The sequence below is a fragment of the Sciurus carolinensis genome, assembly GCF_902686445.1.
Source record: "Sciurus carolinensis chromosome 14 unlocalized genomic scaffold, mSciCar1.2 SUPER_6_x, whole genome shotgun sequence".
Classification (NCBI taxonomy): domain Eukaryota; kingdom Metazoa; phylum Chordata; class Mammalia; order Rodentia; family Sciuridae; genus Sciurus; species Sciurus carolinensis.
In genome coordinates this window covers 2,373,042-2,445,130 of record NW_025920104.1, presented here as the reverse complement: position 1 = coordinate 2,445,130, position 72,089 = coordinate 2,373,042, and the positions used below count along the sequence as shown (strand labels likewise).

At 39.6% G+C, this 72,089-nt stretch overlaps 4 pseudogenes; 2 read left to right on the top strand and 2 right to left on the bottom strand.

Moving 5' to 3' along the window:
• Window positions 1–11,442: 11,442 nt before the first annotated feature.
• LOC124973106 (renal cancer differentiation gene 1 protein-like) lies at window positions 11,443–11,782 on the top strand (annotated as a pseudogene).
• A 2,007-nt stretch (window positions 11,783–13,789) lies between these two features.
• LOC124973153 (DNA-directed RNA polymerase II subunit RPB2-like) lies at window positions 13,790–29,037 on the bottom strand (annotated as a pseudogene).
• A 613-nt stretch (window positions 29,038–29,650) lies between these two features.
• LOC124973152 (transmembrane protein 18-like) lies at window positions 29,651–30,449 on the top strand (annotated as a pseudogene).
• A 3,430-nt stretch (window positions 30,450–33,879) lies between these two features.
• LOC124973151 (26S proteasome non-ATPase regulatory subunit 4-like) lies at window positions 33,880–39,227 on the bottom strand (annotated as a pseudogene).
• Window positions 39,228–72,089: the final 32,862 nt, after the last annotated feature.

Genomic DNA, 72,089 nt, shown 5'->3' with positions numbered 1-72,089 from the left:
CCTTAAACTATACTACAGAGCTATAGTAACAAAAACATCATGATACTGGCATCAAAATAGACAGGTAGACAAAGGTACCAAATAGAAGACAAAGAAACCATCCCACATAAATACAGTTATACTTTGTCATACTAGACAAAGGCACCAAAAGCATACATTGAAGAAAAGATAGTCTCTTCAACAAATGGTGCTTGGAAAACTGGAAACCATATGCAGCAAAATGAAATTAAACCTCTATAACCCTGCACAAAACACAACTCAAAGTGGTTCAAGGACCTAGGAATTAGACCAGAGACTCTGCATATAATAGAAGAAAAGAAGATCCAAATCTCCCTCATGTTGGCTTAGGATCTGACTTCCTTAACAAGACTCCTAAAGCACAAGAAGTAAAATCAAGGATCTATAAATGTGATGGATTCAAACTAAAAAGCTTAATCTCAGTAACGTTGAAGAACAAGCCTACCAAATGGGAGAAAATCTTTACCGCACACCCATCAGATAGAGCACTAATTTCCAGGATATATAAAGAACTCACAAAACTTAACACCAAAAGAATAAGTCAAATAACCTAAACAATAAATGGACTAAGAAATTGGACAGACACAGAGAAATGCAATTGATCAACAAATGTGAAAAAATGTACTTCATCTCTTGAAATTAGAGAAATGCAAATCAAACTTGCTCTAAGACTTCATCTCACTCCAGTCAGAATGACAATTATCAAGAATATTAGCAACAATAAGTGTTGTCAAGGATGTGGGAGAAAAGGAACACTCATACATTGTTGATATGACAGCAAATTTGTGCCAGGACTCTGGAAAGCACTATGGAGATTCCTTACAAAACCTGGAATGGATCCACCCTTTGACCCAGTCATCCCACTCCATGGTTTAGGTATAAACCCAAAGGACCTAAAATCAGCATATTGCAGGGACACAGTAACATTGGTATTTATAGCACCTCAATTCACAATAGCTCTTCAATAGATGATGAATGATAAAAAAAAAAAAACTATGGCATATATTTACTGCAATGGAATATTACTCATTCTTAAAGAAGGATGAAATTATGGCATTTGCAATGGATGGAGCCAGAGAATATCATGCTAAGCAAAATAAGCCAATCCCAAAACACCAAAAGCCAAATGTTTTCTTGTGATATGTGAATAGTAATCAACAATGGGAGTGAGAGAACTTTAGATTTGGCAGAGGGGAGTGATGGGAGGAAGGAGGTATGGGGATGGGAAAGATGGTGGAATGATACAGACATTATATCCCTATGTACATGTATGATTGCATGAATAGTGTGACTATGCACTGTGTATAAACAAAGAAATGAAAAATGCTCAAAAAAAAAAAACTGCTTAAAGAATTATGTAATAATCGCAAATCTAAACTAGTGTTTAGTAATACTAAGAGGGTTAAGGTATCTTAAAATGTACTAATCTTTTAGAATAGAGTCTCTCGAAGTGTGCTCTGTAGATCTCCTGAGAGTCAGAAATATTTTTATACTAATAAAATGAATTATTTGCCTATTTCACTGTGTTGACATTTGTACTGATAATGCAAAAGTGAATAAAACTAGTGACACCATAGGATAAATCAAGGCAGTGGAATCAAACTTTACCAGCAGTTCTATTTGTATTCAAGTAAAGGTAAGTTTTACTTAAGAATGTCTTTGTGTGTGTATGTGTGTGTGGGGGGGGAGTGCTGAGGGTTCAAATAAGGGCATCATGCATGCATGCTAGGCAAGCACTCTATCAACTGAACTACATTTCCAGCACAAGAATGTCTTTAATAAAACAGTAAAAATGATTATCAAACCATGATCGGGTATACCCATCTTTTCAATTTTCCAAACAAAAAGAAAGTCCTCAAAAAAGTACCAACTATATGATGAAGATGACTGTCCTGCAGAAAAGCACTTGGACAATTCTGAACAAGTCACTTTTCTCATAAGAACAGAACATCTTTTCTACCTGAAAGTCAGCTGATACCAACCATGTTATCAATAATGTTCACAGCAACATTAATTCAAACTTAGATGTCTAGCAAAGAAATCAAAGAAAATTAACAAAGTGAACTTTTTATTCTGTGAAGAACAATTTTAGCTCTCTCCTCCTCACTCTCACTCACTTTCTCTCCTCCCTCTCTCTCACTCACTTTCACTCACTCTTACTCTTACTTTCACTCTCACTCTCACTCTCTCTCTTATTTCTCTCTCTCTCTCTTTCACCCTGTGGGTAGACACTCTGTCTGTCCATTAATAAAATCTCCTGCATGAAAAAAAGAATAACAATTTTAAGTATCTGCTGAAAATCATTAAAAATTGTTAAAATCATTAAAAATTGACCTAACAGGGCTGGTGTTGTGGCTCAGTGGTAAAGTGCTTGCCTGGCATGTGTGAGTCACTGTGTTCAATACTCAGCACCACATAAAAATAAATAAAAAAAAATAAAGGTATTGTATACATCTACAACCAAAATAATTTTTAAAAATTTGACCAAAGGAAAAAAAAATCAGAATTTTAGAAAACAACCCACAACCAAGGGCTTGATACTTCTCCATAAAAGCTTTTATAAATGACATCAGTGGTGATATTAACAAATACAATTTTTTAACACACACATATATGTGTAATGATATGTGTCAACATGTGAATTTCTGTATACCTCAGTGAATCATTATTTTCCAAATGACCAATTATGATGCTTTGAAACTATGCATTTGAGAAAAAAACTATATTTTTAAAAGATACACTTGAAGCACACAATAAATCAATGGAGTTAAGATTCTGTGTCATGACTAACCTTTAAATTACTACAATTTGTAGTGTTGGTGTCACATCAAAAAATAAATGCAATTACCTGAAAAAATAAAAATATCCCTCCCCTTTCTAACCAGGTATCTTCATGAGATCAGATATTCTTCGTGTACTTAAATATTTTTTTAAATTACAATACTGTAATGGAATTAATAGAGGAGCCAGAAAAATCCAGGTTTTATTTGTGATGCTGGGGATTGCATATCTTTTTATACAGTTGTACTTTTTTTTGTTTTGTTTTGTTTTTTAAACCAGGTATCTTTTAAAAATCCAGCTCATTAAAAAAAATATATTCAAGATGTTAAGAAATTTTCTGCAGTTTTTCTGTGAGCTGCTGTTTCTACTCTCCTCTCCACCTTGTGCTGTTTCCCAGCTACGCTTCAAGATTCAGCTGAGATGTTACCATCTAAAGACATTTTTCATCCTCTAAAGCTGTGATAAAAACTTTCTGCAGCATTCCAACAGAGCAGGTGTGGGGGTCTCAGTATGATTCTGTACCATGTTGTAATTTCCTGCTCACATCAATCTACAAGTGTAGGTAGTAAACTACCAAAGATTAGGGATCTTGTTTTATTCATCTTTCCAACTCTATAATGTAGGAGAGCACCTGACATATCACAAGATCCAATAATAATTCACTGAACTGACTTTGTATTATGGCATCATTTATCATATCAAACCTCAGGGTACAGGAGCTTCATATAAATGAATGTTATTCTGCTAGATGCTGATGAACTCCTTGAGAGTTGGTATAGAGACTTATTCAAGTTGTGAACCCAGCATCAAAAATATCAACTATACCACTGAAATTTTTAATTAATTAAAAGGAACTAGAAATTTAACTTTGCTATGTGCAATATCCTAGAATTTCATAGAGCATCTAGAATTTAGGAATATGGATTTGCTGTCTGAATGCCAAATCAATCAGGTAAAGCCAATATACCCCAAAAGGGAGTATATACCTCATAAGTTCATAAAGATAGATAAGTACATTATAGCTTTAAAAATCTCACAGGAAAAGAAAATATATATGATATGATGGTGCAGTCCTGTAATTGTGGCAACTTGGGAGGCTGAGACAAGAGGTTCTCAAGTTTGATTCCAGTCTTGGCAATTTAGCAAGACCCTGTATCAGATTTAAATAAAAAATGACACTGGGTGTAGTGGCACAAGCTTACAATCCCAGGGACTTGGGAGGCTGAGGCGGGAGACCCCAATTTCAAGACCAGCCTATGCAATGTAGGAAGGTCCTATATTAAAATAAAAAATACAAATGGACATGAATATAGTTCGACACCCTGGATTCAACCTATAATTAATAAAAATGAAAAAAGTAAAGCAAATATAAAAATGTATTTAAAAAATGCCTAATGAGCCTTTTAAAAACTTTTTCTTAATATTCCAGTTGAGATTAGCAACTGCATTCACTACATTAAAAACTCTGAAGTTGCACACATTTTCCAACAAATGAAGGGGATACCTATTTATTCTTTGGATCAGCTTCAATATGTAAATTTTAATATTATTCTTTTTTGGAATTTTTTAAATACACAAAGTTTTACTACCACATACTGTCTCACCTCCCATGTAGCTACTTTATTAACTATCTTGAGTTTCTAAACTGTACATCAAAAACTTGGTTCCTCTTTGTTATGCTAATAGTTAAAGAAAAAATATCAGTTTCATAATTTAAATCCTCTAGTGATTTCATATTGAGAACAAAATAAAAATCAAAATGACTTAGAGTAAATAAATTAAAGAAATTACTAGTCCTATAACCTTTTTTCTATGAATCTTATAGTCATAGTTGACACCCTTACCTGAGATACTCCAGCTCTGGCTTGATGAGCTTTCTTTTGGCCACCCCAGTTTCCAGTAGCTGAAGACTATTTTAAGCCATCAGATAATATTCTTGTTTTGATTGCCAATTCCAAGTTAAAGTCCTTTCCTCCATCAATAAACTTCTGTGCATAGATTCCCACTTCTTTCAGCAAATGCTTAAACATATTGACAAAATGGTATTGCTTTAAACATGTTAATATCTACAAAATTCATTCTTTTTTATTGTAAACAAATGGGATACATTTTGTTTCTCTGTACATGGAGTAAAGGCATACCATTCGTGTAATCATAAATTTACACAGGACAATGTTGTTTGATTCATTCTGCCAGTTTTCCCTTTCCCCCCCCCACCCCTCCCACCCCTCCTCTCCCACTATACAGTCCTTCCTTCCTCCATTCTTACCCCCTGCCTAGCCCAAACCCTGAACCTAGTCCTAACCCTAATGCTAACACTTCCCACCCCATTAATGTCATCATCTGCTTAACAGCGAGATCATTCATTCTTTGGTTTTTTGAGATTGGCTTATCTCACTTAGCATATATTCTCCAATTTCATTCGTTTGCCTGCAAATGCCATAATTTTATCATTCTTTATGTTTGAGTAATATTCCATTATATATCTATGCCACAGTTTCTTTATCCATTCATGAATTGAAGGACATCTAGGTTGGTTCCACAATCTGGCTATGGTGAATTGAGCAGCAATGAACATTGATGTGGCTGTATCTCTGTAGTATGCTGATTTTAAGTCCTTTGGGTATAGGCCAAAGAGTGGGATACCTGGGTCAAATCGTTCCATTCCAAGTTTTCTGAGGAATCTCCACTGCTTTCAAAAGTGGCTGCAGTAATTTGCAACCCCACCAACAATGCAAGAGTGTACCTTTTCCCCCACATTCTACAAACACCTATTGTTGTTTGTGTTCTTGATAATAGCCATTCTAATTGGGGTGAGATGGAATCTTACCATAGTTTTGATTTACATTTATCTTATTATTAGAGATGTTGAACATTTTTTCATATATCTGTTGATTGCTTGTAGATCTTCTTCTGTGAAGTGTCTGCTCATATCCTTAGCCCATTTGTTGATTGGATTATTTGTATTCTTGGTGTAGAGTTTTTTGAGTCCTTTATAGATTCTGGAGATTAGCACTCTATCTGTAGTATAAGTGGCAAAGATTTTCTCCCACTCTGTAGGCTCTCCACATTACTGATAGTTTCCTTTGCTGAGAGAAAGCTTTTGTTTGAATCTATCCCAGTTGTTGTTTCTTGCTTTTGTTTCTTGTGCTATGGGAGTCCTATTAAAGAAGTCTGATCCTAAGTCAACATGTTGAATATTTGGACCTACTTTTTCTTCTATAATCTTCAGGGTCTCTGGTCTGATTCTGAGGTCCTTGATCAACTTTGAGTTGAGTTTTGTGCAGGGCGAGAGATAGGGGTATAATTTCACTCTGTTGCATATGGTTTTCCAGTTTTCCCAGCACCATTTGTTGAAGAAGCTCTTTTCTTCATTGCATATTTTTGTTCCCTTTGTCTAGTATGAGAAAATTGTATTTATCTGAGTTTGTGTCCATGTTCTCTATTCTGTACCATTGATCTACCTGTCCATTTTGATACCAATACCATGCTGTTGTTGTTACTATTGTAGTAGAATTGAAGATCTGGTATTGCGATACCCCCTGCTTTGCACTTTCTGCTAAGGATTGCTTTAGCTATTCTGGGTTTCTTATTCTTCCAGTTGAATTTCATATTTGCTTGCTCTACTTCTGTAAGATATGTCATTGGGATTTTAATTGGAATTGTATTGAATCTGTATAGCACTTTTGGTAGTATGGCCATTTTGACAATATTAATTCTGCCTATCAAAGAACATGGGAGATCTTTCCATCTTCTAAGGTATTGTTAAATTTCTTTCTTTAGTGTTCCATAGTTCTCATTGTAGAGGTCTTTCACCTCTTTTGTGAGATTGATACCCAAGTATTTTATTTTTTTTTTTTGAGGCTATTATCAATGGTGTAGTTTTCCTAATTCTCTTTCTGAAGATTCATCACTTATGAATAAAAATGCATTGGATTTATGAGCATTGATCTTGTAACCTGCTACTTTACTGAATTCACTTATGAGTTCTAAAAGTTTTCTGGTGGAATTTCCTGGTTCCTCTAAATATATAATCATGTCATCAGCAAATAGGGATAGTTTGAGTTCTTCTTTTCTTATTCGTATCCCTTTAATTTCTTTGGTTTGTCTAATTGCTCTGGCTAGATTTCAAGGACAATGTTGAATAGAAGTGGTGAAAGAGGGCATCCCCGCCTTATTTCAGTTTTTAGGGGGAATGTTTTCAGTTTTTCACCATTTAGAATGATATTGGCCATGGGCTTAGCATAGATGGCCTTTACAATGTTAAGGAATGTTCCCACTATCCCTATTTTTTCTAGTGTTTTGAGCATGAAGGGATGCTGTATTTTATCAAATGCTTTTCTGCATCTATCAAAATAATCTTGTGATTCTTAACTTTAAGTCTGTTGATATGGTGAATGACATTTATTGATTTCCAGATGTTGAACCAACCTTGCATGCCTGAGATAAAACCCACTTGATCGTGGTGCACTATCTTTATAATATATTTTTGTACGTGATTTGCTAAAATTTTGTTGAGAATTTTTGCATCAATGTTCATTAATGATATTGGTCTGAAATTTTCTTTCCTCCATGTGTCTCTGTCTGGTTTAGGTATCAGGGTGTTATTGGATTCATAGAATGAGTTTGGGAGGGTTCCCTCCTCTTCTGTTTCATGGAATACTTTGAGGAGTATTGGAATGAGCTCTTCTTTAAAAGTTTTGTAGAACTCAGCTGAGAACCCACCTGTTCCCGGACTTTTCTTTGTTGGTAGGCTTTTGATGACTTCTTCTATTTCATTTCTTGAAATTGATTTATTTAAGTTATGTATGTCCTCCTCATACAATTTGGGTAATTCATATGTCTCTAGAAACTTTTTGATGTCTTTGTGGTTCCTGTTTTGTTGGAATATAGATTTTCAAAATAGCTTCTAATTAAGTTTTGTATTTCACTCGTGTCTGCTGTGATATTTCCTTGTTCATTCCGAATTTTAGTAATTTGGGTTTTCTCCCTCTTTCCTTTTGTTAGTGTGGCTAAGCAATTATGAATTTTGTTCATTTTTTCAAAGAACCAACTATTTATTTTGATAATTTTTCTGATTGTTTTTTTTGTTTCAATTTCATTGACTTTGGTTCTGATTTTAACTATTTCCTGTTTTTATTACTTTTGGTGTTGGTCTGCTCTTCTTTTTCTAGGACTTTGAGTTGTAGTGTTAAGTCATTTATTTGTTGATTTTTACTTCTTTTGTTGAATGCCCCCATGATATAAATCTTCCTCTAAGTACTGCTTTCATAGTGTCCCAGAGATTTTGATATGATATGTCTTTGTTCTTGTTTACTTCTAAGTATTTTTTTTTAATTTTCCTCCTGATGTCTTCTGTTATCCATTCTTCATATAATAGCATATTATTTAATTTCCAGGTATTGGAGAAGTTTCTGTTTTCTATTCTGTCATTTATTTCTAATTTCAATCCATTATGATCTGATAGAGTACAAGGTAGTATCTCTATCTTCTTGTATTTGCTAACACTAGATTTGTGGCATAAAATATGGTCTATTTTAGAGAAGGATCCATGTGCTGCTGAAAATAAAGTGTATTCATTCTTTGTTGGATGGTATATTTTATATATGTCCATTAAGTCTAAATATTTGATTGTGTTATTGAGATCTATGGTTTCTTTAATCAAGTTTTCTTTGCAAGATCTAACTAGTGGTGAGAGAGGTGTGCTAAAATCGCCTAGTATTATTGTTTTGTGGTCTCTTTGATTTCTGGAATTGAGAAGGATTTGTTTGGTGTACATTGATGAGCCAATGTTCGGGGCAAAGATATTTATGATTGTTATGTCTTGCTGATTTATGCTTCCCTTAAGCACAATGTAATGTCCTTCTTTATCTCTTCTTAGTAGTTTTTTCTCAAAGTCCACATTATCTGAAATGAGGATGGATACTCCAGCTTTTTTGCTGTGTCCATGTGCATGGTACATTTTTTCCCATCCTTTCACCTTTACTCTGTGGGTATCTCTTTCTATGAGATGAGTCTCTTGCAGGCAGCATATTGTTGGATTTTTCTTTTTAGTCCAATTTGCCAGACTATGTCTTTTGATTGATGAATTCAGGCCATTAACATTCAAGGTTATTATTGTGATAAGATTTGTATTCCCAGTCGTTTGACTCATCTTTTTTTTTTGACATGATTTTCCTCCCATTTTTGATTTGCATCATTGTTTTTCATCTCTTCCTCATGGAATATTTTGCTGAGAATGTTCTGTAAAGCTGACTTTCTTTTTGTAAATTCTTTTAGTTTTGTTTATCATGGAAGGATTTTATTTTGTCGTCAAATCTGAAAGTAATTTTTGCTGGGTATAAGATTCTTGATTAGCATCCATTATCTTTCAGGGCTTGGTAAATGTTGTTCCAGACCCTTCTAGCTTTTAGGGTCTGGTTTGAAAGATCTGCTGATATTCTTAGTGGTTCCCCCTGAATGTAATTTGATTCTTTTCTCTCATGGCCTTTAAAATTCTGTGTTTATTTTTCATGTTAGGTATTTTCCTAATAATGTGCCTTGTTGTGGGTCTCTTGTTATTTTGTATATTTGGAGTCCTATAAGCATCTTGTACTTGGTTTTTCGTTTCTTTCTTCTGATATGGGAAATTTTCTGATATTATTTCATTGAATAGATTTTTCATTCCTTTGGCTTGTTTCTCTAAGCCCTCCTCAATTCCAATAATTCTTAAATTTGACCTTTTCATGATATCCCATAGTTCTTGTAGATTCTGTTCATGATTTCTTACCATTTTGTTTGGTCAACTTTGTTTTAAAGATTAAATATTTTTTCCTCAATGTCTGAGTTTCTGTCTTCCAGGTGTTCTATAATATTGGTTATGGTTTCTATGGAGTTTTTAACTTGGCTTATTGTTTCCTTCATTTCAAGGATTTCTGTTTGTTTTTTTCAGTATCTCTAACTCTTTATTGAAATGATCTCTTGCTTCCCGTATTTGTTCTTTTAACTGTGGATAGGTGCGATTATTTAATGCCTGCATTTGCTCTTTCATCTCCTCCTTCAATGCCTGAATTTGCTCTTTCATCTTTTTGTTTGCTTCCCTGATTGTTTTAATTATATACATTCTGAACTCCCTTTCTGACATTTCCTTTGCTCTGCTCGTTGGGTTTTATTGATGTAGTATCTAGGTTTGTTTGGGACATTTTCTTCCCTTTTTTTTTCTCATATTGGTCAGATATCAGTGGGACTCTGAGATATTGCAGATTTCCTCTTTGGCTTATAGTGTCCCTGTTGATTTCCAGTAAATCACCTCCCAGGCTTCCGTATCCTTAAGCCTTCGAGGAACTTGATAATTCAGTGCTTCTGTAGAAAGCTGTCCCTAGCCTGCTACTGGTTCCAGGGCTGGGGACCAGTTCTGTGCAGAAAAGCTCTCCCTGGGTGGCCTGCTCCAAGAAGCTGGCTGTGGGTCGAGCCTGCCCCTGGAGGGAGAAGAGCTGCTTGGGGAAGTCTCTGCCTGCCCTGCCCTGCTCCCAGAAGCCACCTGCAGGCCAGAGCCCACTGCTGGGTCCAGGGCTTGGAGCTGGCTCTGTGCAGAAAAGCTCTCACTGTGTGGTCTGCTCCAAGAAGTTGACTGTGGAAGAAGTCTGCCACTGGAGGGAGCAGGGCTGCTTGGGGAAGTCTGTGGTTGCCCTGGCCTGGTCCCAGAAGCTGCCTGTGGGCCAGGACCTGCCTCTGGTTCCGGGGCTTGGATCTGGCTCTGTGCAGAAAAGCTCTCACTGGGCAGCCTGCTCTGAGAAGCTGGCTGTGGAAGGAGCCTGCCACCAGAGGGAGCAGGACTGCTTGGGAAAGAATCTAGCTACCCTGACCTGCTCCAAGAAGCTGTCCCTGTCTGGGCCTGCTGCCCGGGCTGAGCTTCACCCAGTGGGAGAGACTCACCCCATGGCTCTGTTTTAGTCCGAATCTCTCAATGCTTCCCCTTCTTGAATCCTGGGTTCTGGAGTGACAGGAGATGCAGTCACCCTCTAGTCTGCCATCTTGGATCAAAATTTATTCTTAACAAGGACAATATTGCCTACAAGTGCGTGAAAATGGTTGTGGCAGGGCACAAAACCAAACCAAAACAAAACAAAAAAACCACACACATATATAGTATATACACCTATGTGGAAATTAAGAAAATGTGTCAAAAGACTCTCAGTAGGACAATAACAAAAAAGTCTAAAAATACTAATTTATAACAAACTGACAAAACCTGTGCAAAATACTAATGTTAATAATCTTTTTGTAATGCCTATGTGTTTTGCTGTTAAAAATATTTCTTCTGAAAGTTCATTATAGAAAATATGGGAAATATAGAAACATCAAGAATACAATTTAAGGCCAAATTACATTGTTATACTGTGTTCATAAAGAAATATGTAACAACAAATATCATTATGTACAACTGTAATGCACCACCAAAAAAATATAGAGAGGACGGGGTTGTGGCTCAGTGGTGGAGTGCTTGCCTAGCTCATGTGAGGCATTGGGTTGTATGCTTGGAATAACATAAGAAAATAAATAAGTTATTGTGTTCATCCACAACTAAAAATATTTTTTTAAATGTGGGGGAAATGGTGTCAGTTCTGCTGTTTAGGTCCAGCTCTGCGGTACCAGCCCTTCCTCATGACTGATTGTGAGGAGTTTCATGTTTCTTTGCCTCCCCCACCACCTCCCTCCTCTCCTTCTTCAGATGTCTCATCAGCCCCCTCTCCCAGTGTCCCAGTAAGTTTGGGCTGGCCAATTTCAAGCAGAAGCAGTGACTGAACTGTGGACCCACTGGGGGAAGTGGAGCTGCAGATCGAAGATGCAGCATTTTCTCTAATCAAACTTCTTGAAGCCACATCTGCATGATCAGCTCAAGTGAAAGAGCTTGCCCTCAAATGTACAGAAAATGCATGTTTCTTTAAAAACTTGGCAGGACCTCTTGAAAGAAAGCTATGATTCTTTAAAACCTAACAACTGATTTGGCCTGATTTGGACAGTGTAACATCCTTCTTAACATAAATTTTTTGCACATGTATTGCAAAATAGGATGATCTCTCCAACAGTTCTGTATTCTCAGAATGAATTTTTTCTGGATTTTATGAAAGAAGAATACTGATATTTTTGATGCAGACCAGTATTCATTTATTCTTAAATACTTTATGCCCTCTAAACTTCTGTAGAATCCTTTATGGAAGTTAATTCCATCAGTAGATAATTAATGTTAATAGTGCTACAAGTAGCATACTATACAGATCAAGATGCAAGAATGGTAGACTTTGAAGTTGAACTTCATTTTATGGTCCAAAGGAGTTAACTAAGGTTGCCATGCTAGATCCAACTCCATTAGGGTAAAATCTCCAAAACCTGTGATTGAGTCTTGCTTTTATATCCTTAGCACCTGAAACAGTGTCACACAACACTTGCTAAATCCTTGTTGAATAAAAGACTTGACAAACATAATTAAAAGTTTTTTTCTTCATATTTTTAGCATGAAGACTGTAATTGTTTCTCTAAAAAATGTATGAATCTCAACTTCATTGACTTGAAGGTAAACATTCTCTTTTTTAATGGGGATTTGAACTTTGTTAGTAGTTTTTAAAAATACAATTTTTTTAACCTATGAAGATGCTTTTTTAAAAAAGCATGTCAGAAAATGAAAGTATGTCAAGAGAGAATGAATGTTTTTGTCCTGTTTATTTCTATGGTTAATTGCTCTCATTGTTAATATTTCTTATATTTTACATTTTTGTATGTTTGACTACTTGCTTTACAATAACTTATCAGGGACTGGGGAGATAGCTCAGTTGGTAGAGTACTTGCCTTGCATGCACAAGGCCCTGGTTTCGATTCCCAGCACCACAAAAAAAAAAAAACTTATCAAATTTTTGACTCAGTACTAAGTTGCAAGTTATTTACATAATAATTCTAAAGAAATTGCTTTGTTTCCAGTGTATCAAATTTAAATAACATATTATTGATCTCAGTGACAGTGTTCTAATTTATGTGTCCTGTATCTCATATTGCTTTTTGGTGGTTTGTGTCATGTGTCAACTATTAAGCCAACTTTGATGCTCTACTATATTATAATTTTTTAAACATATTTGATGTGGCATCTTAATTCTTTGTAGATATGAAGATGTGTCCAAAAGTATATTACTAAGCTTCAGAGTGGGGACAATGCAAGGGGACATATGAATGGGCAAATAATAGTTTTGTTCAGCATGTTAGGTCATAGATCTTCATTAACTTTTTTAGTTCAAGATCACACATATTGTGTGATTTTTATACCAAAGAGATGCTCATTTCAGTATAAGAAAAACATTTTTCTTTTAAATTTATGAAAGTTCCAGTTTTAAAATATATAAAAATAAACTTATTAAAAACAAAAAGTAATAATAATAATGAATAAATAAACAACTGTATGGGAAAAAAGGAAAGTCAGGTGTGGTGGTGCATGCCTATAATCCCAACAAATTTGGACGCTAAGACAGGAGGATCACAAGTTTGAGGCCAGCCTTAGGCAATTTAGCAAGGCTCTGGGCAACTTAGTGAGACTCTGTCTCAAATAATTAAAAGGGTTGGGGATATAGCTCAGTGGTAAATGTTCCCTGTCTTAAATTCCCAGTACCAAAAGGAAAAAGAAAAAAAATGTGAAATCCCAATGCTCAAAGAAATGATCACCACCGCTAACATTTTCATGCATTTTCCTCTAGCTCATGTGTGTTTACTTTAAGAGAAGATATAAAACAAGACTAATAAAAATTTCAGCATCAGCACTTAGAAAATGAATGCGTGGCTGGGAATATAGCTCAATGCTACAGCGCATGCCTTGCATGCACAAGGACCCAGGTTCAATCCTCAGCAATGCAAAGAAAAAATAAAAAACAAGAAAGAAAATCAAGGCCATGTATTATTTTCTCACACATTCCTCAAGGTTACCAGAGGAATAAAGAAAATATGCACTGCTGGGCACAGTGTCACATGCCTATAATCCCTGCTCCTTGGAGGCTGAAGGAACAGGATCACAAGTTCAAGGCCAGCCTCAGCAGTTATCAAGATAAACATAAAAAGAACTGGGAATGTAATTCAGTGGTAAAATGCCCCAGGGTCCAATCCTAGCATTAAAAAATACAAATAAACAAACATCGGGCTGGGGAGATAGCTCAGTCGGTAGAGTGCTTGCCTTGCAAGCACAAAGCCCTGGGTTTGATCCCCAGCATGAAAAAAAAAAAAAAAAAACATAAACAAGAAATACACTGTGCTTACAAACATCATGATATGAACACAAACTAAATCTGAGCAAGTAGCAAAGAGAACATAGCAAGTTTCAGAGGTACATAATATGGTACCAAGATGGTTTAGCAACTCCAGGTGTAATGAAACAATCTATAATCAATCTCCTTCTTTCAACAATTTCCTTCTGTAACATCGTACCCTCTAAAAAAGAACTCAAGTAGTGGCCCAGCAAGATCCAATATTTTGTTTCCATAGTGATCTCTGTCATATAGTTCTCTTGCACCTAAAGTGACTAGAAGTAACCTATGAACTATACATCTTTAAAAAAAAGAAAAAAGAAGTGAAAAAATTTGGTTTTGTTTTCTCCCCCAATAATATTTATCAGTAAATATCATTTTTTACATTTAGCTTTAAGAAAAATACTCTATCTCAGCTATATCTTAGTAGAGAACTTAAAACAATAAAATTTAAAATATCCCAAGAAATATACTTTTTTATTTTTATTTTTTGCAGTGCTGGGAATCAAACCCAGGGTTTTGTGCTTGCAAGGCAAGCACTCTACTGACTGAGCTCTCTCCCCAGTTCGAAATACACTTTTTTGGTCTCAAAAAATCACTAACACCAACATGAGGAAATATTTCTTTTTGTAGGACTTCTTTTGCATATTTAACTCTTTTCTCTTTAGTAATGCCAGGCTTTGCTCCTCTTGAACCAATGAAATCTAATGCAACATTCTGTGTTTTTTTTTATTATTTTTTTTTACGTTTACATAGGGTAATGATGTTTATTTTTTCCCTTCCCCCCCACACCTCCCACCCCTCCCACCCCTCTTTTCCCTCTATACAGTCCTTCTTTCCTTCATGATTACCGCTCTCCTTAGCCTAACTCTAAACCTAACCCTAAACCTAATGCTAACCCCTCCCACCCCCATTATATGTCCTCATCCGCTTATCAGCGAGATCATTCGTCCTTTAGTTTTTTGAGATTGGCTTATCTCACTTAGCATGATATTCTCCAATTTTGACCATTTGCCTACAAATGCCATAATTTTATCATTCTTCATTGAGGAGTAATATTCCATTGTAGAAATATGCCACAGTTTCTTTATCCATTCATCAACTGAAGGGCATCTAGGTTGGTTCCACAATCTGGCTATGGTGAATTGAGCAGCAATGAACATTGATGTGGCTGTATCTCTGTAGTATGCTGATTTTAAGTCCTTTGGGTATAGACCAAGGAGTGGGATAGCTGGGTCAAATGGTGTTTCCATTCCAAGCTTTCTGAGGAATCTCCACACTGCTTTCCAGAGTGGCTGCACTAATTTGCAACCCCACCAGCAATGTATGAGTGTTCCTTTTTCACCACATCCTCGCCAACACCTATTGTTGCTTGTATTCTTGATAATCGCCATTCTAATTGGGGTGAGATGAAATCTTAGGGTAGTTTTGATTTGCATTTCCCTTATTACTAGGGATGTTGAACATTTTTTCATATATCTGTTGATTACTTGTACATCTTCTTCTGTGAAGTGTCTGTTCATTTCCTTAGCCCATTTGTTGATTGGATTATTTGTATTCTTCGTGTAGAGTTTTTGAGTTCTTTATAGATTCTGGAAATTAGCACTCTATCTGAGGTATGGTTGGCAAAAATATTCTCCCACTCTGTAGGCTCTCTCTTCACATTTCTGATAGTTTCCTTTGCTGAGAGAAAGCTTTTAAGTTTGAATCTATCCCAGTTGTTGATTCTTGCTTTTATTTCTTGTGCTATGGGAGTCCTGTTAAGGAAGTCTGATCCTAAGCCAACAGGTTGAAGATTTGGACCTAATTTTTCTTCTATAAGATGCAGGGTCTCTGGTCTGACTCCAAGGTCCTTGATCCATTTTGAGTTGAGTTTTGTGTAGGGTGAGAGATAGGGGTTTAATTTCATTCTATTGCATATGGTTTTCCAGTTTTCCTAGCACCATTTGTTGAAGAGGCTATCTTTTCTCCATTGCATATTGTTGGAACCTTTGTCTAGTATGAGAAAATTGTATTTATTTGGGTTTGTGTCCATGTCCTCTATTCTGTACCATTGATCTACCTGTCTATTTTGGTACCAATACCATGCTGTTTTTGTTACTATTGCTTTGTAGTAGAGTTGAAGATCTGGTATTGCGATATCCCCTGCTTCGCTCTTGCTACTGAGGATTGTTTTAGCTATTCTAGGTTTTTTATTCCTCCAGATGATTTCATAATTGCTTGCTCTATTTCTGCAAGGTACATCGTTGGGATTTTAATTGGAATTGCATTGAATCTGTATAGCACTTTAGGTAGTATAGCCATTTTGACGATATTAACTCTGCCTATCCAGGAACATGGGAGATCTTTCCATCTTCTAAGGTTTTCTTTAATTTCTTTCTTTAGTGTTCTGTAGTTCTCATTGTAGAGGACTTTCACCTCTTTGTGAGATTGATTCCCAAGTATTTTATTTTTTTTGATGCTATTGTGAATGGGGTAGTTTTCCTAATTTCTCTTTCTGAAGATTCATCACTTATGTATAAAAATGCATTGGATTTATGAGCATTGATCTTGTAACCTGCTACTTTACTGAATTCACTTATGAGTTCTAAAAGTTTTCTGGTGGAATTTCCAGGTTCCTCTAAATATATAATCATGTCATCAGCGAACAGGGATAGTTTGAGTTCTTCTTTTCCTATTCGTATCCCTTTAATTTCTTTGGTTTGTCTGATTGCTCTGGCTAGAGTCTCAAGGACGATGTTGAATAGAAGTGGTGAAAGAGGGTATCCCTGCCTTGTTCCAGTTTTTAGGGGGAACGCTTTCAGTTTTTCACCATTTAGAATGATATTAGCCATGGGCTTAGCGTAGATTGCCTTTATAATGTTTAGGAATGTTCCCACTACCCCAATTTTTTCTAGTGTTTTGAGCATGAAGGGATGCTGTATTTTATCAAATGCTTTTCTGCATCTATCGAAATAATCATGTGATTCTTGACTTTAAGTCTATTGATATGGTGAATGACATTTATTGATTTCCAGATGTTGAACCAACCTTGCATGCCTGAGATAAAACCCACTTGATCGTGGTGCACTATCTTTTTAATATATATTTGTATGCGATTTGCTAAAATTTTGTTGAGAATTTTTGCGTCGATGTTCATTAAGGACATTGGTCTGAAATTTTCTTTCCTCGATGTGTCTCTGTCTGGTTTAGGTATCAGGGTGATATTGGCTTCATAGAACGAGTTTGGGAGGGTTCCCTTCTCTTCTATTTCATAGAATAGTTTGAGGAGTATTGGAATGAGCTCTTCTTTAAAGGTTTTGTAGAACTCGGCTGAGAACCCATCTGGTCCTGGACTTTTCTTTGTTGGTAGGCTTTTGATGACCTCTTCTATTTCATTGCTTGAAATTGGTTTATTTAAGTTGCGTATGTCCTCCTCGTTCAGTTTAGGTAGTTCATATGTCTCTAGACATTTGTTGATGTCTTCGAGGTTTTCTGTTTTGTTGGAGTATAGATTTTCGAAATAGCTTCTAATTATGTTTTGTATTTCACTTGTGTCTGTTGTGATGTTTCCTTGTTCATTCTGAATTTTAGTAATTTGAGTTTTCTCCCTGTTTCTCTTTGTTAGTGTGGCTAAGGGTTTATCAATTTTATTTATTTTTTCAAAGAACCAACTATTTATTTTGTTAGTTTTTCCAATTGTTTCTTTTGTTTCGATTTCGTTGATTTCGGCTCTGATTTTAACTATTTCCTGTCTTCTACTACTTTTGGTATTGGTCTGCTCTTCTTTTTCTAGCGCTTTGAGTTGTAGTGTTAAGTCGTTTATTTGTTGATTTCTACTTCTTTTTTTGAATGCACCCCGATGAAATAAATCTTCCTCTAAGTACTGCTTTCATAGTGTCCCAGAGATTTTGATATGATGTGTCTTTATTCTCGTTTACTTCTAAGAATTTTTTTATTTCCCTCCTGATGTCTTCTGTTATCCATTCATCATATGATAGTATATTATTTAGTCTCCAGGTATTGGAGAAGTTTCTGTTTTTTATTCTGTCATTTATTTCTAATTTCAATCCATTATGATCTGATAGAGTACAAGGTAGTATCTCTATCTTCTTGTATTTGCTAACAGTAGCTTTGTGGCATAAAATATGGTCTATTTTAGAGAAGGATCCATGTGCTGCTAAGAAGAAAGTGTATTCGTTCTTTTTTGGATGGTATATTCTGTATATGTCTGTTAAGTCTAAATTGCTGATTGTGTTGTTGAGATCTATAGTTTCTTTATTCAAATTTGCTTGGATGATCTATCCAGTGGTGAGAGAGGTGTGTTAAAATCGCCTAGTATGATTGTTTTGTGGTGTATTTGATTTCTGGAATTGAGAAGGATTTGTTTGACGTACGTGGATGAGCCAATGTTCGGGGCATAGATATTTATAATTGTTATGTCTTGCTGATTTATGCTTCCCTTAAGCAGCATGTAATGTCCTTCTTTATCCCTTCTGACTAGTTTTGGTTTGAAGTCCACATTATCTGAGATGAGGATGGATACTCCAGCTTTTTGCTGTGTCCGTGTGCATGGTATGTTTTTCCCCATCCTTTCACCTTTAGTCTATGGGTGTCTCTTTCTATGAGATGAGTCTCTTGCAGGCAGCATATTGTTGGATTTTTCTTTTTAATCCAATCTGCCAGTCTGTGTCTTTTGATTGATGAATTCAGGCCATTAACATTCAGGGTTATTATTGTGATATGATTTGTATTCCCAGTCAATTGACTCATATTTGTTTTTGACATGATTTGTTTTCTCCTTTATTTGTCTATTCCTTTAGGCTAGCGCCTCCTGTTGCTGATTTGCATCGTTGTTTTTTCATCTCTTCCTCATGGAATATTTTGCTGAAAATGTTCTGTAATGCTGGCTTTCTTTTTGTAAATTCCTTTTGCTTTTGTTTATCATGGAAGGATCTTATTTCATCGTCAAATTTGAAGGTAAGTTTTGCTGGGTATAAGATTCTTGGTTGGCATCCATTTTCTTTCAGGGCTTGGTATATGTTGTTTCAGGCCCTTCTAGCTTTTAGGGTCTGGATTGAAAAATCTGCTGATATTCTTATTGGTTTCCCTCTGAATGTAATTTGATTCTTTTCTCTCGTGGCCTTTAAAATTCTGTCTTTATTTTGTATGTTAGGTATTTTCATAATAATGTGCCTTGGTGTGGGTCTGTTGTAATTTTGTATGTTTGGAGTTCTATAAGCCTCTTGTACTTGGTTTTCCATTTCATTCTTCAGATTTGGGAAATTTTCTGTTATTATTTCATTGAATAGATTGTTCATTCCTTTGGTTTGTTTCTCTAAGTCTTCCTCAATCCCAATAATTCTTAAATTTGGCCTTTTTATGATATCCCATAATTCTTGTAGATTCTGTTCATGATTTCTTACCATCTTTTCTGTTTGGCCAACTTTGCTTTCAAGATTAAATAATTTGTCTTCAATGTCTGAGGTTCTGTCTTCCAGGTGTTCTATCCTATTGGTTATGCTTTCTATGGAGTTTTTAACTTGGTTTATTGTTTTCTTCATTTCAAGGATTTCAGTTTGTTTTTTTTTTTTCAGTATCTCTAACTCTTTATTGAAATGATCTCTTGCTTCCCGTATTTGGTGTTTTAACTGTTGATTGGTGCAATCATTTAATGCCTGCCTTTGCTCTTTCATCTCCTCCTTCAATGCCTGCATTTGCTCTTTCATCTCCTCATTAGCTTCCCTGATCGTATTGATTACATTCATTCTGAACTCCCTTTCTGACATTTCTTCTGCTGTGCTGTCATTGGGTTTTATTGATGTAGTATCTAGGTTTGTTTGGGACATTTTCTTCCCTTGTTTTCTCATATTGGTCAGTTGTCAGTTGTCAGTGGGACCCTGAGATATTGCAGTTTTCCGCTATTGGCTTATAGTGTCCCGGTAGATTTCCAGTGTATCACCTCCCAGCCTTCAGTAGCCTGATGTCTTGGAGGAATCTGATAAAGCAGCTCATCCAAAGAAAACTGCCAGAGTGCGCAGGGCTGCCTGTGGATGACTCTAGCTGCCCTGCCCGGCTCCGATAAGCCACCTCTATCTGGGCCTGCCACCCGGGCCGAGCTTTACCCAGTGGGCAGACTCACCCGTGGCTCTATTTCAGTCCGAGTCTCTCAATGCCTCCCCTTCTTAACTCCTGGGTTCTGGAGCGACTGGGGGTGCAGTCTCCCTCTAGGCTGCCATCTTGGATCGTCCCAACATTCTGTTTTTGAATAACAAAATCTTCATCAAGAGATGGTTTTACCTGTCAAATAATAGAATTTTCAAATTCATATTTTCACCTCAAAATGAGTCAGCTCTCATTTAACTTAATAACACCAAATATTCCTATAAACCTAATCAAATATGTATGTGTTTTTAGATAATCAAGGAATTATAAAAAACTTAGAACCACCTCAAAAGGCTGGGGATGTAGATTAGTGGTAAAACACTCCTGGGTTAAATCCCTGGTACCAAAACAAATAAACAAAGAAACAAAAAAATGCAATGAATGATTATGAATTGGATTCTGAACTAAGAAAAAAAAATACTATTAAAGATATTGTTGGAGCTGGGAGTGGTGGGTCACTCAGGAGATTGAGGCAGGAAGATTCCAAGTTCCAGGTCAGCCTAGACAACTTTGCAAGGCTGTCTCAAAATATAAAAAATGATATGGATTTGGGGATATAGCTTAGTGGTAGAACGCTTGCCTACCAAGCTCAAGACCCTGAGCTTGATCCCCAGCACTGGGTATACTCACTCATTCACTCACATACACACACAAATGATGCTGTGGCTCAGTAGTATAATGCCCCTCAATTCAATCCCCTACATAAGGGAGGGGAAGAACTAGCAAATACAACTAGTAAATACATGAGTAAGATCTGCATATTCATACTATTACATCTACATTAAATTTCTTGATTTTAGTAAATATACCATGATTATGTAAGTGAATATCTTGGATCTTAGGAAACAAACTAAAGTATTAGGAGTAAAGAGGCATAATACCTGTTAACTCACTCTCAAATGGTCCAGAAAAAAATTCATGTGTATGTATAGATAGAATAATAAAGCAAATGTAGCCAAGTTAACAACTAAATCTGAGTAAAAAATAGAGTTTTCAGCACTACTGTAGCAACTGTTTTCTAAGTTTGAAATTCCTAATAAACAAAAAGGTTTTTCTTTTCCTCAAAATAAAAAGAATTATAGGCATCAACTACTCATTTTACCTTCGTACTAAATTACACTACACTAGTGTACTTTTATAATTTTTATTACTGTTTTCTTCATGAGGCTGCCATTGAAATTTTGGTTGTCTCTACTTTTCATGTCTATTTTGTATGGAACAGTCAGCAGAGAGGCCTAGACAGGGAAGACTTTCACTACACATGAAATTTGTGACAGTCAAATTGCTCTTCTCAAATTTCTGCTGTTTTAGGGTTTGTTTGTTTTGGGACCAGGGATTGAACCCAGGAGCACTTAACACTGAGCCACACCCCAAGTAATTTTTTTTATACTTTGTTTAAAGACAGGATCTTGCTGAGTTGCTTGGGGTCTCACTGAGTTGCCGAGGCTGGCTTCGAACTTTCCATCCTCTTGCCACAGTCTCTGGAGCTGCTGGGATTACAGGCATGCACCACCACACCCAGCTCTTCTATATTTTATGGTTAGCAAAAATTAGTACCTCTAAATTTCTTATCAGACACTATGAATATATTGTTTTCACATTACCATTTTCATCATCTCTGGATCTTCAAAATCATAAGTAATATGTTCTAGGATATCTCTATCAGACACAAAACCTAATGCTCTGAACACAATAATGATGTGAGCTTCCTGTTTGATATATGTGCTGACCAATAGCACTTTTATTTGCACCCTAGAAAAATAAAATACCATTAGAACACAAATATACGAGAGTTCAGAGAAATATAAAAGCACCAAGAAAACCATTTAAATTCCAGCTAATCAGATGAATGAGGAAGGATGTTTATAAGTTTGAGGTCAGCCTTGGCAAAGTCCAAACCAGTCTTCACAACTAAGCAAAACCGTGACTCAAAATAAAAAATAAAAAGGGAGAGGGGTATGTATAGTTCAGGGGTAAAGTACCTCTAAGTTCAATCCCTAATACACCAAACAAAAAAAAAAAAATTTAAATCCTCCAAAAAATGGGAGACAGCAAGCAAAGCATTTAAGTTCATATATTTCATAAAATCATGTCTCCCTGTACTCTGAAGAACCTCCTACAACTGCTTTTCAAAACTTCTTAAGTAAGTTAACTAATTTTATAGACAACCTGGTCATTTACACTATTTAGAACTTCCATTCTCATCCATCTGCCTGTCAGGATCCTCTAAGAATTAAACAAATACCACACCTGGAAATGATTTTGGCTGGAAAGAATACAAATACAATTGATACCTTTCTATCCCCTCCCCACTGGGAGTTGGGGGGTCTTGGGAAGAAAAAAATAGATGAGCAGTAAAAGAGCAAAGACATGAATAGACAAATATAGAAAAAGCTAAGTACAGAATAAAAACTAAATATCAAATCAGAGCCAATCTGTGAGTGCTATGGTTTAGATGTGATGTCCCCCAAAATTTCACATGTGAGATAATGCAAGGTTTGGAGAAAAAATGATTGAGCTATATCCTTAACCTAATCAGTAAATTAATCCAGATAGGGATTTACTGAGTGGTAACTAAAATGGCAGGGTATGGCTGGAGGAGGCAGAAATTGGGGGCATGGCCTTGGGTATCTGGTGAGTGGAGTCTCTCTCTCTGCTTTCTGATCCCCATGTAGGCTCTTTCCCTGGGCCCCACTGTTCTGCCATAAAGTTCTGCTTCACACCAAGCCCCAAGGAATGGAGCCAGAATTCTACAGACTAAGACCTCTCAAATCTTAAGCCCCCAACCTTTTCCTTCCCTACAATTGTACTGGTCAGTCCTTTAGTCACAGCAGGAAAAAAGGTGACTAAAATAGTGAAGTACCTTCTTGTTTGAAGACCGCTTCAAAACTAGCAAACAGCCTCTTACATATAAGTTTATCTTTTCCAATTTCTTCCAAAGGACTGGGGATGCACTTAGTAGTAGAGCACTCCTGGGTCCATTCCCAAGTACCACAAAGAAAAATAAAAACTTATGATAGAATCCCTGAGTAAGCTATAAAAGAGTGGTTCCATCTTGCTTATATTCTCTTGCTTTTCTGCCAGCCCCTACTCCCCATACCAGGGATTATATGGGCCTTTGTGGACATTCTAAGACATCCTTAGCACCAACCTCCCCCCTTTATTATTTCTGAGACAAGGTCTTGCTAAGTTTCTCAGACTGACCTCACATTTAAGGCCATAATGCCTCAGCCTCCCAGGTTGCGGGAATTATACATTTGTGTCACTGTGCCTGGCTCTATGGCTCTTTGGGCTTGCTTTCTGTGTCAGCTGAACAGAGAGGAACACATGGCAAGAAACAGAGAGGCTTCCAACCAACAGCCAGTAAAGATCTGAAACTTTCCAATGATCATTAAGGAACTGAATCCTGTCAACAATCATGTGAATATGCTTGGGATGACTGCAGCCTAGGCAAACACCTTGACTATCACCTTATGAGAGACATTCAGTCAGAGGACCCAGTTAAGCTGCACCCAGAGTCCTGACCCACAGAAACTACAAGATGATAAATGTTGCTGTTGGAGTAATCTGTTATATGGTAATAATAATAAAACCTAACACATAATACCAATTGCATGTTCCAGAAAACATTTTTTTGACTAAGAATGCAAAACAAGACACAAAGGAATGAAAAAAAAAAACAACATATCATAACCCAGACCATACCTGCCCTCCTCTTGCTAGCATGCTAACCCATACAGTAATGGTAGGTTGGGAAGAATTATCCAGACATGACCTACACTCTCCTGTGGAGGCATATTTATAATCCTTTTTGGCAGACACATACTGTTTTTGTTGCCATTTTCTCTTGGGCAATCAGAAACTATATGTGCAATAAGAAAGTTATAGCCATGAAACCAAAAGGTCATTGAAGTACAAAGAGTGAAATGTGCACCTTAATTTAACTTGATCATAAAGGTTCACAGAGAAACAGCAATTCTTGAATTTTGAAAGCTCCATTTTGCATTAAATGCTTTGTAAAAATATATAACTCTAATAAATGATGAAATGCTAGTTTATATTATATTCATCTAAATAAAGCTTAAGTTTAGCTCTCACATAAATAATTTTAAATCCACTTTCTGGCTACCCTGTATGAAAGTATACTTTTTTATTTCAAATTTAATAGTTTAAATTTTAACTATCATTTTGTAATGTTTTAAAATAATGTTACTATACCTTTTCAGATCCTTTAATAAAAATATAGCCACCAGGATCCAAGGGACATTCATTTAACTCACAAAGATCATGATCTGTTAAGTCATTCAACAGGCAGTAAGTTTAATGCAACATAATTGGAATTTTTCCTATAAAAGTTTTATGATCTGAGTCTGAAGTTGTTCTTCACCTTCTTTAATGACTGTTTTTGTTATGTAAACATAAAGTGGAGCAGAATACCTTTGAAAATAGAAGTAGGTCACAGTTGAGCAATAGTAGGGTATTTGCTAAAACATAAATCCTCCCCTGGTTAACACATATTTTCTGAATTCTCTTTCAGTAACAGATGAAGATAAAATATATATATATATATTTATTTATTACATGATATTTTTTAATCTGGTCTCATTTAGTATCATTGGTGAAGGAGCACCATCTCTTTTCCAATGGGTAGATTTGGAGAGGTAAATTTGCTCAAATTTCAACAAATACATTAGCTAAAATTAAACAAGAAACAGGAAAAGGGCAAATTTTCCCATAAACACTTTATTGATTCTGACTTAATAAATGACATTAATATTTTAAGTAAAATTAGTTCTTCAAACTGGCAAAATTAGTCTTTGATTGATATGAGTACTCTTCAAAGTCAATATACACACTATTATATGTATAGTTTTACTCCTAATTGCTTTTTTAAGGCAGAAATAAAATGACTTAATATTCCATAGGTACATAAAAACTGCATACAGGTTTATATCAGTCAAAACAAATTTTATTAATGATCTGTACAATTTCATACCCCTCTCTCTGGTTAAAGTCAAAAGTACAAAATGACCAGAGAACAAAAATAAATTGACATTTAGAAGTTCTCAAATCTAATCAATAGAATATTAGGAAAAATAAACCTAACTTTTCCATTAAACAATCAAAAAATAAAAATAAAAAATAAAAGGGCACACACAGTGGCACATGCCTATAGCCCCAGTGACTCAGGAGGCTGAGACAAGAGGATGGCAAGTTTAAGGACAACCTCAGCAACTTAGCAAACTCCTAAGCAACTTAGTGAGATCCTGTCTCAAAATTGTACAAAAAATTTTAAAAGGCTTGGGATACAACTCAGTGGAAAAGCACCCTTGGGTTAAATTCCCAGTACCAAACACACACACACACACACACAAACACACCAAAAGAGAAATTCTAATCATTCTCATTCTGTGTAAAGTACTAAGTACTTCCAATCCTGGCTGACTATAGCTCAGCCCACAACAAAATACAAACAAATAAAAGTTCTCAATTAAACATCTGCTGCCTAACTAAACAAGATCCATGAATATAACTCTTCAGAGAGAAACAGATACAGGATTTCTACCTACATCAAATCTCATAAAAGATGGAACAAAGCAGACTCTTTCCTAAGGGAAAATTATTGATATCCAAGGCTCCCAAGCTGAAATAGATAAAGGGAAAAGAGAATTGATAGGAGTATTGAACCAAGGGGAAAGAAACCTCCATTCCTTATTTCCATTGTCACTTTAGTTTAGGAAACTATCTTAGACTATTCTAAGATTTTCAACTACTTCCACCCTCTTTCCCTTTCAAGTAAATACCATTTCCAAAGTGACCTTTCTTAAATAATGCTTTATGCATATTCTCTGATAATATTTCAACAATTCCTCATATCATCCCAAATCTCTGACCATCTGGCTCCATCTTATCATCCAGTAAGACCAAAAACAGAAACTGAGCTGGGTGCAGTGGCATACACCTATGATCCCAGCAACTTGAGTGATTGAGACAAAGACTGCCTGGGGCAACTCATTAAGGCCCTATCTCAAAATGAAATAAAGAGGGCTGGGAATAAAACTCAGTGGTAGAGGACTTGCCTCACTACAGGTGAGTCCCTGGGTTAAATACCTAGTATTATGGGGTGGGATGTGGGGAGAAGATAAACTAAAATTTAGAGGTTGATTGCAGTGGTTCCCATCCCATTCTCAAACCAAATACATCAAATACTTTCTTGTGAAAATTCCTAAGCCTTTTTCTCCTCTGCTCTTCTTTTCTAATAAGCTCTGATAAATAAGCTTTACGGATCTCTTCTACTGGAACTTTGAATATGCTGTTGTACTATTATCTCTCTACTTATGCAAAAACCATGAAGAAAAAAATAAGAAAAAAATAAATCTTATGTTCCTTTTTCCATCACAGCCCCTGAAAAGTCAATTACTTTTGCTGTTAAGAGCAAAATTCTGTGTATGATGTCCAATTAGAATAAAAACAAACCAGCCCTCTTAATATAAGCTATAGAGAAATAAGACTGAAATGGCAAGAAATAACCACTTTTCCCACTATCTAACTCTACCTCATTTTGCTTTACAGTTTTCCCTGTTAATGAAAGTCCAACATTATCCCACAGTTGCCTGTCTACATCTCTAAAACTGGGGACAGTCAATGCATTATTTTGGACTTTACAACCATTACATAAAATTAAAATTCTACATTTAACAATGTTACAATTTTAACTTATAATTTTAACAAAGTTAAAAAATGCATATATGTGAATAAAACTTTAAAGAACTGAAAAAATTAAAAGGGCTAATAAGTTTTGATGATTTTCCTTTTTGTCTTTTATTTGTACTTTGAGAATGGTCTCCCCTTGTTACACAGGCTGGGCTAAAACTGGAGATCCTCCAGCCTCAGTCTCAGAAGTAGCTAGGATTACAGACAGGCACCCCCACCTTCAGTTTGTGGTTTTCTTTTTTTCAGTCTCATATTGTTATGATAATGCATCCAATGTAATAAACAAAAATCAGGAGAAAAAGTCCTCCTAACACTTTTTCTTATCCAGGCATGATGGCACTGCCTGTAATCCTAGCTACTTGGAAGTCTAAGTCAGGATGGTTTTCAGGTTTGAGGACAGCCTTATCAATGAGAAAGAATGCCTCAATATAAAATAAAAAGGGGTTGGAACATAGCTCAGAGGGAGAGTGCCTTCCTAGCATATACAAGGTCCCGGGTTCAATCCCCAGAACTGGAAGGGGGAAAAAGAGACAAAAAGTAAAATTATCTAAAGTAATTATTTCTGGCTTGCTTCTCCTAGTTGTTCATCTTTGAGTTCCTTCTTCCCAAATATTAAATATCCCCATCTACATAAGGATAAGGGTTTTGACTTACTTACAAAAACACATCTCTAGTAACAATAAATCAGAAGTTGACTAAAGATGCTGTAAGTACACTGCTAAAAACTCTTACTGACTTTTAACCTTTAATCCAAGTGCAAGCAGGGCTGAAATTTCAAACTATCTTCTATCCAATTAACTTATTAGAATAACCATCTTACCAGTTCTTCAACTTCTCTACTAGCATGTTGAGCTTTAGCTTGTAGGTCGATAGGTGGAGCATCTTCCACAATTCCTTGAAGACACATCTGAATAAACTCATCGAAAAAATCCAACTGTTGTCTGACCAAGACTTTTTTATCAAAATAAGAACTAGGAAAATAATGAAGTCAAAAAATCAGTTTCAGCTTAGTTTCATCATATTTCTTCATTCTCATTTTAATTCAATTCAAATACTCTTAAGAACCAATCACAATGTGCCAACCACTAAACAAGATATTATGAGGTTACTAAAAAAAGAATAATGTCAGCACTAGGTATTTTATAGACAAATTTTATTCAACCTCTTAAAACATTTCTTGAAAAAAGGGTCAAAGAAAATGGAGAGCAAATATAATATTAAAAATTTAATTTGAGTAAAAGGAGGATCGTGATATTGTCTAAAATAGGGGCCAGGAACAGTGGTAGATGCCTGCAATCCTAGTGGCTTGGTAGGTAAGGCAGGAGGATTGGAAGTTCAAAACCAGCCTCAGCAACTTAGGCCATAAAAACTCGGTAAGTCCCTGTTTCTAAATAAAATACAGTGCCCCTGAATTCAATGCCCACTTCAAAAAAAAAAAAAAAAAAAAAAACAAGAACAAGAGCAAATAAAACTAAAATAGGAAATGCATATGAATTTTATGTAAAAATCATTAGTTCTGGGCTTTGGGATATTGCTCATTAGCGCACACAAGGTTCTGGGTTAGAACCCCAGCACCAAAACAATAACAAAAACAAAGATAATTAGTTATCTTTAGAATATGTTAAAGGAGAGATGAGAGTAAGTCATTTCAGTGAAAATACTCAGCAAATGAGTGGTGAAAAAAAAGTGAAGCATGTGTGAGACATGAGTTAGTAGTATAGATACAGAAATTAGAAGGTTCAAGAGGAGGATGGACCTTATTAGTCACAAGGAACAGGCCCTTGTTCAGGAAAGGGACAGGGAAAGAAAAACATAAGACAGAGATAAAAATGCAAGTGAAATCTCAGCACATGACTCCCCAGCACCACCCAGGAAAGCTACAGTTAGGCATCAGATGCTGGAGAGTTCTAATATCTAGAACAACCCAAAAAACTGGATTGCCTCATCAGCCCTCAGTAGTAGGAAGTATACCGTCATATCTCTCTCAATTCCTCCACCTTGTGACATGAACATTTAATACCTGAGTCTTTCTTAGCTCCTACTCCCCTCTTCCTAGTAATTACTGACTGACTCTCTTGGATCCTTACATCAATTTTCTGAGATATGATAACCAGCCTCCCATTTTGGCATCATCAAATCACCTAGATCATTGGCAGGACTACAAAGTGGCTGACACTTTAACAAGGCTTTAACCTGATCAAATCAATTATGACCACTAATAAAAAGTTAGATACTACAGTAGGGAGCAAAGCATACAACCATCCTTGTATAAAGCACGACCTAAGAATGGGTCATTTTCTTTTCTTTTTATTTTTAATCTTTATTTGTTTATTTTTATATGGTAATGAGGATTGAATCTAGTGCCTCAAACGTGTGAGACAAAGGCTCTACCACTGAGCTACAGCCCCAGCCTCTTTCTTTTTCTTTCTTTTTTTTTTTTAAGTGGCTGGGGCATTTTCTTTCAGTAGAGTGTGGGATAGCAGGAAAAATTTCTCAACTATGTGGGACATCTACTGATATATAAAAATCACATGGAAGGCATGGCATAATATAAGTAAAAATGGTTGTTATGAAAAATTTAAGATGAAACATCTGCACAAAACTATACAAATATTTCATTACTTCAGGACACTGAATCATAACTATTTTCATTAAAAACTGAAGAACAGTACTTCATTAAAATGTTGTCCTGGAATGGCTTGGCAGTGGTGGTGAGGGTGGTCCTTGCGGGCGCTATGACATCGGGCTTCTCAGTCAGCTCTTTCTCCATCAGCATCCCTGCAGTGATCACAGCTGGCTATGTTCTCTGGCCCCCTGAGAAAGCAGCTTCCAGACTTCAGTCTGCCCTGCATTACTAACCATGTGTCCTTACAGCAGACAGAATGGAGTGAACTATGGCTGTTGGGGCTGGCTGTCTTCCATGTGCTGTGCCTGCTCCTCACCTGCTTCTCATCCCAGAGGTGCAGACTACAGATTGGCCATTTTCTGTGCCTTGGTTGTTTTCAAAATACCAGTATTTTGACTCCAGGGGGATGTTCATTTCTGTCATTTTCTCAGCTCCGCTGCTGCTCATTGTGATTTTGTGGGTACACAAGACTTTGAATGTGATGACTGAGCTGAAGAACTTACAAGAAAAAAGAAGAAGAGGAGAAAGGAAGAGTAGACTTGTGGCAGTGCTGGGCTCTGTTGGTCTTCCTGGTCATGGTGGCTTCTGTGCAGTGATGCCCAGGCATCCTCAGTTGGCATGGTGGGAAGCCGTGCTCCTCTCTGGGGCTCCAGCACTGGAGCACACATTAAAGTTGTTTCTCAAACCAACAGATTGTGTGCCCTCACGTGTTTGTTGAACCTGGTCTGCCAGGCTGGTTAGCAGGCCTGGTCTCTCAGGCTAAGCCACAGGAGGGCCTTGTGCATCCTTCCAGCACTCTATGGTCAGTTGTAGAGTGTCCACTTGGCATGAAATCCCAGTGATAGAGCTGTCCTGCACACAGACTGATCACCTGGCCATTGCCCTGCATCTTGTGCTCTACAGGATAGCTCTTAACTGAGGGCAGGTTTACCCCCAAGGGACTTGGGACAGTTTGGTAACACTTTTGCTTGTCACTGGAGGAGGAGTGCTGCTTGCAACTAGTGAGTGGAGCCTGAGTGCTGCTGAAATCCTGCAGGGATGGACTGTGTCCCCACCCTGGAGGATTGCACAGAGTTCTGGCCCACATCTACTCTGCCTGAGGCCTTTGAAGCAGGTCTAGAAAAGATGACACATATCTCTTATACTAACCAGTCCCCTGGGCCTGGGCCTTCTGAAACCACCAGATGGGCAAATCATGTAATGGCCCATTTCCTGAGTCTGGGCCCTCTGAAATCACCAGATGGGCATATCTCATGTAGTGACCAGTCCCCTGAGCCTGGGCCTTCTGAAACCAGGAACTGGACATATATCTCAGCTTAACAGCTGGATCCCATGAGGTTAGCCCTTCTGAGCCATCAGTGGGGTTACTTCACTGATCAAACTTTTTCTAATGTGAGAAGCATGAAGTTGGACTGTGTGGACAAGACTGTGTTAAATGCACCCTTTATTTTGCTCTGAGTGCAGCATTACAAATACAGAAACATTCCCTGAAGGACCCAGTGGTCTCCACTCCACCTGGACAGTGCAGGTCCCTTCTGCCCTCCTGAGTTCCATCCTGCAGGGGTGCCCTCAGGCTGCCTGTCTGGGGCACTCATGTGGTGTAGTGAAACTTTTTTCAAATTTCTAAAAAAAAAGTGAAAGACCTAATATATTAAGAATGTTAACAATTGGCAGTTTGATTTCAACATTGTCTTGAAATCCAGATGTGCAAGTTTTAAGTTTTTAGGTAGTGTTAAATTCTTAGTGGAGAAGCTGGCAGGTGGTAGGTGTGAGTGGATAGAATTCTCTCAGTCAGGCCACTGGAGTTTTGTGTCTGCAGCTCTTTCCAGTCCCTCTGCAATTTGTTCAGTTTTTACAGTGAATGCAGAGGTGACTTGGGAGTTGCAGCCTGATCTTAAGCAAGATCAATCTCAAGTTGACATCACCTGTGGGATCGTGTGGCAAGTATGATTGTTCACATCTCAGTGGATGTCTCAGGGTGTTTGATGATGCATGGCTTGACAAGGGTTCCATTCAGCCCCCACAAGGTGGTTTCACAGAAAATGAAGAGCCGCTAATGTGTGACTGCAGGAGCCCAGAGCGGGCATTGTGTGAGTGCACAGGTGGCCCTCAAGGGCTGTTCCCTGCCAGGCTGTCCCAGGCCAGCATTGGGAAATAGGTCAGGAAATTGCTGGAGAGAACACATCTGAGGTAGCTGTGGGACCTCTCATGCAGCTGAAATAAGCCAGTGAGACCCCATCTGTACATTGGACCATGCAGATCTGGGCCCATCCACCTGAGTCTAGCTTCCCTGTGATAAAGTGGTGTAATAGTACTGTTAACTCAGTACCTAGATGTCAGCCCATGTGTGGGCTCTGGGTTTCACATGTGTGTTGTTTTCACAAAAATGAAGTTTGCATCATTTTAGTGAGGTTTCTATCTCAGTGGTTGGAATTGCATTTTTGGGAACTGTCTTTATATCTCATCCTCTTATTAGGGAAAATCCTGCAAGCTAAAATCATCAACTCTCAAGTAATTCATAAAACTTGTGTGGGTACATGCAGGGTGTGGGCTATGACTGTGGTTTGGGGCAGGCACTTGCCCATATGCCTGAGGTACTGGGTTCTATCACCAGCACTACAGAAAAGTAAATTTGAAATAAGGTGTGGGGTGTGAGCCCCACTACATTCATGGTCTGAGAAGTGGAAGGCTCATAGGTGATCTGCTCCTCTGCTTTAGTTAGCAGTTACTTTTACCATATGTTTATGAAAAAAGGAGAACAAAGAACATTTTGCATTCTCCAACCTTGTGACACTGTCAGTTTATTGATTGATGTGCAATAAAACATCTTTGATATAAAAAATGTCCTGTTTGTGAACATAGAACAGTGGTAGAGCAAACATCTGTCTAGCACACATATGGCTCTGGATTTCATCTCTAGCACCCTTATTGCCAGCAACACAACAGTCTAAATAGCCAGGTGTAGTGACATGCACCTGTAAGTCCCAACTACATGGGATGCTGAGATAGAGCATCATTTGAACCTTGGAGTTTAGGGACAGACTGAGCAACAGAAAGACACCATCTCTCCATTTTTTGGGGAAAGACAGAAGAGTACCATGGATTGAACTCAGGGGCACTCAACCCCTAAGTCATATTACCTGCCCTATTTTCTATTATATTTAGAAACAGGGTCTCCTTGGCATCTTGCCATAATTGAGACTGGCTTTAAACTAGACATCTTCCTGCCTCAGACTCCTAAGCTCTTGGGATTACAGGCATGCATAACCAAGTCCAGCAAAAACCCATCTCTTTAAAGAAAAAGAAAAACTCTTTTGAATATGACAACCCTCCCTGGCCTCAACTTTTTCTCATCTTTTCATCAAATCAATCAGCACAGTTGAACAAGTACCAGTTGGATAAGCAAGTTGGACTTTCAGCATGGAACTGCTGTCAAAGTTAGCAGTGCTTCAACGGTCACCTGCATTTCTTAAGATGAGGTGATCTTTGATATCAGTCAACTCTCAGGTACTCATAGGTTAGAACAATCTCATGAGTTTGCACATGGGGGTATATCACCAGAAAGTTTTTGAAGAAGATGATGCTCACCAGGTTGCAAATGACAGGAACATCCAAATGACAACTGCACTAGTCTTTGGAAATTACCAGTCTTCTTGTGCACACTCCAGATGCTGTGCAACTGAAGTGGACTTGAACTGCTCAGCACTTTCCATGTCAACCTCAATGTCATGTGGAAAAGCAAGAGGCGAGGACCAAAGACAGCCACCCTTGGCCCTGGCTCTTCTCACTCAGATTTCCTTGGCAGCAGGTTGCAAATGACTTGAAGTTCAATTGTATGATTTGGGGATACATATGTGTTAGCTCCTGCTGATACCATTCAGGAGGAAATGGGGGAATGTTCAACCTAGTATCCCAGTATCATTGGAGGTCCAGTGTCAAGAGGAATGAAGCCCTTTTCTACACTGTTGTTAATTTGGATGAAGGTTCTTAAGACATGCAGTGTAGAATTGGGTGAAGAGTATGGTGTTCTCATGTGCACCATGGTTCTAGGAATGAGTGGCTTGTACTTTGCAGGGTGAAGAATGACACAAGAAGTGTTCTTTGAAAGAAAGAGGGAAAGCAGAGACACTAGGCATGTGGCATGTTGTTGGTGGAAATAACCAGTCTAAGAAATAAAAAGGATGCTAAAACTTGCAAATGCTTGAGGATACACTCTTTTTTTTTTAGTTGCCAAGCTTTATTTAGGTCATATTGGTTACAGATAACATAACTAAACCTATATCCCACCCCACCCTATGCAGTCCCCTGGGCAGGTTCTACCACATTTTTCCTCCAGTCTCACTTCTTATCCTCTTCCTTCCTGTCCTTCTTGCCATCCTTGGTGGCCTGAGAGTCCAGAGAGCCTATGGCATTTCAAATGACTTCATTATCAGTATCCACACCCAGAAGGTTCTCTAGGACACTCTGAAAAAACTCAGGGTCCTGCATCACGTCATAATCATCCTCCTACTTGGTTGGTTCAGATTTGTCCATGGCTGAGTTGGCATCAAGGTTGGCTGATTCTCCCTGGCCAAACTCTGCTCCCTTCAGGGATATCTGCATGGCATAAGTAATCTGCTCTTTCTCAATCTTACTACTTAGATCAGGGAGCCCTGTGCAGCCAAACTCCTGCAGGATGATGGTCATATTAAGCAGGGCATCATCTGAGTCTTCAGTCCCACCTGTAGCAATCCCAGCCTCAGCTGCAGAAGCTGCTGCTGCCCACTGTGCCTCCTCCACCTGCTTTTGCTACTATTCTTCCATAGAAACACGAAGAGCCAGGGCAAGCTCAGGATCAGCACTGGGATCCACTTCAAATTCAAAGTCACTAGCACCAAGACCCAGCATGGCACCGTCTTCACCAGCAAGAATTGGAGAACTGATGAGAGCATCAACCAAGTTGGGCCCAGGAGGCCTTGTCACCAAATGAGAACAAGTTCCATCTTTGCCATTCAGTGTGTTTACAAAGGCCGTCACATTTTCTGTGTTCACCTCCTCTTCCCCAAAATTGATAATGTCAACATTTACTTTTTCTTTCTTGAGTTGCTTAGCCAGTTTAAACAGATTCTTCTCATTGTCTTCTATGGGGATTCCCACAAAAGCAATGATGCACAGCTGTAATTCTTGCCCTGTTGGTGCTTCAGAGTCAGATGGGCTATGGGAATGATAGTGCAGAAAGTGATCTTGCACTTGGGTTGAACGGTATGGAGCATGGACAGGATGCTGCCAGTGTCAGGTGTTAGCATGATTAGCACTTCACAGTCATTTGCCAGTGTGATGAGGCCAACTTTGTACTCATGGTTGCTTCCAGTCTTTGAGTGACATACTTTGCTGACAGCATACCCTTGGGCCTGTGGCCAAGGGGGTAACAAGTCTCCGATCCACATATACTCACTGCTGTACACACAAAGCACAGTACTCTCGAAAAAACATTGCAACCTTCCTCCCTCCTGACCGATTCTTGGGGACTGCCTCCAGGATACGCTCTTCCTGCACACTAAGGCATGTTCTATCACACATTTGCATGTTCTTTAATATGTCCTCTTTTGATATTCAGGTTTTGCCTATTTTGGGTATGCACTTTTAATTTTGAGCAGGATGGTTTGGACTAAATGTCTGATATTGAGGTGCATTCTTGAATTTGAGAGCCATGCTTCAGTGCTGCATATCCTAACGTAAAGTTGTTTACATTGAAGGTAAATTGAGTCGTGGGTGTGGAGTAAGGAAAACCTTTCCTCAGAGGTCTTGTGCTGAAAAAAATAAAATCAGCATATCAGCTGTCATTTACAATAAAAAGGAAAGAGCCAGGAACTGGCAAGGGCATTGAAGTCCTTGCTGGGAGAATTAAGGTCAGTCATGATGGTTGCTCACAGAATGATCTGGCACTGATTACCTCCTGTATCTGTACAGGATGTTGAAGCAAAAGAAATGTCCTGGAATCTGGACATAGACCTTAAGCAAAGCCCATTTTGTTATTGTCCATTCACTGAAGTTGGTTTTCAACACTAACACCCTTGTGCTATTCATGCCTCTCAAAGGTCCTTACCTGTCTGTTTGGAATACTCAGTCTTGAAGCTTTGTGCTATTTCTCATTCAGCACAATGCCTGTTCACCTTTGGTATTCTGCCCTGTGAAAATGTGTTCTTCATGCCAAGGGCAGGCTCTTGTTTCATGCACTGGCTTGTACTCTGCATCATACATGGACTGATAATAGGCCATTTCTCAGAGGGCCTTGTGCCACAGAGGCAGCAGCCTGGTCAATGGAATGAACCCTTGGGTGAATAGAAAAGGGCTAGATATTACTGCCTCTGAAGGTGGGTTTCAGGACATCTGGAAAAATCATGGCAGGACAAATTCTGAGTGCAGCCCACTTGTAAGGCAGCAGCCAAGTTGGTTGACCCTGGCTGGTGGAGTGAGCACAGAACATTTCTCCTTGCCTGGCAGTGCCCCCCTGTCCTCCTTCCAACATGCTGACTGAATGTCTCCCTGGTCTCCTCATGATTTATCACAGCAGCCACACACCTGCCCTTGGAAGACCAACTCCCCAGGTTCCAGCTGTTTCCTGTTAGGGCTATCTTGGAGAGGAGAGGTGACTGACCAGACAGGGTGTGATGTTTCCCAATTCAAGGAACACCTAAGCAAGGGAGCAGCACTGCAAGCTCCCCTGCCCTTAGCTGTCAGCATCCATCATGCCCTGTGGCTGCTAGGACACTAGGTGAGTTGCCTGACTTGGACAAATCCCGGGTGCAGACCTGGAGGAGTGGTTTTGGAGGGCAATGCCAATGTGGCAGTGCTATGATGAGTGACCAGAACTCATGCAGCCTTCCATCCCTGCTTGGTCCCCCACACCTCATGGGGGATCCCTGCCCACAGCAGTAGCTAGGCGATCATGCTGTCATGATGCCCAGTGCAGCCAAACCAACACAGCACCACCTAGGAGACCTAAAGTGTCGTGTGAGCTGTCAGGCTTCAGCTGGGTCCCCTGACCTGCCTGGACCAGGAGCAATACCTGGCCCACTCGGCTGCACCCCACAAGTCTGATAGCTCCACTTCAATTGGGTCAACAGGTTAGGATCCCATTTCATGAAAGATCAGGTCCCTGGCCCTGGCTCCATTTCTCTTTCCTCTTACCATCACCCCGCAGCTGGTGTTTCTTTTCAGTTTCCATCTGAAACCCCCAGGATCTGAAGCATCTCTGATTGCTATGGGAACTGTGATGCCACCGAGCTGTCCAACTGCTCCTCTGTGACCTCAGTCACTGTCTGATGTGCAGGCACGAGGTCAAAGACACCCCTCCTCAATATCCAGGTGGCCTAAGGCCTGGAGAAAGCCTCTGAGGAGAGAGAGAAAGTGCGTGCTCCTACCAGAGCCTGGAACCTCTGTGCCCTTCACACCTGCCATGCCTGAAGCCTGCCCCCTCCACTGAGAATAGAGTCGCTCTCCCATCTTTCCCTCTCAGGGAACGAGAACGCTGGAAACCCAAATTCAGACCATTTTCAGAGGGGAACGATTGAAGTTGAAGGATTGAGATATTTAGGATATGACTTTCAGTCACTTATCTCACTCCATTGAATCTTGAGAGAAAGAGGTACAAAGCTAACTAGTGGCAGGTGGACATTGCATGAAAATGTTTTTTTCTTCCTGCCAGTAAATATCGATCCTGGGACCCCAGATCCCATGAGCCATAACCACTTCCCTTTTCTTCTTTTCAATTTACTCACAGGGTCTGGTTGTGTTTTTGAGGCATTCCCTCATCTAGGGAAAAAGACTTTGCCCATGAGAAACACCTTCTTCTTCCTCATCCATAAATAAGATGTGAGGCAAGATTCAGCACCTCCACTGAGTTGTGCCTTTTGCCCAGATATCTCCTGGTTAGAAATTTTCCAAGGAAATGCAGAAGGAAAAAGAGGAGTGAGGAAGGATTCAGTAGTTTGTGATTGGAATGACTAGGGCTCCAGGTGTGAATGATCCTCCATATCTCCCTTCATACTGACAACCTGAGCATATTCTGATTCTCACATATGCCTGCCTCTCTTTCTGCCTCCCCCCACCCAAACTCCATGCTCACTGACATCATTTTCTTCTCAGTGCTCAGCTACAAAACTTTTCCTTCTTCAATATATAGGGGTAGAAATTTCCCCTCATGACGCACCGCTTAACTGTGAGTCTTGATGTGCAGGAAAGGTTCCTTGCAGGATTGCTGTGGAAAGAAAGAAGATTTTCTAAGGAATTTGTTGAATTTGTTTGGGGCTGGGTTTTCTGCAGAAATTTGACAGTCACAGCAGAGGGTACCTAAAAGCGGGTACTGCAAAGCTAAAAGATAGCTCCTCTTGGAGAGCACTCATCTAGCATGCACAAGAACCATGGTTTGAGTCCCCAGACCCTCAGACAGGGAGGGGAGAGAAAGGTTCTTTTGAATATGCCATCCCTCCCTCCTCTCATCTGTTTCTCCTCTTTTCATCAACTCAATTGGCACAGTTGAAAACAAAACAGTTGGACACATAAGCCTTTTCCAATCAGACTTTCAGCATGGAGCTGTGGCCAAAGTTAGCAGTGCTTGCCGGTCACCTGTGTTTCTTAGCAGGAGATGTTCCTTGACATGAGCTAACTCACAACAACTCATAGGTGAGCTCCTTCTCATGACAATGCTTGTAGGGTTATATCATCAGCAAGTTCTTCAAGAAGACAATGCTCATCAGGTTGCAAATGGCAAGAACTTCCACATGACAACTGCACTGGAAATTACCAGGCTTCTTGGGCACACTCCAGATGTGTGCAACTGAAGTGGACTTGCACAGCTCAGCACTTCCCATGTCATCCTCAATGCCATCTGGAAATGCAAGAGGTGAGGACCAAAGAAAGCCGCCCTTGGTCCTGGCTCTTCTCAATCAGTTTTCTTCGGCATCAGGTTGCAAATGACTTGAAGTCCAATTGTGTGATTTGGGGATGCATACATGTTAGCTCCTGATGATAACATTCAGGAGGAAATGCAGTAGTGTGCAACCTAGTCTCCCAGTATCATTGGAGGTCCAGTGTCCAGAGGAATGAAGCCCTTTTCTAGAATATTGTTAATTTGGATGGAAGGTCTGAGGATATTCAGTGCAGAATTGGCTGAAGGATATGGTGTCTCATATTTACCATGGTTCTGGTAATGAGTGGCTTGTGCTTTGCTGGGTCAAGAATGATACAAGAAGACCTGTTTGAAAGAAGTCACACTGAAAGGGAAAGCAGAGACTCTAGGCACCTGGCAGGGTGGCAGTGGATATAGCCAGTCCAGGAAATAATAAGGATGCTATAATTTGAAAATGCTTGAGGACACATGTTGTCAAATGTGGGTTGGCTTCTCAGGAAGGGAGTGAGTGTGACAGTGCCCCTTAATTAAGACACCAGGATTCAGGTTCTGGGACACAGTCTTTATTTATTCAGGAAGTGCAATAGTTTATATATGGAGTGAGAGCCAATCATGAATGAGACAGCCAAGCCAGTGCTCAGTTTACATGTTTATAATACTGCACTACAGGGAAGAGCAGACTTCTACTGCTGACCAGGAAGGCTCAAGATGCAGTAGGTCATCACAGAGTGTACTGATGTGACATGAAAAGAGCCCAGTGTTCTGTGCTCAAGCCCAGTCCATACCTTGTATCCATGACTGGTACAAAACAGGATTCTGCTCATTTCTCCCCCCTTTTTTTTTTGACATCATATCCTGAGTTAACATGACCTGTCTAGTTTCAATTTTTGATGTTCTGTTACAAAGGCAGCGAATATATAGAAATGATATTACAATGCCAGCAAGGAAGAGCCCAAATAATGCAATATTTACAGGATCAAATATGGAGGTGATTTTGTTCCATAATCATGTAAAGAAAGAAGCATTCAGTACAAGGTGGGCTCGGGTTTCATTGATTGACATGATTGCATGACCTAATTTGAGTGTTAAGTTCTGAAACTGGGCATTCCAAGGACCCCTTAAATATGTACTCAATTCTTGCCTCCATTTAGTCACATTGTCAAGTGTTACCATAGTTTCACAAACATAGGGTAATGAGGGATTACATTGTAAACAAATTGTCATTTGCATGATATCCATTCTTTCATTTTTGAGATCTATTTGTTGCTGCAAATTTAGGATACCCCCTTGTATTAGTGTATTAGTTTGGTGTTGAAGAGCGAAGTCTTCACTGACTCTAGTAGCCTGTGCATTTAGCACTGCAGCATTAGCACCAGTTTGTACTAAGGTTATTGTGGCAGCAGTTGAAGCAGCTAGAGCAGCAATAATGATACTTGCAAGCAATGCAATAAGTGTAAAATCTCTTTTAGCAGGTATTAACTGTACATCTTTAGTAAGAACTATTGGTTGAATAGTTTGAGTGTCATTTGATAAAGCCCAAATGTAAGGAGGTACTCTAGCTAACAATGCAGTTGAAAATCCAGGAGACCAACAATTGGTCAGGAAGCACTGTGTAGAATCATGACAATATATAGAAATATTGGTGGTTTGATTAGAGACAATGTAATAAAATGGATACTGAACACAGAGAGACACATTAAACATTTGTGAAGATGTTTCATTAAAACGAGTCCCATTGAGGAAAAGCATAGCTCCTATATCTAAACATCTTTGCTGATTACATAATAGAGTACCTAACAGTGAGGCACTTCCAGAAGAATTATAATACATTTTCTGTGAGCTTGGGGTGGGTTCTGAGGCATTTACTACTAAAGGTCTGGCACAGGATGAAAGCTGCTGGGTAACTCTAAAAGGAGTGTGACTCTGCACACACTGGTGGGGATGGATGTCTGCCAATGGTTTATTTCTGTTTTCATTTTTAGTGGTATTGACAGGAATCCATGGGCAGGCAAACCGGGGAAGACATTTGTAGAATTATTCTTAGATACAGAAGTTAATTTAACCTATCTAAGAACTGTGATGTTTCCAATAATACAAACTAGGAGAGTATCAGGGCATAGCAGATCACGTGATCACATGAGAGCTCAGAAGTGGAGAAACAATTGGACAACTTCACGAATAGCCGACTGCCAGTAGTGTTAGCAGTACTATTAAATTGAGCTTGACGAGGAGGTTCTAAAGTGGCAGGAATGACCATGGAAGTATTAGAAGTTAAGATAGAGGGCAGGACATCTGCATCTAAGCCTAATGGCATCACCATGGATGGATTGGGGATCCCAATAATTGTTGCACCAGTGTGGTGAGAGTTGGCAGTGATAATAGCACACATTATTAAAAACAAAGTAGATGGGGAAGTATCACCATCAGGAGCCATTTGTTGAGCCCCCTGTGTTACCCTTTTTAATCACCCCCCAAGTTACTGGAGGTGCATGTTGACATCTTTTCTTCATTTTTCTTGTTGTGTTTTGATGATTGTACTTGCCTAGTTGAGGAGCCCTCTGTGTCCTCCAGATTGAATCTCTTCAGTTCCTCCATCAAGGTTTGCCAACATCTTTTCTTGTTGCCCTACATATGATGTAGTGGGTTTGATCGATCTGGCTGGTATCCAAATTGGCATAGATTCACTTTATGGGAAAACACAGGCAAAACCTTGCCCCTGAGTTGGTAAAGGGTGTGGTCCACGAAGGTGATTTGATAGGGGGTCTTTCCAGTACACCAATGGCAGAGGAGTATTACTGGGAAAGCAATCCCAATTCTTTCCTTAGTGAACAGAATGTGATAGAGTGTGTATGATGGGGGCATATGTGTTTCTCCTTTCCCCCCTTTTTCTTTTTGTAACTGAGTTTTTATGGTATGGTGTGTTCTTTCTACAATTTCTTGCCCTTGTGAATTTTATGGGATTCCTGTAATTACTTTGATATTCTAAGTAGATGCCAAACTTTTGAATTTGTTTGAGGTGTGTGCAGGTCCATTGTCTGTTTTGATGGCCCAATTTGGGGGAAATTGTTTATATTCCTAGGTTGTCAGAGTGGAATGCTCCCCTCTTCAAGTTTACATACTTGAGACATTAACTGCTGGGAATCAAGAACTAGGACAAGGGATTCCTTCAGGAGGACCTCATTAACCAGAACCCTCATGAGTCTCTTGTTGAAAATGGACCACAAACATTTAAGGACTGCAATTATTATAAGGAAGAGTATACAGGCTAATCCTAACACTGTAGTAGGATTCAGCATGTTAAACATGTTCTATTTAAAGTTGATAACACAGACCTCTCCCAGGAGGGAGAAGGGGACCACAGCTGATGTTCTAAAGTCCCAAGAAGTGAGCGCACCTTACATCCTTTATAGGTTAAGGTCTCTTTTTTCTCCAGTTTTTCCCCCTTATCTCTCCTTCTTACCTGTGTGATTAGGCCTAGTTTTGCAGGTGAGATGCATAAAGTGAGAAGTGAATGGGCAGGAGATGGACCAATGTGATTCAGCCAGGTAAATCTGATAACCAATGTACTCTGCAAATGCTTGACATTACATTCTCCCAGGGACAGTCTCCAACTTCCAGAGGCACATGGTTTTCATGGCCTCCATTTCCTCAATTTGACTGATCCCCTATTTCTACACTAACTGCCTGTCCCCAATTCTGGCTTTGTTTTCTCCTTTTGCTTTAGGAACTCCTTACTTCTGTAAGGACAGGGAGTGAGTGATGACTACTCTTGCTGCTTTCAGCTGAAAGGGGGCAGTGTGGGGCAAGCAGTTTGGAGTTCCCTTTTAAAAATCAGGTCAATCAAGGGGTCCAAGGCAGAAGTTTGGTTGGGGAAGAGCAGGTTGTAAAGGCATCTGGGGGTGGGTGTTTCTATAAGAGAAGAACAAAAGACATGAGTACTGAAATGAGATTAATACAAAATAAATGTTGCAGAATCTGGAACATGTCCATGAATATCATGAAGATGACAGAAGTCAATAATCCCTCACCAGGAGGTAGAAGAACTGACAAATTGTTCCCATAATAAGGCCTAGCAAAGGCTGGAAAGGAACCTTGTGTGGGAACCTTGACACCGTCCAAGTTATCAGGAAGGTAAATACAACATGTAACCTTTAATGTCATTGATGTCCCCAGAAAATATAGCTAAACTACTTGATGTCATCTGATTTTTGTAAAATATTATTTTATTGGTATAATCTGTGTTTAGTAGAGATCTCTATGTTTCTGTTATTTAGAGCTAGATAATCATATTAGCAAGCATAGATTAAGTCTACCTGTGTAGCTTAGGAAGGTCTGTAGGCCTTAAATTGACTAAAAATTTCTGACTGTGGCTGTTTCTCTTAATAATTATTAGGCACATTTGTCAAAGAATCTCTCTTTTGTAGCTTCCAGTCTTTACTTATTCTAGCATGTTAACACAAGTGTATTATTTAATTTGCATTTAACTATTGCTTCTTTTAGACTCTGTAATGTAGTAAAATTCTCTAACAATTGTTGTTTAACCATAATTGTATAAACCCTAATTTTCAAGAGTAATTATTCTAAAGAAGAAAACAGACATGATGTTAAGAGTAAATTACTGTTCCTAAGAAATCCTTGTCATTTTAACATATAGATTGAACTTTGGCTTATATCAGTACATTAATATTTGACCTTAGGAAAAATCTTAAGTAGCTTTAACTGATTGTTTTACATACATATAACCAACTTAGTTACACACTTGTTGAAATTTGTCCTTTACTTACACATAGATTGTCTTAGCACTTGCTTAGACCCTCATGTTTACCACATAAGCATTTTCTTACCCAGGAACACTTTGTTGTTTATAGTACTCTAAAGGAAACACAATTAAAATTTTTGGAGCTCTTTGTATATAGAATTGTACCTATAAGGACTTAACTCTTAGTGACATTGTGTTTAGTGATAACACAAAGCAATCTTTAAACCCTTTTTATCCACCAATCGTTGAAAACACCAATAATGTTTAAGTATGTTTCCCCCTGAATTTGAGTTAAGAGTACTTGATGTTATTTAATAATTAGCATTTTAACTTTGCAAATTAATAAGATGTTTCTAACAAACATATTTGAGTAATCTTATATATATTAAGTCTAATTTACTTAATTTACTGTAAAACCAAGATATCAGACAAGAGTATTGAACAGTATTTGCTGGGTATTTACTGTTGAAGAAAAGTCTTAGAATCAATTGATATTAGGCATTTATAAACATTAACATTTTATTAGTTTGACCATCTATAGACTTGAGAGTTAATTTCAATGACATTTTACTCTTAATAGTTTACCCAATTTAAATTGAACTTCTTTTTCTTTGTTTTTTTTTGCAGTGCGGGGGATCAAACCCAGGGTCTCATGCTTGCAAGGCAAGCACTCTACCAAGTGACCTATCTCCGCAGCCCAAATTGAAACTTTTTAAATCACATGAATTTAAAATAAGTGGATCCATTTTTTAAATTTTAATTTTATGTGCACTTATTATTCATGTCAATTTTGTCTGGTACATACATAGACAATATGACATTAGACAAAAATATATACACATAACACAAAAGAAAAGACTTTGTAACATTTATCTCTATTGCAATGTAACAGATGTTCAAAAATAACTTGAATTGAATAAAAATAGAACTGATTAGAAAATCATTAACCTGAGGTGGCTTGTCGGAGCCGGGCAGGGCGGCTGGAGTCATCCACGGGCAGCCCTGCGCACTCCGGCGGTGGGCCCCGCCCACACAGCCAGCTTCTCCAGGTTCTTGGAGCGGAACTGGCCCGCTGGTGGGAGCCTTTCTGACCAGAGCAAGCTCCGAGTCCCGGAGCCAGTGCAGCTCAGCGTACTCTGGCACGCAAGCAGATTCAGGGTCCAGACGGGGCAGCCAGAGACTTCCCCAAGTAGTCTGGACCCCTGCAGTGGGAGGTGCCGTTCAAGGCTAGCCTCTCGGAGCTGACCGCCCAGTGAGAGACTTTCTACATAGAACCAGCCACAAGCCCCCGAACCAACGGAGAGCCTCGATCCGCGGGCGGCCTCTGGGATCGGGGCAGGGCAGCCAGAGACCTCTTCAGGCGGCTCTGCCCGCTCCGGCTGCAGGCTCTCTTCTCAAGGCGATCCAAGATGGCGGCCTAAAGGGAGACTGCACCCCCTGTCGCTCCAGAACCCATGGAGTTAAGAAGGGGAGGCATTGAGAGACTCGGACTGAAATAGAGCCACGGGTGAGTCTGCCCGACTGGGTAAAGCTCGGCCCGGGGGGCAGGCACAGATAGAGGTGGCTTATCGGAGCCGGGCAGGGCAGCTAGAGTCATCCACAGGCAGCCCTGCGCACTCCGGCGGTGGGCCCCGCCCACACAGCCAGCTTCTCCAGGTTCTCGGAACCGGAACTGGCGCGCTAGTGAGAGCCTTTCTGACCAGAACAAGCTCCGAGTCCCGGAGCCAGTGCAGCTCAGTGTACTCTGGCACGCAAGCAGATTCAGGGTCCAGACAGGGCAGCCAGAGACTTCCCCAAGTAGTCTGGACCCCTGCGGTGGGAGGTGCCGTTCAAGGCTAGCCTCTCGGAGCTGACCGCCCAGTGAGAGACTTTCTACATAGAACCAGCCACAAGCCCCCGAACCAACGGAGAGCCTCGATCCGCAAACAGCCTCTGGGATCAGGGCAGGGCAGCCAGACACCTCTTCAGGCAGCTCTGCCCACTCCGGCTGCAGGCTCTCTTCTCAGGGCGATCCAAGATGGTGGCCTAGAGGGAGACTGCACCCCCTGTCGCTCCAGAGCCCAGGAGTTAAGAAGGGGAGGCATTGAGAGACTCGGACTGAAATAGAGCCACAGGTGAGTCTGCCCACTGGGTAAAGCTCGGCCCGGGGGGCAGGCACAGATAGAGGTGGCTTATTGGAGCCAGGCAGGGCAGCTAGAGTCTTCCCAAGGTAGCCTTCCACACTCCGGCAGTGAGCTCCTCCCACACGGCCAGCTGCACAGTGCAGGCCCACAGTGAGAGCATTTCAGCACAGAGCCAGTTCCAAATCGTGGAACCAGTAGGGGGCTAGGGGCAGTTTTCTTCAGATACGCTGCTTTATCAGATTCCTCCAAGACATCAGGCTACTGAAGGCTGGGAGGTGATACACTGGAAATCTACCGGGACACTATAAGCCAATAGCAGAAAACTGCAATATCTCAGGGTCCCACTGACAACTGACCAATATGAGAAAACAAGGGAAGAAAATGTCCCAAACAAATCTAGACTCTATATCAATAAAACACAATGACAGCACAGCAGAAGAAATGTCAGAAAGGGAGTTCAGAATGTACGTAATTAAAACGATCAGGGAAGCTAATGAGGAGATGAAAGAGCAAATGCAGGCATTGAAGGAGGAGATGAAAGAGCAAATGCAGGCATTAAATGATTGCACCAATCAACAGTTAAAAGACCAAATACGGGAAGCAAGAGATCATTTCAATAAAGAGTTAGAGATACTGAAGAAAAACCAAACTGAAATCCTTGAAATGAAGGAAACAATAAACCAAGTTAAAAACTCCATAGAAAGCATAACCAATAGAATGGAGCACCTGGAAGACAGAACCTCAGACATTGAAGACAAATTATTTAATCTTGAAAGCAAAGTTGGCCAAACAGAAAAGATGGTAAGAAATCATGAACAGAATCTACAAGAATTATGGGATATCATAAAAAGGCCAAATTTAAGAATTATTGGGATTGAGGAAGACTTAGAGAAACAAACCAAAGGAATGAACAATCTATTCAATGAAATAATATCAGAAAATTTCCCAAATCTGAAGAATGAAATGGAAAACCAAATACAAGAGGCTTATAGAACTCCAAACATACAAAATTACAACAGACCCACACCAAGGCACATTATTATGAAAATACCTAACATACAAAATAAAGACAGAATTTTAAAGGCCACGAGAGAAAAGAATCAAATTACATTCAGAGGGAAACCAATAAGAATATCAGCAGATTTTTCAATCCAGACCCTAAAAGCCAGAAGGGCCTGGAACAACATTTACCAAGCCCTGAAAGAAAACGGATGCCAACCAAGAATCTTATACCCAGCAAAACTTACCTTCAAATTTGACGATGAAATAAGATTCTTCCATAATAAACAAAAGCTAAAGGAATTTACAAAAAGAAAGCCAGCATTACAGAACATTCTCAGCAAAATATTCCATGAGGAAGAGATGAAAAACAACGATGCAAATCAGCAACAGGAGGCGCTAGCCTAAAGGAATAGCCAAATAAAGGAGAAACCAAATCATGTCAACACCAAAAATGAGTCAATTCACTAGGAATACAAATCATATCACAATAATAACCCTGAATGTTAATGGCCTGAATTCATCAATCAAAAGACACAGACTGGCAGATTGGATTAAAAAGAAAAATTAAACAATATGCTGCCTGCAAGAGACTCATCTCATAGAAAGAGACACCCATAGACTAAAGGTGAAACGATGGGGAAAAACATACCATGCACACGGACACAGCAAAAAAGCTGGAGTATCCATCCTCATCTCAGATAATGTGGACTTCAAAACAAAACTAGTCAGAAGGGATAAAGAAGGACATTACATGCTGCTTAAGGGAAGCATAAATCAGCAAGACTTAACAATCATAAATATCTATGCCCCAAATATTGGCTCATCCACGTACATCAAACAAATCCTTCTCAATTCCAGAAATCAAATACACCACAACACAATCATACTAGGCGATTTTAACACACCTCTCTCACCACTGGATAGATCGTCCAAACAAAAATTGAATAAAGAAACTATAGATCTCAACAACACAATCAGCAATTTAGACTTAACAGACATATATAGAATATACCATCCAACAAAGAACGAACACACTTTCTTCTCAGCAGCACATGGATCTTTCTCTAAAATAGACCATATTTTATGCCACAAAGCTACTGTTAGCAAATACAAGAAGATAGAGATACTACCTTGTACTCTATCAGATCATAATGGATTGAAATTAGAAATAAATGACAGAATAAAAAACAGAAATTTCTCCAATACTTGGAGACTAAATAATACACTATTATATGATGAATGAATAACAGAAGACATCAGGAGGGAAATAAAAAAATTCTTAGAAGTAAACGAGAACAAAGACACATCATATCAAAATCTCTGGGACACTATGAAAGCAGTACTTAGAGGAAGATTTATTTCATGGGGTGCATTCAAAAAAAGAAGTAGAAATCAACAAATAAACGACTTAACACTACAGCTCAAAGCACTAGAAAAAGAAGAGCAGACCAATACCAAAAGTAGTAGAAGACAGGAAATAGTTAAAATCAGAGCCGAAATCAACGAAATCGAAACAAAAGAAACAATTGGAAAAAATTAACAAAATAAATAGTTGGTTCTTTGAAAAAATAAATAAAATTGATAAACCCTTAGCCACACTAACAAAGAGAATGAGGGAGAAAACTCAAATTACTAAAATTCGGAATGAACAAGGAAACATCACAACACACACGAGTGAAATACAAAACATAATTAGAAGCTATTTTGAAAATCTATCCTCCAACAAAACAGAAAACCTCAAAGACATCAACAAATTTCTAGAGACATATGAATTACCTAAACTGAACGAGGAGGACATACACAACCTAAATAAACCAATTTCAAGCAATGAAATAGAAGAGGTCATCAAAAGCCTACCAACAAAGAAAAGTCCAGGACCAGATGGGTTCTCAGCCGAGTTCTACAAAACCTTTAAAGAAGAGCTCATTCCAATACTCCTCAAACTATTCCATGAAATAGAAGAGGAGGGAACCCTCCCAAACTCGTTCTATGAAGCCAATATCACCCTGATACCTAAACCAGACAGAGACACATCGAGGAAAGAAAATTTCAGACCAATATCCTTAATGAACATCGACGCAAAAATTCTCAACAAAATTTTAGCAAATCGCATACAAATATATATTAAAAAGATAGTGCACCACGATCAAGTGGGTTTTATCCCAGGGATGCAAGGTTGGTTCAACATTCGAAAATCAATAAATGTCATTCACCATATCAACAGACTTAAAGTTAAGAATCACATGATTATTTCAATAGATGCAGAAAAAGCATTCGATAAAATACAGCATCCCTTCATGCTCAAAACACTAGAAAAAATTGAGGTAGTGGGAACATTCCTAAACCTTATAAAGGCAATCTATGCTAAGCCCATGGCTAATATCATTCTAAATGGTGAAAAACTGAAAGAGTTCCCCCTAAAAACTGGAACAAGGCAGGGATGCCCTCTTTCACCACTTCTATTCAACATCGTCCTTGAGACTCTAGCCAGAGCAATCAGACAAACCAAAGAAATTAAAGGGATACGAATAGGAAAAGAAGAACTCAAACTATCCCTGTTCGCTGATGACATGATTATATATTTAGGGGAACCTGGAAATTCCACCAGAAAACTTTTAGAACTCATAAGTGAATTCAGTAAAGTAGCAGGTTACAAGATCAATGCTCATAAATCCAATGCGTTTTTATACATAAGTGATGAATCTTCAGAAAGAGAAATTAGGAAAACTACCCCATTCACAATAGCATCAAAAAAAATAAAATACTTGGGAATCAATCTCACAAAAGAGGTGAAAGACCTCTACAATGAGAACTACAGAACACTAAAGAAAGAAATTAAAGAAAACCTTAGAAGATGGAAAGATCTCCCATGTTCCTGGATAGGCAGAGTTAATATCGTCAAATAGCTATACTACTTAAAGTGCTATACAGATTCAATGCAATTCCAATTAAAATCCCAATGATGTACCTTGCAGAAATAGAGCAAGCAATTATGAAATTCATCTGGAAGAATAAAAAACCGAGAAGAGCTAAAGCAATCCTCAGTAGCAAGAGCGAAGCAGGGGGTATTGCAATACCAGATCTTCAACTCTACTACAAAGCAATAGTAACAAAAACGGCATGGTATTGGTACCAAAATAGACAGGTAGATCAATGGTACAGAATAGAGGACATGGACACAAACCCAAATAAATACAATTTTCTCATACTAGACAAAAGTTCCAAAAATATGCAATGCAGAAAAGATAGCCTCTTCAACAAATGGTGCTGGGAAAACTGGAAAACCATCTGCAATAGAATGAAATTAAACCCCTATCTCTCACCCTACACAAAACTCAACTCAAAATGGATCAAGGACCTTGGAATCAGACCAGAGACCCTGCATCTTATAGGAGAAAAAGTAGGTACAAATCTTCAACTTGTTGGCTTAGGATCAGACTTCCTTAACAGGACTCCCATAGCACAAGAAATAAAAGCAAGAATCAACAACTGGGATAGATTCAAACTAAAAAGCTTTCTCTCAGCAAAGGAAACTATCAGAAATGTGAAGAGAGAGCCTACAGAGTGGGAGAATATCTTTGCCAACCATACCTCAGATAGAGCGCTAATTTCCAGAATCTATAAAGAACTCAAAAAACTCTACATGAAGAATACAAATAATCCAGTCAACAAATGGGCTAAGGAAATGAACAGACACTTCACAGAAGAAGATGTAGAAGTAATCAACAGATATATGAAAAAATGTTCAACATCCCTAGTAATAAGGGAAATGCAAATCAAAACTACCCTAAGATTTCATCTCACCCCAATTAGAATGGCGATTATCAAGAATACAAGCAACAATAGGTGTTGGTGAGGATGTGGTGAAAAAGGAACACTCATACATTGCTGGTGGGGTTGCAAATTAGTGCAGCCACTCTGGAAAGCAGTGTGGAGATTCCTCAGAAAGCTTGGAATGGAAACACCATTTGACCCAGCTATCCCACTCCTTGGCCTATACCCAAAGGACTTAAAATCAGCATACTACAGAGATACAGCCACATCAATGTTCATTGCTGCTCAATTCACCATAGCCAGATTGTGGAACCCACCTAGATGCCCTTCAGTTGATGAATGGATGAAGAAACTGTGGCATATTTCTACAATGGAATATTACTCCGCAATGAAGAATGATAAAATTATGGCATTTGTAGGCAAATGGTCGAAATTGGAGAATATCATGCTAAGTGAGATAAGCCAATCTCAAAAAACTAAAGGACGAATGATCTCGCTGATAAGCGGATGAGGACATATAATGGGCGTGGGAGGGGTTAGCATTAGGTTTAGGGTTAGGTTTAGAGTTAGGCTAAGGAGAGCGGTAAGAATGAAGGAAAGAAGGACTGTATAAAGGGAAAAGGGTGGGAGGGGTGGGGGGGAAGGGAAAAAAAAGAAACATCATTACCCTATGTAAACATAAAAAAATAAATTAAAAAAAAAGATAAAATCTCTAACTTTAAGTTCTTACTAAACATGATGATGTTAATAAAATTATTAACCAGAAGAAAACAAAAAAAAAAACAAAAACAAAAAAAAACAAAAAAAAGAAAATCATTAACCTAGGTATGTAGGATCAAAATTGTGAGCTCAAAAAATATTGCATTTAAGAAAAACAAAATAAAAAAGAATTGTAGAAGAAAAAATGATAATAACCATTAATTATAGCATAAAAGACGGAGGAAGAGGAAGGCAGAGAGAAGGGGTGAGGAGAAGGGGTGGCAGAGAGAAAATGATTTATTTCCTTCTTTCCTAGGGATTTGTTTTAAAGTTCGCAGGGCACATAAGCCACTTGATCTAAATACTGAGGTGGACCCTGCGCCTGAACAGCTGATGAAGCATAGATTCCTTCTCCCTGTAAACATTCAGCATTTAGCTGTACTCCTTCCCTATTATTCCTTTCAGTTTGTTGTTCACATTGATCATAGAACTCTGCTCTCCATAGGAGGCACTCACCAGAGCCCAATATCATACAACAAAAATCTTACCAGTCCTTGGGAGTGTTAAGATCTAGACTAAAATTCTCTATTAACTGTGTAGCAAAAGGGGAATGAACACCATCTTCTTGAACTGCCTTCCTAACAGTAGTAACTGTCTTTTGTTCAGGAGGATACCAATGCAAAAGTCGCTGTGCTGTTCTATTGAGATTTACTGGAAATGATTGTAAGGGAGTTCCCCAATTATGATCCCTAGTTTGACATAAATCATTAAAATGTGGCTCCCCCAAGGATTATTATTTGAATATGCTGGAGGAGCAGAAACAGATTCTTCAGCTACCACATGGTTTCTTACTGTCATTTGATGGTAATGTAAAACTCTGGCCACAAGATGGCAATACAGGATAAAACTGACTAGGCCTTGGCTGTGGATGATCATCATCCTCCTTATCTCTAAATTCCTGTGGTTCTTCTAACTCTTATTTTTCACTTTTTTGTACTGGTGCCTGTTGATCGGCATTTATAGTTTCATCTTTCTTTTAACCATTCCCACGCTGTACTTGAGCAGCCAGAATATCTTGTAAGCCTAAGTTTGTTTCCACAGGAATCCCCATAAGACATGCTAAAAGAGCATTAACAATTGGATAAAAAGTGAGAGGGTAGGTTTTGCCATCCTATATTTCCTTTCTATGGGCTAAATATATAACTCTCTCCCATGACCCAGTATCCCATATTCTATCTAATGCCACCCATGGGACAAATTTATAACACTGTCCCATATATTTATAGCCTCCTTTTCTGAGGCTTTTACTTGCCTATTCCTTAACAGCACTTGTAAATATCACGCCTGGGGAACTCTAACCAAAGTCGGTAGACTCCCCATAAGAAGGTCACTCACCGAGCGGCTCTGTGGGTATCATCTTCCTCTGAGGTCCCACGTTGGGTGTCAAAATATTGTCAAATGTGAGTTGGCCTCTCGGTAAGGGAATGAGTGTGACTGTGCCCCTTAATTCAGAGATCAGGAGCCAGATTGTGGGACACAAACTCAATTTATTCAGGAAGTGCAATAGTTTTTATAAGGAGTGAGAACCAATGATATTAATGAGACACCCAGGCAACTGCTCAGGTTACATGTTTAAAATACCGCACTACAGGGAAAAGCAGACTTCTACTGGGGACAAGGAAGGCTCAAGAGGCATTGGGTCATCACACAGTGTACTCATGTAACAGGAAGAGAGCCCAGTGTTCTGTACTCAAGACAAGTCCATACTATGGATCCATGAAGGGTACACCACAGGATTCTCCTCAGATATGCTCTTCCTGATCACTAATGCCTATCACCCTTTTGATTATTCTTTAACATGCCCTCTTTTGATATTCAGATTTGGCCATTACATTGGGTATTCAATTTTCCTTTTAAGCAGGAGGATTTGCAACAAATGTCTGATATTGACATGCACTCTTGATTTCCAGAACAAAGTTTCTGTGCTGCATATCACAAAATGAAGTCATTTACATTGAAGATCAATGGAGAAGAGGGTTCGGTGTAAGGAAAGCCTTCCCTCAGAGGTCTTGTGCTGAAAAAAATAAAAAATTAGCACATACATCATCAGCTGTCCCTTAGAAATAACAGGAAAAAGCCAGTATTTGGCAAGGGACATTGAGTCCTTGCAAGGGAAATTAGGGTCAGTGATGATGCTTGCTCACAGAATGACCAGGCACTGACTACCTCCTGTACCTGAGCAATATACTGAAGCTAAAGAAATGGCCTGGAATATGGATACAGACCTTAAGCAATGCCCAATTAATTAGTGTCCCTTCATTGAAGTTGGTTTTCAACACCAACACTGTTCTGCTCTTCATGCCCCTAAGAGGTCCTTACTCTGTTTTTTAAATATTCAGTCTGGAAGCTCTGTGCCATTCCCCTTTCAGCATGATGCCTTGCCGGGGTCCAGCCCTAGCAGGAGTCCATGGGTTCCACACCGGTAAACATGGGGCGCGGGGAGACAGCGTCGGCGATGGATGGAGAATGAAAGACACAGACTCTAGTTCTGGTGCAATCAATCCCACTTTATTCTGGGGAGGGCTGGGTTTATATACATTTTTCTTCAGGCTATAATGGCAGTCTTGTGGTTAATATTAAAGAAGTTTCCAAAGCATAGGCAGAAAACAACAACCTTACAGATCATTCTTACCTAATCACAATTGTTTTAAGAATATCTAACTACGTTGATGAGCTAATACAATGTTTATTTCCTTAATATCTAAACTCTATGTGACCTAAGACTATTCTTATTATTCTCGCGGTTAAAGTGATAGACAAGTAATCTCATGTGACCATTTCTATTAGGTCCCTCTGGTTAATATCTAAATTGCTGAGTTAAGGGTTACAGGAGGGCAGCGGTCCCAATGGTTATTGTGTGCCAACATTTATTATAGGGGTGACATATTCTTTGTAGGAAGGAAGGAATGTTGTGGAACCTTATTCTCTTACCTCACCACCACACAGAAACAAAACCATTGTTAAAATTTAACCAGCCTGTTGGAGACAAAGGCAGATCTACAACTATTTTCTCCAGAGGCTTTCAGAAACTCATTGCATGGTTGCAAAATTATTTTTAATTTTGTTAATGGTAAAGACCCATTGTTTTTCAGATTGTAGGTAATATTTTCTGGAATTTTGTTGTATTCCCTTCATCCCCTTAAGCAATCCGTTCAGACTGAAATGAGTAATATATTATTAGAGAAACACAGCAGAGAAAACACCATGCTCCGCAGCAAAACATCCGGCAATTCCTTTTAGGATGAGCCTTTGCAATCATCCTCCAGAGGATCTTTGTCAAGCACTGGATGGAATTCCGGATGCCCCCACAATGCCTGTTCACTTTTGGTATTGGGCTCGGTGAAAATGTGTTCTTCAAGCCAAGAGCAGGCTCTTGTTTCATCCATGGGTTTGTGCACTGCATCTTACAAGGGCTGATAATAGGACTCTTGGCCATTTCTCAGAGGGCCTTGTGCCACAGAGGCACCAGTCTGGTCAAGGGAATGAACCCTTGGGTGAACAGAGAAGGACTAGATATTTCTCCCTCTGAAGGTGTGTTGCAGGACATCTGGAAAAATCACAGCAGGACAAGTTCTGAGTGCAACCCAGGTGTAAATCTGTAGCCAAGGTGGTTGGCCCTGGCAGGTGGCGTGAGCACAGAACATCTCTCCTTGCCTGACAGATCCCCCCTGCCCTCCTTCCAACATGCTGACTGAATGACTCCCTGGCCTCCTCATGAGGAATCACAGCAGTCACAAACCTGCACTTGGAAGACAAACACCCCAGGTTCCAGCTGTCTCCTGTTAGGGCTACCTCGGAAAGGAGGGGCAACTGACCAGACAGGGTGTGATGTTTCCCAATTCAAGAGCATGTAAGCCAGGGAGCTGCACTGCCACTCCCCTGCCCTGAGCTGTCAGCAGCCATCATGCCATGTGGCTGCTAAAACCCTAGGTGGTTTGCAGGCTTGGCCAAATCCCAGTTGTATCCAAACTTGGAGGAGTGGTTTTGAAGGATGATGCAGATGGGGCCAGAGGTAAGCTGGGTGAACACGTGACCTCATGGCAGACCTCTGTCTCTGTCTGGTCCTCCACACCTCATGGGGGATCCCTGACCACAGCAGGAGCTAGGTGACTGTGGTGTCATGATGCCCAGGGTGGCCAAAATAGCACAGTGCCACCTAGCATGCCTGGAGTGTAGTGAGAGCTGTCAGGCATCAGTGGAGTACCCTGTCCTGCCTGGAACTGCAGTGATCCCTGGCCCGCTCATCTGCACCAAAAAAAACACATAGCTCCACTTCAACTGGGTCCACAGATTAGGATACCATTTCTTGAAAGATCAAACCCCTGGCCATGGTTTCCAACAACTTTCCACTTACTGTCACCACGCAGCTGGCACTCTTTTTAATCTCAATCTGAAGCCACCAGGATCAGAAGTGTCTCTGGTTGCCAAAGGAACTGTGACACCGTCCAGCTGGCATGTGCCCCTCTGTGACCTCAGGCACTGTCTGAGGTGCAGGCACGAGGTCACAGAAGCCACTCCTCAATGTCCAGGTGGCCCAAGACCCAGAGAAAGTCACAGGGGAGAGAAAGTACGTACTCCTGCCCGAGCCTGGAACCTCTGCACCCTTGACACCTGCCATGACCGAAGCCCACCCCTTCCACTGAGAATAGAGTCCCTCTCTCATTTTTTCCTCTCAGGGATGGGAACACTGGAGACCAAAAGTGAGGCCATTTATAGAGGGGAATGGATTGAGGTTGAAGGATTGAGAGAGAGATCCAGGATGTGACTTTTAGCCACTTATCTCACTCCATTGAATCTTGAGAGAAAGAGCTACAAAACACGTGGACACTGCATGAGGAATTTGTGTTTTCTTCACGTGAGCATATATCGATCCTGGGACTGCAGACCCCATGAGCCATCAACACTTCCCTTTTCCTCTTTAGATTTACTGACAGGGTGTGGCTGTGTTCCTGAGGCATTCCCTCATTTAGGGAAAAAGACTTTGCCCATGAGAAACACCTTCCTCTTCCTCATCCATAAATAAGATGTGAGGCAAGATTCAGCACCTCCACTGGGTTGTGACTTTTGCCCAGATATCTCCTGGTAAAAAATCGTCCAAGGAAAATGCCAGAAGGAAAAAGAGGAGTGAGGAAGGAGTCAGCAGTTTGTGATTGGAATGACTAGGGCTCCAGGTGTGAATGATCCCCGATATCTCCCTTCATACTGATAACCTGAGCATATTGTGATTCTCACATACGCCTGGCTCTCCTTCTGCCTCCCATCCACATGAACTCCATGCTCACTGACATTATTTTCTTCTCAGTGCTCAGCTACAAACCTTTTCATCCTTCAATAGATAGGGATAAAAATTTCTCCTCATGACACACCGCTTGATTGTGGGTCTTGATGTGCATGAAAGTTTCCTTGCAGAATTGCTGTGGAAAGGAAGATGAAGATTTTCTAAGGAATTTGTTGGCTTTGTTTGGGGCTCAGTTTTCTGCAGAGAACAGTAGATGATCTAGAGGGTATCTAAAAGATGGTCCTGCCATGCTGAAGAGATAGCTCCTCTTGGAGGGTGTTCACCTAGCAAGCTCAAGGACCATGGTTCAACTCCTTTTCCGGACCCTCAGACGGGGATGGGATAGAAGGACTCTTTCTAATATGGCAACACTCCCTCCTGTCATCTTTTTCTCCTCTTTTCACCAACTCAATTGGCACAGTTGGAAAAGATAGAGTTGGACATGCAAGCCTTTTTCAATCAGACTTTCAGCATGGAGCTGCAGCCAAAGTTAGCAGTGTTTTCCAGGTCACATGCTTTTCTTAGCAGGAGATGTTCCTTGACAGGAGTCAACTCATAGGTGAGTTCCTTCTCACGACTATGCTCATGGAGTTATATCATCAGCAAGTTCTTCAAGAAGATGATGCTCACCAGGTTGCAAATGGCAGAAACTTCCAAATGACAACTGCACTAGTCTTAGGCAATTACCAGGCTTCTTGGGCACACTCCAGATACTGTGCAACTGAAGTGGACTTGCACAGCTCAGCACGTTGAATGTCATCCTCAATGTCATGGGGAAAAGTAAGAGGTGAGGACCAAAGACAGTCACCCTTGGTCCTGGCTCTTCTCACTCAGATTTCCTCGGCATTGATTTGCAAATGATTTGAAGACCAATTGTGTGATTTGGGGATGCATACATGTTAGCTCCTGCTGATAGCATTCAGGAGGAAATGGGGGAATGTTCAACCTAGTCTTCCAGTATCATTAGAGGTCCAGTGCCAAGAGGAATGAATCCCTCTTCCAGACTTGTTAATTTGGATGGAGGGTCTGAAGAGATGCAGTGCAGAATTATTTGAAGGATATGGTGTTCTCATGTACACCATGGTTCTGGGATTGAGTGGCTCATGCTTTGGAGGGTCAAGAATGACACAAGAAGCCCTTTTGGAAAGAAGTCACACTTAAAGAAGGAAAGCAGAGACACTAGGCACCTGGCATGTTGGAAGTGGATATAGCCAGTTCAGGAAATAATAAGGATGCTACAATTTGAAAATACTTGAGGATACACTCTTCCTACTCACTAAGGCCTATCACACTTTTGCATGTTGTTTAACCTGTCCTCTTTTGATATTCAGGTTTTGCCCCTTCTCCTATTCATATCCCTTTAATTTCTTTTGTCTGTCTAATTGCTCTGGCTACAGTTTCAAAGACACTGTTGAATAGAAGTGGTGAAAGAGGGCATTTCTGCCATGTTCCAGTTTTAGGGGGAATGCTTTCAGATTTTCACCATTTAGAATGATATTGGCCATTGGCTTAGCATAGATGGCCTTGAAAAGAGTAAGGAATGTTCCCACTATCCCTGTTTTTTCTAGTGTTTTGAGCATGAATGGATGCTGTATTTTATCAAATGCTTTTTCTACTTCTTTTGAAATAATCATGTGAAATTTGACTTTAAGTCTGTTGATATGGTGAATGACAATTATTGATTTCTGGATGTTGAACCAACCTTGCTTCCGTGGGATAAAACCCACTTGATTGTGGTGCACTATCTTTTAAATATATTTTTGTATGTGATTTGCTAAAATTTTGTTGAGAATTTCTGTGCCATGTTCATTAAGGATATTGGTCTGAAATTTTCTTTCTTCCATGTGTCTCTGTCTGGTTCAGGTATCAGGGTGATATTGGCTTCATATAATGAGTTTGGGAGGGTTCCCTCCCCTTCTCTTTCATGGAATACTTTGAGGAGAATTGGAATGAGTTATTCTTTAAAGGTTTTGAAGAACTCAGCTGAGAACCCATCTGGTCCCAGACTTTTCTTTGTTGGTAGGCTTTTGATGACCTCTTCTATTTCTTAACTTGAAATTGATCTATTTAAATTGTGTATGTCCTCTTGGTTTAGTTTAGGTAATTAATATGTCTCTAGAAACCTGTTGATGTTTTCAAGATTTTCTCACTTTTTTGGAGTATAGATTTTCAAAATAGCTTCTAATTATATTTTGTGTTTCACTTGTGTCTGAATTGATATTTCCTTGTTCTTCCAAATTTTAGTAATTTGAGTTTTCTCTCTGCTTCTCTTTGTTAGTGTGTTTAAGAGTTTATCAATTTTCTTTCTTTTTTCAAAGAATCAACCATTTATTTGGTTAATTTTTCCTATTGTTTCTTTTGCTTCAATTTCATTGATTTCAGCCCTGATTTTAACTTTTTCCTGTCTTCTACTACTTTTGGTGTTGGTCTGTTCTTTTTCTAGGCCTTTAAACTGCAGTGTTAAGTCATTTATTTGTTGATTTTTTTTTCTTTTATTGAATATGCTTCATGAAATAAATCTTCCTCTAAGTACTGTTTTCATAGTGTCTTAGAGATTTTGATATGATGTGTCTTTGTTCTCGTTTACTTCTAAGAAATTTTTATTTTCCTCCTGATGTATTCTGTTATCCATTCATCATATAATAGAATATTATATAATCTCTAGGTGTTGGAGTAGTTTCTGTTTTTTATTCTGTCACTTATTTCTAATTTCAATCCATTATGATCAGATAGAATACAAGGTAGCATCTCTATCTTCTTGTATTTGCCAACATTAGCTTTATGGCACAAAATATGGTCTATTTTAGAGAAGAATTCATGTGCTGCTGAGAAGAAGGTATACTCGCTCTTTGTCAGATGGTACATTCTATATATGTCTGTTAAGTCTAAATTTTTGATAGTGTTATTGAGATCTATGGATTATTTATTCAATTTTTGTTTGGAAGATCTGTCCAATGGTGAAAGAGGTGTGATAAAATCGCCTAGTATTATTGTGTTCTGTTCTCTTTGATTTCTGGAGTTGAGAAGGATTTTTTTGACATACATGGATGAGCCAATGTTTGGGGCGTAGATATTTATGACTGTTATGTCTTGCTGATTTATGCTTCCCTTAAGTAGTATGACATATCCTTTATCCCTTATGACTAACTTTGGCATGAAGTCCACATTATCTGAAATGAAGATGAACTCTCCAGCTTTTTTGCTGTGTCCATATGCATGGTATGTTTTTTCCCATCCTTTCACCTTTAGTCTGTGGGTATCTCTTTCTATGAGATGAGGCTCTTGCAGGCAGCATATTGTTGGATTTTTCTTTTTAATCCAATCTGCCAGTCTATTTCTTTTGATTGATGAGTTCAGGCCATTACATTCAGGGTTATTATTGAGATATGATTTGTATTTCCAGTCATTTGACTCATTTTTGTTTTTTGACATTACTTGGTTTCTCCTTTATTTGGCTATTCCTTTAGGCTAATTCCTCCCTTTACCAATTTGCATCATTGTTTTTCATCTCTTCCTCATGGAATATTTTCCTGAGAATATTCTGTAAGGCCGACTTTCTTTTTGTAAATTCTTTTAGTTTTTGTTTATCATGGAAGGATTTTATTTTGTCATCAAATCTGAAGGTAAGTTTTGCTGGGTATAAGATTCTTGGTTGGCATCCATTTTCTTTTAGAGCTTGATAAATGTTTTTCCAGGCCGTTCTAGATTTTAGGGTCTGGATTGAAAAATCTGCTGATATCTTTATTGGTTTTCCCCTGAAGTAATTTTATTATTTTCTCTCACAGCCTTTAAAATTCTGTCTTTATTTTCTATGTTAGGTATATTCATAATAATGTGCCTTGGAGAGGGTGTGTTGTAATTTTGTGTATTTGGAGTTCTATTAGCCTCTTGTACTTGATTTTCCATTTTATTCCTCAGATTCAGGAAATTTTCTGATATTATTTCATTGAATAGATTGCTCATTCCTTTGGTTTGTTTCTCTAAGCTGTCCTCAATCCCAATAATTCTTAAATTTGTCCTTTTTGTGATACCCCATAATTCTTGTAGATTCTGTTCATGATTTCTTACCATCTTCTCTGTTTGTTCAACCTTGTTTTCAAGATTAAATATTTTGTCTTCAATGTCTGAGGTTCTATCTTCCAGGTGTTCTATCCTACTGGTTATTCTTTCTATGGAGTTTTTAATTTGGTTTATTGTTTCCTTCATTTCAAGAATTTCTTTTTTTTATTTTTCATTATCTCTAACTCTTTATTGAGATGATCTTTTGCTTCCTATATTTGCTTTTTTAACTGTTGATTGGTGTGATCATTTAATGCCTGCCTTTGCTTTTTCATCTCATCCTCCAACGCCTCCATTTGATCTTTCATCTCCTCATTTTCATCTCAGATTGTTTTAATTATGTACATTCTGAACTCCCTTTCTGACATTTCTTCTGCTATGCTGTCATTGGGTTTTATTGATATAGCATCTAGGTTTGTTTGGGACATTTTCTTCCCTTGTTTTCTCATCTGCAATATCTCAGGGGAACTCTGAGATATTGCAGATTTTCTTATTGGCGTATAGTGTCCCTGTATATTTCCAGTATATCACCTCCTAGCCTTCAGTAGCCTAAAGTTTTTGAGGAACTTGATAATGCAGTGCTTCTGAAGAAAGCTGCCCCTGACCCACTACTGGGTGCGGGACTGGGGACTGAGTGAGAGCAGAAAGCCTCTCACTGGATGGGTCTGCTCTGAGAAGCTGGCTGTGGATTGGGCCTGCCACTGGATGGAGCCGTGCTGCTCAGGAAGTCTCTTGCTGCCCTGCCCTGCTCTGAGAATGTGCCCACTGTCCTAGCCTGCTTCCAGGACCACGCTATACCCAGTGGGAATGACTCACTCAGCATCTCTGAGCAGGTCCAATCTCTCAATACTTTCCCTTCTTGAATCCTGAGTTCCGGAGCGACAGGAGATGCAGTCACCCTCTAGTTTTCCATCTTGAAAACATCAGATTTTTTTAAAGATTTGAATGTTGTTAGATTTTTCTATTCTTTGCTAAAATATTGCTAATTTTGAAAAGGTAAAAATCTTCAAAACCATATTATGGTTCTCAAACATTTGAAAAAGCAGCAGCTTTATTTTAAATATTAATAACTTCTTGAGCATGCAAATAGGTTATAAACATCAAAGCTATGTCACTGAAACATAATTATATTTAAATCAATAAACTTTTAAGTTAGATCCCAAAGTCACTGTTAAATGAAGAAACTTCAACAAACTGAACAAGTTTAAAGTAATGATTCATAATCCAGAAGTACAAAGCAGAAGATTAGGGACACAAGATGAGGCAGCATTTAGAGACAGAAAAGAGATGCAAGGTACAACAAGACCTCAACTGGTTAAAAAGTCAGTTTACAGTTTGCCAATTTTGTTTGTCTTTTTGGTCAGTTGAGACCTTGCTATTGTGATTGGCTTGGATTCCAATAGTTCCGATAGAACTCTCTTAGCTAGGCTTTCAATACTACAATTGATTGCAGATAGATGTTTCTTTCACAATAAAATTGGGGGTGGGAGAGTCAGAGAAGGAGTATGCCCAGAAGACATGGAGTCATACTAATCATTCAAGAATCTCTGTTTCCACATGGAATTGTAAAAAAAAAACTCAGGACATTTTGCATAAGGGAGTAGAACTAGAAGGAGCCTCTGGCTGAAGGTGACCTACCCGCAATGCCCTGCCAGCTTTGTGGAGTTGAAAAAAAAGTCTGTGGGTATGCAAAAATTATCCTCTAGAGAAAGATGAGCTAGGCGCACCTGATTTCATCACACAATTCAGCTGCAGCCAATCTGAGCAGATTTCTCAGATGCTACAACCATGTAACTTAGCTTCAGCCCTGGGATGTGAGAAATCAGTTCTGCTTTCCTTAGTTTGAAATTCCCCTCCTGATTTTGCTGAATAAATGTTCAGATATTTATGCCTCTCAGGGGTTTCACAGGTAGGTGGTTCTCCATATATGCATTTCCACATCCTCATATTCAACCAACTTTAGCTGAAAAACATTAAGAAATGATTCCATCTGTACTAAATAAACAAGAACATTTTGGGGTTATTACTCCATTACTTGTTACAACGTGTTTATATTCTACTTGGTATTCCATTTAATGTCCAGATTGTTTATAAAATGCAAGTGCATGCATACATTATATGCAAATACTGTACTATTTCCTAGGAATGAATTAAGCATTCCTGGATTTGGGTATCTATGGGGCTCCTGGAACCCATCCAATCTAGCAGTTAAACAATTTCTGTGATGACATGCCTCTGCAAAACTTAGGTGATCTCTGGTTCAGGCTACACCCTCAGAGCTCTGGCATTGTCTCCAGCCACACACTTGATATAGAAGGAAGTCATCTAAGGGAGCAGAGCTGGAATCCATCCAAAGTGCCTGCTAGAGCCAGGTTGGGATGGGGATTTTGTTTTATGAACAGGTTAGATAGGTTGAACCTCCCTTGATTGGAGGGGTCCTTGACCTGCTGGTAGTTAAAATTATGGGAATGGAAATGAAGTCAGGAAGTCCTCTGACCCATACCTGTTTACTTTCTATGAAATCAACATCTGCCATAAAGGGGTGTGGCTCCTCCCTTCTCTCCTCCCCCCCTCATTATGCAGGGGTCCTTCAATATTGTCCCACCTCCTTTTCAGAGGTGCTGCTTCATTTCCACAGTAGTCTTCTGCTTTTGGGTTGTTATCAAGTTTTTGCCAGCCTGAGTGCTACAGTGTGGAGACCACATCTTCATGCTTTTGTGCATGTGGATATGTGCATGCCTAGGTCCCCAGGTTCTGCTCCCAACTTTGCCTGCCAGGAGTACCAGACTGTTCACATGGTGGCCAGGTGGTGCCCTCTGGGTGGTTGAGAAAATTGCCCCCAGAGAACAAGTTGTGACTCTGTATGAGTGTGGGTCTGTGAAGAAACTGGGAGTCCATAGGGAATATGGGCAGTAGGTGTGGACAGTGGGGGGAGTATGCAGGGAGGGGCATCATCTCTAATGACTCTCCCCAGTCAGTCTCCCTATAAACTCAACCCATTTCAAAGTTTATATAAAAGATTTGGGAGGAACGGGGAGAATTTCTAGGGCTCGGGGTCATAGATACACCTTAAGTTTATGCTGAGGATCAAGCAGGGACTGGACCTGCCCCTCCTCCAACCCCCCATCCTTAAGGCCACTTTCAGTAGTCCACAGCTGCTGTTGGCCAGCAGTACTGATTGTGCCCTTGTGTTCTAATTATTAAAGCTGTAGTGAAAGGAAGATAAGCAGCCCCTTTCCACTCTTCTCACCTGGCTCTTTCTTGCAATGTCTCTTTCTTCTCTTGTGAAAGGCAGCTTGCATGCTGCTGTTTTTCATCTCTGAGGTTCCTGGGTGAGACTGACCCACATACCCCAACCATGAGGATGAGACTGCATTAAATTTCTCTGCCAGGGTTGATTTCTGATCTCCTGCCCTGCATATCCATCTGAGAAGTAATGCCTGCATTGTTTCCAAGAGCACACAAATTCACCACACCCAGCACTAATCTCCTCTTCATTCCTCTGCCCTTCAATCCATACCTGCTCAGCACAAGGTGCCACAAACAAGCCACTTGTCTGCTGAAAAATATGGGAACTATCTTTGAGCTCCTGTCACCCAGTAATCCATGTTAGATTCCCCACCAGACTAAATACTCTGGCGATGAATGCCCCACCCAGCACCTTGAGGCTGAGTATTGCTCATCTCTGACAGCCACATGGGAACTCACCCATGTGTGAAGCTCCATGCTAGACCATTCACTTCACATTAACTTAGTATTGATTACCCTGTGATCAGGACTGTCTAGTTTTGTCCCAAAGCTGGAGCACTGTAAAAGAAGCAAATGTTTTATACTGAGGTAGTTGCCGGTGCTCTTTATCCAGTGTTCCCTTGTGACCTGATTTGAAACTCTGTGTTGTGGCCTCATCAGGTGCTGACAGCAGTAGAGTCAGGATACAGAAGGCCTCCAGTGTGGAGAGCCCCTCCTGTCTCCCTTTCTTCATTTCTGCCTCTCTCCAGCCCTGCCACACCCTTAATCCCCAACAGCCCTGAGCTGTCCTTTGTGTCTGTAACCTGGTCATCTCACCTGTGCTGCTTCATTGGATTCAGGTAGTATGTTACCTTTTGGATATTTTCAGTGTGGGTCTCTATGAACTTGTCCAAGTTATTGTGTGTCAACAGTTCATTTTCTCTTTGTTAGGTGGTATCCAGGTCCATGGTTGTACCAGTCTCTTGGTTTGACCATTTGACCTCATTAGATTACAAAAATACTTATGGCTAGGAGCACTGTACACCTTCATGTGATTGCATAGTGACCTCAAATATTTTTCTGTTTTCTTTAAGGACTGTTTGTTTTTATTTTATGTTGAGTTTTAAGAATATCTTACACACTCAAGATAGTAATCCTTTGCTCAGAGTGTGGTTAACATTTTATTTTTGGTGGTGGATACTGGAAATTGAACACTGGGGCATTTTCAAATGATCTACATCCCCAATTGTTTATATTTTATTTTTATTTTTAAGATGGATTCTCACTAAGTTGCTGAGACTGTGCTCAAATTGGGGTTCCTCTATCGCGTCCCCTCTGGCCGCAGAGAGAGACACGACAAATGTCTGAAGCTTTGGAAGTTTATTGTGCACAGTTCCTCTCCTACGCTTCTCTTACCCCTAGCTTCTGTGCACTCCCAGCTTCCCTTCTCCCGGCTTCTTCCAGCTCCCGTGTACTCCCCGCTTCCAGCTCAGCTCCAACCTCTGCCGCCGCCGCCGCCGCCGCCGCCGCCGCCGCCGCCGCCGCCGCCGCCGCCGCCGCCGCCGCCGCCGCCGCCGCCGCCACTGCCGCTTCTTCCGCTTCTTCCGTTCCCCCTCGCTCTCCCACCCACCAGGCTTATATACACTTCAATCAATCAGGGGAGAGTACACGAGATAAACGCGGACAGCTGCAGGCACAGGATGGGTACACGAGGGGGGCATGCTCTAGTCACATCGTTAACTAGCCAATCATTGGAATTCGCTGGTTGTTTACTGTATAGCTGGCCGCTTTTGGCTCAGCGTCAGGCGCCATCTTGACCATGCCCAAGGCTGGGGGTCCCGGGAACCCCCACATTCCTCCTCTCTCAGCCTCCCATGTTTTCAGGTTGACAGGCATGTACACCACACACAGCTTGCATTTTTATTCAGTCTGTTTCTTGTATTTTTATCCACTGGACCAGGGCATTCACTGAGCAGGAGTTTATCAATTTTTCAATCTTTCCTTTTCTAGATTGCACTTTATTGTCAATTCTGGGAATGTTTTGCTTACCCCTAGATTCTGAGATTTTTCTCATTTTGATTAGTTTTGTTTTAACAAATGGTATGGTTTGGAACTACAATAATCCCCCAACCTCAGGTGTCTGTGTTACAGTGTTCAGAGGTGAAAAGACTGGATTAAAAGGACTCTAAATTTATCGGTGAGTTAACACATCTAATAATTTGTTTGAAGCAGGTTGAGTTACACCTCAGTGGTAGCACAGCATGAGTGAAGCCTTGGATTTCTTCCCCACTGTGGCCAAAAAATTATAAATTAAATTAATGACATGAGTGGACTTACTGGGAGGTGTTGAAAATGAGAAGCAAGTCAGATTCGACTAGGAGAAGTGGGTTCCAGGGTGTGGCCTGGGGGACTGTAAGGTCACTTACTGCCTTTCTGTCTCTGTCCCTGATTTCTGGTTGCCAGAGCACCTTTTCACTCTCTTTCCCATTGTCTATGAATTTACCACAGCAAAGTTTGCTGACCACACTCTTGATACCATGAGTCAAATAAACCCTGGCTGCTCAGAGGTGCCCTTGTGAGGTGTATTGGTCACTGTGGGGAGGAGCTGACCAACACACTGCATGTCTTATAGGATTGTGTTTTCCCTCAGTTCCATGACCCACTCTAAGTTTTGTATAAGATTTGAGACATAGTTCATTTCCTTTTTCCAGCAGATGTTACCTGCTGTTCCTGCATCATTGTGGACCAAGCCACTCTTCTTTCACTGAATTGATCCCTTGTCCTGGTGAAGAGTCAGCTGGACCATTTCTCTGGCCCCCTTCTTGGGCTATGTTCCAAACTGTTGACCCTGTGTCTCTCCCTCTGTCCACCTCACTATTGGTCTTTCTGACTGTGGTCATGCAATGAGTCTGGAAGTCCAGTGGATCATTTTCCACCAATTCATTCTCATTTTCAAACTATTTTAGCTCTCCCAATTCCTATACCTTTCAATACAAGTTGATGGTGACCTTGTTTGTGTCTAAGAAAGTCTTGATGTGATACTGACAAGCATTTCCTTGCTCCATATTTCTTGGTCCTAAGTTTTTTCCTGAAATGAAATGGTGCTGTGGCTTTTGCCTCAATCATCAAACAAGTTATGAGCTTTGAGAGGAGAGCCTGTTGTATCACCATACACTTCTGTTTAATGGGTGTTTTCTTTATCCTGATGTCACATAGACACTCTTCTCATCATTCCTTTTTGGACACAGACTTCCTCTGGCCCTTCAACAGGGCAGGTTTGCTGGCAGGAAGTCCTCTATTTGCCTTCTTTCAAGAGTGTCTCCCTTACCTCTTCATTCTGAAGGGTGTTTCCCTTGGATGGAGAATTTTTAGAAAAATTGACCTCAGAAAAGACAGGTCAAACTGAGCAGTGGAAAATAGAACATAAGATCAAGAAGAGGGAGATGAGTGAAGACAAAGTAATTGGCTCTCTTGTTGTAGGTCCCTGGAGTTGGATATCTCTTCAAAGAAGGCTGTGACTTCTCTCAAGGGCCACTGAACCAACAGCAGAACTCATTCATATTCTAAGCTCCAGTATTTACTCCCTCTTATCTCTAATTAAGCTGTAGTGATTATTCCTGGGTATTGGTGTTAGTGGTAGGGTTCTTACCCCCATATTTTTATAAATGGCTTTGTTATACACAAAATCTCCTATAATAATCCTCTTTTGAATGTCATCTATTTTCTGCTGAGCCTTTGCTGAATCACTTTTTTATATTTTTTAATTATGTACCATATGAATACAAAATAAATAAATTTTAAATCTTGAAAAATAAAAAAAAAAGAAAAGACAGGTCAAGTGGGAGTGCTAATTTACTTTTTTTATTAATTTTTTTATTTATTCTAATTAGTTATATATGACAGTAGAATGCATTTATATATTTCATTAAATCATACATAAATGGAGCTTAATTTCTCATTTTTCTGGTTGTACATATTGAGCATCATATCAGTCATGCAGTTATATATGCATATGAGGCATTAATGTCTGTATCACTCTACTGTCCTTCCTACCCTCATATCCCTTCCACTCCCTTCACTCCGCTCTACCTAATATAATGTAATTCTATTCTTCCCTAGCACCCTGTCCTCTTATTGTGAATTAGCCTCCACATATCAGAGAAAATATTCAGGCCTTGCTTTTCTGGTTTATTTTGTTTTGCATGATATTCTCTACCTCCATCCATTTCCTGGAAATGCCATAATTTTATTCATCTTTAAAGCTGAATACTACTCCATTAGGTGTGTGTTTGTGTGTGTGTGTGTGTGTGTGTGTGTGTGTGTGTGTGTGGTATGGGTATGTATTTCACATTTTCTTTCTCTATTCATCCATTGAAAGGCACATAGGTTGCTTACATAGTTTAATTATTGTGAGTTGAGCTGCTATAAACACTGATGTAGCTGCATCTGTGTAGTATGCTGATTTTAAATCATTTAGGGTATAAACCAAGGAGCAGGGTAGCTGATCAAATTGTGGTTCCATTCCATGTTCTCTGAGGAATCTCCATACTACTTTTTGTAATGGTTACACTAATTTGCATTCCCACCAACAATGTATGAGTGCACTTTTTCACCACATTCTCAACAACATTTATTGTTACTTGTGTTCTGGATAATTATCATTTGGATTGGAATGATGTAAAATCTTAAAGTAGTTTTGATTTGCACATCTCTTATTGCTAGAGATGTGGAACATTTTTTCATATATTTATTGATTGATGTATCCTAGAGATTAATGTTTTATCTGAGGTGCATGTGGTAAAGATTTTCTCCCAGGTTGTAGACTCTCTTCATATTATGATTGTTTCTTTTGCTGAAAAAAGCTTTTTAGTTTGAGTCCATCTCATTAATTGATTATTGATTTAACTTCTTGCACTTTAGGGGTCTTATTAAGGAAGTCAGATCCTAGGCCAACATGGTGAAGATTTGGGCCTACTGTTTCTTCTAGTAAATTCAGGTTCTCTGTCTAATGTGTAAGTTTAAAATCTGCTTTGAGATCTTTTTTGGTGTGTACAGATTGAGAGATAAAGTATATATACTTTTCTTTTTCTGTGGTGCTGGTTATTAAACCCTGGGTCTTGTGCTTGCAAGGCAAGCACTCCACAAACTAAGCTATCTCCCCAGCCCACTATATTCATTTTTGAAAAAATAAGAAGCCCAGAATAACCAAAGCAATTCTTTACCAAGAAAAGTGAAGCAGGAGTCATCACAATACCAGACCCCAAACTCTTCTACAGAGCTATAGTAATGAAAACAGACTGGTATTTGCACCAACACAGACACTTAGACTAGTGGTTCAGATAGAATACACAGAGACACACCCACATAAATACAGTTGTCATGTACTAGACAAAGGTACCAAAAACATTAACTAGAATAAAGATAGCCTATTCAAAAATAGTGCTGGAGAAAATGGGAATCCACAAGTAACAAAATGAAATTAAACTTTTAGCTCTCACCCTGCTTTGGGGTTTGATTACAAGATTCTCTTTGGTGTAGTCAGACAGTCTGGACTTCATGAAATTATTTCTCATTTTTCTTAAAAAAAAAAAAAGAAATTCTTTGGATTATGGGGGACCAACCTTGTTCAGGTCCGCTGGACTTGGGAACAGCTGTGTAGGCTGTGCCCTAGGCTGTCACACAGGCCCAGAACAGCTGTGCTCATGCCAGTGCTTGTTGCTCTGGTCCGGGATTCCTGTAATTTTTGAACAGAGGGCACTGTGTTTTGATGTTACACCAGGTCCTAGAAAGTGTGTGACCAGTTTTGCTTGGAGTGAAGTGCTGCTGTGGAACTCTGATTATTTCCTTCATGGGAGGATAATGGGCCCATTTCCTCACACATTTTGTGAAGAGTAGCTCAGCTTTTCAAACTAAGTTTTAACTTGCCTTGTGTGCTCTCTCTGGTGGGAAGCTCCTTGGTTCTCCATGCATGTGTTCCACCCTGTTGTAGCTGGTGGTGCTGCAGATCTGAATAAGTGATGCCAGTATCAATTGATGTGGGGAAAGCATGGTGTAGGGACAGGCATCAATCAGGTAATCTTGGGGAGTTTCTCACAAAGCCAGCTATGCTGGCTTAGGCACCAAGAGCTAAGCAATAGGATGTTTTGAATGACTAGGAAGATTGTTACTGGAACAATCAAGGAGTTGGTCAGTTTCTTTGTCTCCTAAACAATATGCCCCCTTGGGCCCTTGACATCTTGTTTATGAAGGATGTTCTCTTAGCTGTTTGGAGGTTCCATTTCTAGATTGAGGACATTAGTTGCATGTGAGTTTCAGTACTGTGAGGTCTTTCTGAAGAGGGAAAGAGGCTTGCCTTTCTTATCAGTGAAGAATCCAGTGTTTCAAGTTAGCAGCTTTCATAAAAAGTACAAAGTGGTTACAAAGCCCTCCATATGAGAGTCAGAGCATAGGTGCTGGTGTTGTGGCTCAGTGGTGTAGCACTGGCCTGGCATGTGTAATGCCCTGGTTCAATACTTGACACTGCATATAAATAAACAAATTAAATTAAATTAAGGACCATTGATGACTAAGAAAATATATTATAAAGAAAAAGAGTCAGAAATTAGTCATCAGTGAGGTTCCCCAGGTGGGGTGGAAGCTATGAGGGAACAAGGGTTCAGCATTTGACAAGTGCTCATGAAAGAGCCTGTTGCAGTAATGTCTCTGTCAAAGAGTTTGTTTTTCTAGTAAAGAAACAGCACTTATTTTCTGCCTAACACTGAAACTTTGCAGAAGGGAAGAACTTTCTGTTGACCTTGGCTGTGTTTGCATATGAACTCAACTTTCATCGCTTAAAACTCTTTCAATAAACACTTTTCCATGGCCAGGCCTGTCAAGAAACTTCCCACAACTTGGCTCACATTCCACCCCTGTCATCAGTGAGAAGATGTCTGCCCTCACACCAGTCCTCCACAGTCACAGAAGGATGTGACAGCAACTCTGCTTTGAGTTTCTGCCCTGAAAGAAGAGACATAGTATAAATCCAACTAACAATTAACCTTAGACCTAACCAGAACTGACTACAGGTCTCAGGTGGGTGACAGAAGAATACTGTAACAGCCAGGTCTGATTTTGTGTTGTGATGTCTGGCCTCTTTTTCCATGACTCTGACACTTTGGACAGGAAGTTCTCCTGACCTCTTCCTCCAGATCCTTCCTTGGCCCTGGCTCACTTGTCGCTGATCCACATTGTCCCACATTCTGGGATGAACATGCCTAAATCCATGTCAGTTCCCATATGATGTGATCCAAGTCTTTGTCAAAGGTTATGATTTCTTCCGTGAATTTGATCAAATGCTTTCTGCTTTCATTCAGTGCTTCATGGGTGCATCATGGAGATTTGGAGATCTGGTGTTGGTATTCCTGAAAGATGGTTCAGTGGAGGGGGAGACCCTGCATCTCTTAGTCCCAAGGGAAAAATCCTGCAGGGCTCCCAGTAGACACAACCTGCTATTTTTCATTTGTCAAGGGATGCATAAGGAAACATTGCAACACTTGTGACTTGTTCAGCTGAAAAGAGTTTTTTGGCAAGTGGAGTTTTTTCTTTATAAAAATTTTGTCTTTTCTGGTTTTGTAGTGGTTTCTCCAGGTGTAATTCAGTTTGGGACTGAGTATCTGGGCTCCAGGCATCCTCCCATCTGAGAGCTGAGAAAAGAACTTGTGCCTCCATACCCAACTCACTTTTAACCCTTCTTGCAACACCTGAGTATTTATTTCATTTGCAAATTTCCAGTTCCCTACATAATCCACACACACACATACCCAGGATAATGCCTACGGGATCAGTAGAAGAGTTGAGGGACACTGTTTGAATATTGACTTCAGGTGGCATGAAATGTCTTCCTGAAAACTCTTTCCTAAAGGGATCGGGGGAAGATGCACACAAAGGGGAAATGGTTCCCAGAAGAAATATGAAGATTTGGTATCGCATATGGAGTTTGTTTCTGGGATTGTTTTTGAGTGTATTTTCCTGTTCCTGGGGTATTACTGGGGCAGGCAAGAGGAATCTGGGTCACATACATAGCAGGGCACATACTACATAGTTTGGCCTGACAGATAAGCCTTATTCAGCAAAGCTGACATCACAATGTTAGTCCTCCTTGCTCAAGATCTGACCACACACCACATAAGTCACACTCCCTCAGGCTTCTCCAGAGCAGTAAGAGCTAGATTACCAGAGACCCACCCTGTTTTCATGGAGGACAAAGAGATAGCAGTGATGTGCAAGGTGGGAAGGTGCTACTGGTTCTCACAATAATGTTTAATATCTGTCCTTCCTTTGATGACCCACTTCAGGATGGGAACACTTTCCCACATGTCCTTACTTTTTGTCCACACACTCCCTGAGAAATATTTCCTTAGCTAGTCAGGATCCCTGGTCAAACAGAGCTGAGCTGAGCTGCTCAAATCAGCAGAAACTTGAAGAACAAATACACTCTACACAGTCACACAAGAGTCAGGCTGCACAGCTCACATACAATGCCTCTTTAGGGGAAGAATTGCAGGATACCTGTTCCTTCAGAGGACTGCTGTAATGCTTCCACCAGTACCTCCACTTGGAGAGTGCAGGAGCCATGGAACAGAGAATGCAAGATAACAATGAATGCAACTAATTGACCACAGAGTGCCAGTGGTTCCT